At 38.4% G+C, this 72,089-nt stretch overlaps 1 long non-coding RNA gene across 1 annotated transcript; it reads right to left on the bottom strand.

Annotated features, from left to right (window-relative positions):
- Nucleotides 1-39,786: 39,786 nt before the first annotated feature.
- Nucleotides 39,787-65,143, bottom strand: LOC122456269. The gene is made up of 2 exons (XR_006275064.1): nucleotides 65,027-65,143; nucleotides 39,787-40,861 (listed from the first exon to the last, which is right to left on the bottom strand). It is a non-coding gene; the product is annotated as an uncharacterized LOC122456269 (long non-coding RNA).
- Between the last annotated feature and the right edge of the window lie 6,946 nt (nucleotides 65,144-72,089).

The raw sequence follows: 72,089 nt of genomic DNA, 5'->3' as shown, positions 1-72,089 counted from the left end.
TAGCTCACGAAAGCTTATGCTCAAATAAATTTGTTAGTCTCTAAGGTGCCACAAGTACTCCTTTTCTTTTTGCGAATACAGACTAACATGACTGCTACTCTGAAAAATGTACTATTGTCACTATGTGTAACCCTTTACTCTGATATTTCTAGTTTCTTTTTTGTAGAGAAATAAACACTACAAAAACCATATGTGGCTTTTTCAATAGTTTCCAGTATTTTGAGAATTCAGTTGTCAAATATTTTAATCACAGGTTGCTCTTTACTGTTTGAAGCAACTTCATTCCATAAGAACGGAAAATATATTAAAATAAAAACTAAACTAAATTTTACTTAAGTTATAATACATATACAATCACACCAGCATGGAAAACCAAACACATTACAAAAGGTAAATTCAGCTGCTGAAAGAATAGGCTTAAATGTTTGTACTGTATTTACTATATTTTTGAAAAAAAAGAAATTGAATAAGATTTTCAATTATCCAGCTTTTAGAAGAAATGTATTTTCATATACACAGGTGCATCAAAATAAATAGGTGTCACAAAAATCCATCTTAACATTACATACTCAAGTTTTACATCATCTATCTACTCCCTTTTATTGTAGGATATCATTAACATTTCTGCCAACTTATATTATGTACTGGAACACATAATTGTTATTGTCTCTCTTACAATCTTCTAACCTATATCTACAGAACTCTTATAAACACATTTATTTCATTTCTCTAGTGTAGTTCTTTCATCAACAACTCAGCATTAGAGGAAGAAGTTATCATCCTCGGTACTTGAGAAATGTTTGAGACACACCACAAACCATCATAAGGTTACAGATACAAATCACTCATGCCTACCAAACTGGGCTGTAAGTCTCTCTGGTATGACATTGGGCACTTTCTGTTTGCAGCTGAGTTACAAATACCATGAGAACAGCATGCATCTCTTCAGCTCTTCTGGGACTAGCGAGTGCAGAGAAGTGAAAAACAAAAATTATGTACTCTTTAAAAGTTGCGCTACACTTTCAGAGACTCAGCAAAGCTTGGGTTTGGCTGTGGGCTTGGGTTCTGGGCTTTGGTCTGTTTTTCGTCTGACTCAGTTTGCCCATCAGTGAGATTCACGTGGCCCCACCTGTTTGTGGACTACCTAATTTATAAGCAAAAATCTGTTGCACATCAGAGAGAGTGTTCACTGTGGGCAATAATGTGACTCTCCCATACACTGGCATAAAGTGGGGAGGCAGAGAAGGAACCTCCCCTTTCCATTGCACAACCCATGGGGCCCATGGGTACCCAGAATTGCACCCTTTGAGATCAAGAGGGGGCAAAGTCTACTGCCCAGTTGCTCCCACTGGGAAAAACTCACCAGAAGAGGCAGGGAGAGACAAAAGTGGAGAGTATGTAGAGAAAGTGCTCCACCCCCACTATGCTCCAATCAGCTACATCAGGGGGACTATGTTGCAACCCCTGGATGTAGCTGTCTGTGTGCCCAAACCACTGCAACCAGGAAGCTCCAGGAGGGAATGAGTGCATCTTGGACACCTTGAAGCAAAGTGGCTCTATTTCTTATTCTGTGCATCTAAGACAGAGTCCAGCCTTTCAGGAAATAATTACATGACAAACCTTTTCCTGGAGTTTTCAGTACATCAGATAAGGAGTAGAGTGCTTGCAGAAATCTATTTTTTTAATTGTCATATCCTCAGCTGGTATAAATTAGTGTCCGCACAGTGTACATTGAAATGACGTCAACAGCACTAAACGGATGTTCAACATGTGGCCATAAATCTTCTAAAATATACCTACTCTGAGTGAATATTCACAATGGATGTTGCTTAAAATGAATTTTCTTAATCCTTTAAGTACCTCGGTATTGATTTCTCATTCTCCTGTCTTCAGAGCTTATTTAGGAATGTTTGATGAAAATAACTCTTACAGATCAGCTGCAAACAAACCACAGTAACCCCAAAATGGACTCTAACACAGAAACAAACCTAACAAGAAAAGAGACAAGTTCCCCTCTAGGTCTTTTTATTTTTAATCTTTCTTCCTTTTTAAGAAGTTACACCCCTTTAATCAGCTCACCCTCACTAGTGTTTTGCTGCTGATGCAATAGTGGCCTGTTTCACAAGCAGAAATAAAATGTGCAGTGATAGTTACTTTTTAGGAGGGGTGATTTTAAATCAAGGAAAATAGTTTCTCATATTTATTTTATTGTCTGTTGAAATAAGTAAGTACAAGTGGCATTCCCAGCTACAATATCATAATCATTCAAAAGAGGATAACAGCTATGCAGATACAGTAGGCATTAATTTGTGCATTCCAGGAATACCTGAATTATTTCCAAACCACTGAGTCTCTCTCTATTCAATGTACTCTTTGTCCACTCTCTGTGTGTCAAGAGAAACCAGAAGCAAGCCTGCGCTCACTGCATCTATGAGAGACATGGGGGTGTATTTTGGGAACAAATCTGAAATGCAAAGCTAGATCTTTCTTTCCAGTGATTTTCATGTTCTGATAGTGTTTATAGTTGCACTGGCATTCTGTCTTGAACTGAATTACAGTAGGAGCACAACCTCCGAACCTGGTTCAGAAATCCCATGCGTGTGGTTTTATTTTACTTTCTGAGTGCCTAATCCAAAATCTTGATATGGTCCATGCTCAAGCAAAATTCCTACTCCAGAAAATGGAGTTTTGCCTCTGTAAGGACTTTGGATTGGGAGACATACGGCATATAGGTAAAAAACGACAGAGCACATAAGTTTAGGGAGGAATAACAATGATAAAAATACATGATGAAAGCAAAGTCAAACCCTAAAGACTATTTGTAACCTTACTAACGGTTACAGGAGGTCAACTTTAACAAAATGAGGGTTTATGCTATTTTAAGATTCTATCAGTTCTGAAAGATATTGTGTCTATCTGCAGGGTCTGATTCTCTGCTGCCACTCCCATAGCAGTAGCACAGAAAGTGTACCCCGAGAAAAGGGAGCTTTAAACTACCTTTGTACCCTTCAGATTCCAGGCTGCTGTGGAGGCTGAAATGGCCTCAAGTGTAAGTTAGATCAGCCCTTAGCTGCTCTAATTTCTAGCAGCCTCCATAACGATACCTGTAGGCTGTGTTACATAGAGCCATGAACTGAACTATATGGTACAGGCCTGCCTCACACATGCCCCATTCTGTCCAGGCCAAGGCTTCTCAATGAGGGCAGCGTAGGGTCTCTGCAGGAGCCTGAACTAGGTCATTTCTCTCCTTGCCGCTTGCAGAGCCTTTACTGCCCCTGTTCACCACCAGAATGGCATTGAGAAGCCAAAGCAGGGAAGAAACCTGCCCCAGGTTGACGGTGAATAGTGATGGAACCAATAAAAATGTCAAAAGTGTTCCACGTTTCTTGTTTAATTTCATTCTTTTTAACTATGTAGGGCTGGATTAGGCCTTGTGACCTAAGGCAGGGGGAAGAGGGCACAGAGACCCTGAACACTCCTGAGCAGCAGTAACAGACAACTGCAGTCCCTCAGCTCCACAAAGCATGGATACAGCTCCCACCATGTGCCTTACTGGGGCCACACCAAAGGGGTTGGGAAAGGAGGTGTAGGGACTACCGGCAGAAAATAAATAACATACACAAAGATGGGTATTCAGGCATGCTCTTTTCAAAGGGAAAGATTGTAGCACTCTGTGCACTTGAGGAGGGAAGTAAATGGGAAATAAGATGTCCTCTTATTGCTCTGAGCAAGCTATGGTGCATAAGTGGGCAGGAAATACGTACGTATTTCAACCTTGACTCAGCCCCTTCAATGCAGCATTGCTAACCCTAAAAAGCCCAGCTCCTGGAATCCCATGGTTCATGATAATCTCAGGGGGGAGGTTGTTTTTGTTTTTTAAGGGAAGACTCTAGACCTCATAATTGGTGAGAGATGCTTGACAACATAAACCCTAAAGACTCAAACTCCAGAAAGCAAAGAAAAAGATTGCAATCATTGAGGGTCATATTTCTTTTTATTTCTATTTTTTCAAACTCTCTTAAATTGAAAGCCAATCTCATAATTTTGGGGGGCTGGCAATACTGCAATTTCTCAGCCAGCAAAGCTGATCAGGCACAAAGAGGAAGATAATCTGTGAAAAGGTCTAGCACAGTTTACTTCCCAGCTGGGGAAAGGGAGGAATCTAAACTAGATAGCGAGTCACAATTTGGTCCTGGTGTGCTCCTGTAGCATTGCAACTAAATGCTGCCCTTAGTCCTCAAGGCTAAAAGTAACTCCACAATCAAGCCCAAAGTGTGTAAACAGCAGTGGTGATTTCCTGCATTTTAGAAGATATTAAGTGGGTTTTTGTTAAAGTAAGTGCATCTGCAGTTGATCTGGGACTCTCTACCGGGATAACTTCCCAAAGGAGCACATGATGTGTGGTTAAAAACACCAACAAACATACATCAGTAGCAAAACAACTACAAACCTCCAAATGTCCTCACCTGTTTCCCATCAAACACATGCAAACATATTCAGAAATGTTCAAAGAGGCAGCATCAACTTTGCAAAACATTGTAAAACTGAAGTAGGTTTCCCATGCCCCTTTCCTATCCACAGCTAAACTTCTCAAGCCCACCTTGCCCTACAGAATCCTGTCCCCAAGACATCCTGAGATATTCAAATAAATATTACTGCATACATTTTTGTACCTATTTGGCATGAAGCTTCTTTTGGGGCCTCCCCCAATCCAGAGTCCCAGCACCTCCCTACCATTAGGGCACAAAATCACAAGAGCCTGTGTTGATATCTGCTGCTCATGAATGTGCCTCATGTTAGCTGCCTCTATTCCCTGCTGCACAACAAAACCAGTCAAGGTGACAGAATGGTGTGAGGAAGCAGTCAGCAGAGAAGGGGCAGCTGCAACCCCAGAAGCACCGCACCCTGCTTGCAGGAAGCTGGAGGAGTATGTCACAAGTATGATAAAGCCCCATGCAGACATTCCTAGAAGTCTTCAATTAGGAAAGCTCTTCGAAACAAGCTCGAGTCCATCAGTGTTGCCAACTCTCACACAATTTTATCATGACTCTCAATAGCTTGTGGGGGGAATGTTTTAAAACCCAGCTCTTGGTGTTAGGTGAATCTCAGCTTTCATTTTTTAAAAAGGAAGGTACTAACCCTCCTTGTGGAGAAAACCTGGAAAACATGAACCATAAAGGCATGAACACTAGAAGGCAAAGAAAAAGGATCCAAAACCTCTTATTTTTAAAGATTGTGATTTTAAGCCAATCTCATAACTTTGCAGAGCTGAACCTTATGTTTGAATCCTTGGGGTTGGCAAAAGCATATCCCTGTTCAGGTCAAAATTTAAGCAAACACTTAACTTTCAGCATGTGCTTAAGTGCTTGCTCAATAGGTAATGACAAACACATGCTTATCTTAAATTTAAGCATGTGCTTAACTTCCATTTACTTCAACTGAATTTAAGCATATGCTTAAGTGTTGTGTGTAATAGGGGTGCTTTGCTCAGTAAGGGAATTGTCTGGACTGCCCAGATGAACACATTGGGGCAGGGACTCTATTTTCTTCTGTGTTTGTACAATAACCTGGCATGAACAAGTCCTGGTCCATGACTAAGGGTCTTAGGTACCTCAGTAATAGGAACAAATCAATAGTAGCAGCAGCATGAACCTATGGGTGTTGCTTTCCTGGGCGTGGGTCTGCCTTGCAATTTACATAGTTAAAGATCTGCCTTAACAAGAAAATTAACAACCAGGCTAGATATTTTATTGTTACTGTATTCCGCTGTGCCTTTGTTCCATTGATCTCACAAACCACAAGGTGTTCCTTTATGCAATGAAATAACTAGGCATAATGGGCTAAATTGCAGCCTGACTCTAAACTGACTTCCTTTTGGGGGGAATTTAAGAGAGGATCATAAAAATAAAAGCCCAACGTGGAACGTTCACCATCATTATCTCTCTCATCTCACTGAATGTACAAATAGAAAGATGATGTCCAAAGGTAATGCACAAACAAAAGGTCAGATGTACGCTTTGATCATCATGCCCCTTTTATGCATATCCTTTCAATATCATGCACCTATCAACCACCAGCAAATCAATATTACAAGAAAAAAATTACTGTAAATGTAGTTTAACAATAAAAAAAGAATCATGTCCCCAACAATTAAAATTTAAAAACAGCATCAATCCACTGTAACTAAAATGTGTTACTTAAAGGGTGAATTATGTTTTATTTTTACTGACGAGGCTGACCAAGTAACTGACTCACAGCTCTGCCTTGCTCCACCATAAATCAGTAAATTAAGGGTGAAATCCTGGCCCCATTGAAATCAGTTGAAGTTTTGCCAATCAGTGGATCTGGTATTTCACCCTAAATACATTCTCATCCTGTATCCGTATTTCTTTTGTGCATTGTTTTCAGCATGAAGTCTGAACAGAGACTTTATATAGACTTTCTAAACTTGGGCCAAATTCTGTGCAAAGGTCACTTAGGTTACCTCAGATATTGCATTACCAGGAGCCAGTTCAGCAGATAAGTAGATGTTTGTGATGGGTGAGGGTTCCAGTAAGGTGAATCATTGGTTACATGGATCTCTATAGCAACCCCTGCATGAATGTTCCATGCATCTCTCGACTGTCCCCTGTTCCACTCGGAGGTGGAGTGTCCACTCACCAGGAGTGTCATTTGCTGTGGGGTGGGTGACAGCCCTCCCCCCGCAACAACTTTTCATAGGTCTATGTTCCATTATGTTTTTTTGCCCTCACCCCCCAGATTTGCAGGACATAATATAAACATATAATGTTCTATATGCAGACACAGCTTTGCCCCCATCACCCAGTCAATTTTCAAACATCAAAATTCCCACTCTATGGTCATGTTTGGGGTCCCCAAGAGAGCACTGCAATGAACTTCTTGAATTTTCACTAAATTTCAAATCAACCTGGTCTGATCAGTGGCTTTAAGTGAGCTTTGACTAGAGATAGGCCAAACTATAACCACTGCTTAATTTGTAATGAAAGAAGTGCCAGGGCTCAAGCAATATTTTTTTTTTACTTTCATACCAGACCTGGCAAGCCTAGAGGTGCCAGGTCTCAGCTCAGGCAAGCCCTGGCACAAATTAAGCGCTGCATATAACCCAAAATATGAATTCTGGAAGTGGTTAGATTTGAAGTCCTGGTTCCAAATGCACTCCTATTGTTTTACTTCTGTGTTGAATCCATTTGCAGTTCACCAAGTTCTTATTAGAATGGTTTGTGGTAGCTCAGCTGAATTTAGCCAAAAGCCAAAGCCTGATTTAACCTCATACATAAACCCCAAACTCTTACAGAACCTAATCAGACTCCAGTTTCGGTGGAAAACTAGGCAAAATAAAATATGCAGATCCACCATCTAAGAGATGCATTTGAGTCACATAACATACATGACTCATTCAGAGCAAAGTGGTTCAGGAGAGCATGCTATGTAATATGGTTATTCAGTTATATTTCCTGTAAGTTGTTTAGCTTTTTTCATATATTCAATTACCAAAAATTCATAATCAATATTTTTTGTTATTACTCCCAAATAGAAAGAGGTTTCTTCTGTGACTTCTGAAGCATAGTTATTAAACCATGGTGTCTTTCTTTAAAGCCAATTTAAAACTCCGGGACATGTACCATTGCCACTTACGCAAGGTTGCTCATAATTGCTCCATGCAATGCTTTGATTAATTAAATCACACTAGAGATTGTTTCTTAGTAACACACCTGGTTTACTCTTTGTTGTTAGCATTCATTAAAATACTGTGTTTCATGCTGCCGTGAAGCATGAAAGGATATTAATCAGCTACATTGCCATTAAGAGTCATATCAATATTTGCTGCACACCGATTGTTTTTCTAAATCTTCAACAAAGGACATTTCATTGAAATCTGTGGCTGATAAATTAAAATATTTTATTTTCTGCCAGGAAAAAAAATACTATCTAAGTACATCAAGAAATAAAACTACAGACACGTTTTTCTGAACTGATACTTTAAGACCAGGAGTGTCATAGTGAAGAAATTAAACTTAAAGTGCAGTAATTGGGAGGAGGGGGTAAATTAGGTTTCATTAAAGTCTCCATTGTTATCCAAACAGAAAAAGCTCCACTATGTAATGCAACACTGGTAATTAGCTTCAGTTTCAAAGCCTAAGCTGAAAAAATACCCAGGGAATCAAATGTTACTTTTCATTATTAAAGTAAACAAGAAAATGTTTGTGAATATTTCCTGCTTTTAGCAACATTCTGTTTATATCTGCCCTCCAAACATACCTTATGAACTGAGTTGACGGAGGAAGCATTTGCTACAATGACACCTACATTCAGGTCCTATGTACCAGTTTCAAGTATATCAGTCGGACAACATAAGTACCTTCTCTGTGATGCACATTTTTGTCTATAGCACTGAACAGGTTAACTAATCCCTCTCATAGTCTTCTGTATGTAACAACAATGTGTTTACAGCTCTAGATCACATTGTTTCTAAGCTATAAGATATGACTGCAGCAGTGGAAAGAATAAGACTTATGATTTCTCCCTTGAACCAATACTCACCACTGAGGATCAGCAATAAATTATGGTAACAAAAATTTGTTCCAAGCTATTTCCTCCCAGCAGCTGTAAAGTTTAGAAAAAAATTCTGGTAGCCAACCTGTTTTTTGAAGGATATCAAATGTTTAGTCTCGCAGTGCTTGTCCGATCCTATGGTCATATCTTCTACAGTATCCCCCAAGAATCCACCTAAAGCACTGTGTCATAACAATGATGTAGTTCTTGTATGGAAGGTATAGAGCTGAACAAATAATGAATAGTAAATTTGTTTCACTTCTTTTTCTCTGTTCATAAATCATCAATGAGTAGATCTTGAATCTTAATAATATATTTGGTACAAAATGATTTGCTGAATAATTTCTGAGAAGAGTTCTTGGTCTGCCATCCATTCATGAGAAGTTCGATATGACAATTCTCTAGCTGGCATTCAAAACTCAAAATGTTTTGGTTAATTTTGATTGGATGCACAAGCCGCATGGTCTAGGTACAGTTCTTAGCATAACTTTTAGAAACTGCTCCAAATGCTTACACTTACAAGCTAAACTTTTGCTTTCCAAGAATATTCTCTAATATGTTCTTAACAAATTCTGTTTACATTAACATTCCTGCCTGTAAACTTCTTTGTTAGAATTATTGCTGACTGAAGGATGACAATTCCATCCATTCAAGGTTTCAAAATTTGTTTTCATTCCACATTGAAACAAAAAAGCTCTCTTGAGTGATTTCACACAAAAGCAGCAGCATTTTGAAATGTCACATGTGTGGCCGGGTGGTTAGGGACTGACTGGAGGTTTGGGAGACCCAAATTCAAGCTACTGCTCTGCTGGATTCAGAGCAGAATTTTTTTTTAATCCCCGCTCACTGCGAATCAAGCAGAGCATGGACTCCCATATCCAAGTTCAGAGTCCTAACCACCAAGCTTACAGTCTGAGATTGTTTTTCCCACTGACTCACTCAGCTCTAGTTAGAATTTTGGCAGAAAATGGACTAAAACACAGCCAAAGATACATTATTATTATTTTTTAAGAGTCAACATTTGTTTGTCTAATAACCTGTTTCTACACTCTTTGGAACACCATTTTATCCAACAGAAAAAAATCAATTTCTTTTTTACCCACCAAGAAATATTTTGTGCTCTCTGTTTGTGACCTGTTCTTTAGGCTGCAGACTTCACCACAGTTATGCATGTCTTTGAGATTAGACTCCCATAAGGTGCTCTGTCTTGGACTACTGAAGTTATTGAAGTATGCAGTTACCCACTTATTAAGTGGTGTTCACTAGTTCTCTGGAGTCAGTACCAACTTCCAATTAGTTCCCCAGTAGAGTTAAAAGTATACTTTTTTTTTTTTAACCTTTACAGCCCTAAATGGTTTGAGACCTAGCTACCTAAGAGACTGTGTTTTGTGCTACCACAGCAGATAAATTCCATGGAGGATTCAAGTTAGCATCTACCTTGTTTGAAAGACAAAGGAATCATAGTAGGGTGTTGCCCATCAGGGGTCCTTAACTCTCCACTCTGCCAGACAATGCCCAGATTTACTAATCTCCCTGGGGCACTGTAAGACATCTCTTTTCTCTGTGTTTTCTTGCATGAGGAGGTTGATGGAAATAGTCTATCTGGCTAATTTAGGGTATTATTTTGCTGGGTGATTTATATTGAGGGTGATTCAGCTGAGTAAATTACCATATTCTGGAAAATTTTATCCTTTTTTTGGTATTTTAAGTAATTGTAAAAATATGTCAAATATCTTCTAAATTACAATAGAAAGGAAAAAAGAATAGGATTGCCACAAGCTAGTGCTATATAAACCATGCAGAAAATATATATCTTTATAATGTCTTCTGTTTACTTTTCTTGTTGCACAGGTCAATTTGTTCACCTTAGTTGATTGCATCAAGAAACAATCATTAAATGATGAGGCATGCTTGAATTAGACTTTGTAACTGCTCCTGCTGAAAAAATATGCTTGTGCCATTGACTTTTACGAACCAGAGTAAGTACTGAAAATTTTCCCTAAATGCAAATTCATTCTAAGAACTTGTGGCTACTGTTCCTGGAAACTATGTCAAGGTAACCATTGTTAACACATTCCAGGAGCTGTCATGTTTCTATTACAGCCAAGGGAAAATGCTCTTATTCTTTTTTCTGGAGATGGGTAGAAATGATTTAGCAGTCATGTGAGTTCACTGGAACATGAGGTACCCACTTGTAGATAAATAAATCTATTTCTGCCCACTGAGAGCCTCAGGTTTCAGTCACCTAATCTAATCTTAATCATTTCACAAGTAACAGCAGGTATTATTTGTATTTGGTTTAAATCTAGAGATGAATAAGTGCTGCCAGTGTACACCTGTTCTATAATCCATCCATAATACAGTGATGCAGTTCTCATGAATATTCTCTCCTTGGAGGCAATAATTCTGACTAAACGTCTGATGCAAACAGCGAAGCAGTACCTGTAGCAATGTGAAACTTGACTGTAGATAGATACATGGTATTCAACTTTTAATTTCTTAGCGGTAGCATTTCTCAGAGAGACTGACAGCTTTGTTTGATACTTCATCAAACCTATTATAATCAAACATACATGCAGACATGAGGGGCAACTCTTCTGCCGGAGTGACTCCATTGACTTCAGCAGAGTTATGCCAGAAGAGATTTTGGCCCAGTTACATGTGACTGCACCCTCTATACTAGACTATAGGAGATCATGGATCTATCATGGGCAACAGATTGGCTGCCTAGTGTGTGCTTAGATTTCACACCATTAGCTACAACACTGCCTTAAAGTGATACCAGGAAGCCCATTGTTTAGCCTTTGAGAATAGGTAAAAACACAGGTACCTGAATACGCAATATATCTAAATACTCAACACTCACTGCACAAATGTGCTAATGGGTAATCCCAGGTTGGGGCTGAATACCCAGCATTTCTCTGGATAGTCACATCTCAGTTTCAAATATTGCTCCCTATTTAAAATAAAAAGAGGAAAAGTAAAGGTAAACCATTCCAAATGTATGTTGATTATGGAAGGGACTTTCAAAAGCACCCGTTGAAAGTCAAAGAGAGTTAGGTTCTTTAGATGCTTTTGAAAAATCTCTCCTTAGATTACATTTATGATAATATTTAGTAAAGTCTGCCTTTTGGAACTCCTGCATTCATTCATCTTCAGCATTTTGTTTGACCCCCAATTGCATTTGTTACTGGTTTAACTGGTTAGTGTATGTCAGTAATGATTTATCACACCAGCCTGGGGGTTTATGAAAACCATGTTTAAAAATCTGAACATTAAAAAAAAAAAACTTTCAAATGCTTTAACCCTTATTTATTTATGTATGGTTCTATACTCTCTGAGGCTGCTAATCCCCATTATAAAGTAACAATGCATTGCATTTATTGACAGGGAGATTATTGCTTCCAGTGTTTCGCATTATCCCCCATATCACAAATGAGTAAATCAGACTGTCAGCCCCACCAAGGTTAAAATCAAGATGATGCATTTTTAAAAAGATTCTGTACATTTTTTTAAAAACCCCAAACCTCCATCTATGGGAAAGAGTTGTTAATTCATCGAATTTTGTGGATTCCATGAACTGATAAGCTCCAGAGCTCAGGCATCTCTGAAATTAAATTAGGTTTCAGAAATGAATATTTCATCTTTAAGATACTGTTGCTTGGAGACCTGGGAAAGAAAATGTGATTTAACACAAAGACATGGCAGTTAGTTATAAGGGGCATCGTTTTCCACTCCAACAGGCTCTGGAACATACCATAAAATGCCCATGACAAAACACTGTGTCATGAATGTAAACTAATGTGTGTTGCACACAATTTATTTGAAATGCCTCCATTTTAGCCTATTTACTTAAAAATCAAACAGTTCATTCTAACAACACGAACAAAAACACTTAAAGAAGGAAACGCACCATTCAAGGCATAGTACAAGTCAAACTTTTATCACCCTACAGCAAAATCTCTAAAGGTATGAAATGTCAGAACCCCTCTCATTCTTTCCTAATCAGTTTACTCCAGCTTTTCAGCTTCTCTCCTTCTTGCCAAAGCTTATGTTAAAATGCCCTGGCACAACCGTATGTTTGGTTTTACATAGATTAATCTCTTTCATTCTCCTTTCTTCCCAATTCCTCCCCACCTTGCCCCACCACCATTACCACCACTGTAATGAAAGCATGTAAGTTCAAGTTATTAAACATGACCACTACAAGCTAAAAATGTCCTGGGTACCAGACAACAACAATAACAACAAATAAATATACTGAAGGAACAGACATTACTGGCATCCTCCCATGCCCTGGAAAGCAAATGTGTGTGACATATCCAGTCTTTGTTGCCAGCATTAACCTTGAGTCCTCCACTAAGTGACCCTTACAATTCAGTTGTCATTTTGTTTCTGGTATACAGGATTTGATAGCTCATTTCGTACAGAACCAGGCACATAAGAGATGCTTACTTTCCTGTGAATAATTTGTACTCAGTGTATAATGTTGAGGACAATCACTTTTTTAAAAAAAAGGAGAAACAAAATCTAGAATTACATTTCTTTGCCATGTATTTGAACATTGGTATACAACAGGTTGATAAGCTATCTGTTCACAAAGTGAGTGCCATCTTACAAACTCAGTTTGATTATAGAATCAATCTTAGCTGTCTAACTATCTCATTTAAAAAAGAAATTGAAGGGAGGAAGAAGGCAAGCACTTCTACATTTAGAGGAGGGTGCTTTGGGAATCTCATGAAGATAGAAGTGAAGTCTGAATTAATGGAGAATATGTTTTTTCCATATTGCAAATGCAGTGAACTGATCACATGAGATAAGGTACTCTCTTGGAATAAATGACAAACAGTAATTCTTCCTGGCAGAAGGGAACTTAATTTTTGCAAAATAAGATTTCAACCTGAAGAGGATTCAGGGATCAATACTGAAGGGGAAGTGTGTTGGCATGAACACTAGAAATCTCTTTTCCTCTTTGTGTTGCACTTTCTCAGGGAAATGGCCATCTCCCGGTCTGGTATATTGTCCCAGAATTAGCTTCCGATTCCTCTTCCACCAAAATTATTCTCTAGCCCTTTGCTGTTATTGATGTTTGACAAGTAGTGTGCTTTGCTTTCTTCACCTTCTTTGTCCACCTCTATTGTACATCATCCTGTTAATGTGTTTTTAAATAAAATATTTGTTAACTTTTGCCTAGATGAAAAAGCATAGATTAGTTATTACCATATTAGCAAAGCAAAAAAGAGAAAGGATATTATATGTGATCAAAAACATTTCATGAGCACCAAAAAGCTAAGCTTGAGAAAAAGAGCAGTTCCTGTTACACAAAAATGGGACATCTAGAAAACTAGCCATACTAAAAAAGGTTAAAGTGGCAAAATCTGATAGCTATACTCACATTAAGTAGCACCTTATTCCAAACGTAGTCCCACTGAAACCATAGGGACTACTCAAGGTGCCACTATTCAATATCTATATGGGTAGAAAAATCTGTCCCTTACCCAATATTATATTGTTATCATTTGTGTTATCCCTGCAGTCCCTACATTGTCCTTATGAAGTCAATAGGAATATTCCTGGTGAAGTGACTTCAAGGTCAAACTCTTAAATGACCAAGTTAAAAAAGCCACAGTTCCCCAGTTGCTCCCCTTTTTCCAGTTCATGGGTTCTATTCCCTATCCCCCGAAAGGGGTTCAAATTTGTCCTAGTTATGTCTTGCTTAGCTTGACAGTATAAAACACTTAGCTAGTATAGTTGTTTCTGTATAAATCACATCTTCATATAGCTGAACTGGCCTATTGATTATTTGGCTTGTGTGAAGTGCTGTTGATAAGACACCATGGACTCTAGCAGTTCTGAAGTGGTGTAAGCACAAACCTTAAACCACTGCAATATGTCAATACAAGCAACTGAAAACTGCAACTCCAGCAGTAGATAAAACACGGAAACTATATTAAGAACGGCTGTCTCATGCTTCCCAGATGGGAGCTGTGAGTGTTTCACACAGTTCCTTTTCTTTTTCTGAAAACTGATAAGCTACCCCAGACAAATTGACCCCACACAGTTCTACCCATCCCAAATATAATATACCTTTCAAACCAAAATAAGCCACTTACACTTTCATTGACTTCTAGTATCAAGACAAATTGTGAACTAAATACACAATTTTAAAACAAACATTTAAAAGTCAAATTGCTGTGGCAATTCCATTTAGTTCTCACTCTCTTTTTCCGCCAGATGTTGTGTTTTTCATTATTCAGGATAGGATTTTAATATAAAAAATAATCTAGGCAAGAAATTCCATTATTTGGGGTTCCTAATATTCATCTTTCTTTGCCATGAACCATTGAAGCCACTAAAAGTTACTGCAAGTAGTCAGTATTCTTCTTCCTGTGATATCACCTTGGAGAATGTTCAGTAGTGTAATGGGTTGCAACTCTCTTCTCTCTGATATGTCTTCATAATTGGAGATTCAGCAGTGTAACTATTTCAGAGCTCATTTTTACTACCATACTATTCTTACTTTTAGCAGATTCTGAATGATATACTGTACAGCCTATTATACTCAGTAATTTCAGCTGATAGAAACAAACTAACCATTGTGGTAGATGAGAACACTCATTTATACACCCAAAAGATAATTCCATAAGTTCCAATTTGTTAAGTGCATTCAGTTATGTATTCAGGCTAAATCCTACCCAAATTTCAGAACCTATAGCATAGTCTCTTAGGACCTGATTGTGCACTAACAAAAATCAATGGCAAAACTCTCACTGACTTCAGTGAAATAGAGTCAGACTCATAACCGATGTCAACGGTTACATAGAAAGCACATGGTAACCACAGGCAGTGGTGCACACTGAAAGGTAAGAGAGACAGTTCTTCTCTCTTACACACATGTAATTATCAAATAGCCTCACCCATGCAACAGAAGGTAGAATTGGGCCTGCTGCAATTAATATCTTATCAATATCAACTCACTGAAATATTGCAATGAAAACATAGGAAAACATCACAATTATACTAATGGCTATTTTTTTAGTGCTAACCATTGCAGAAGATCCTCAGGCAACAGAGATCATGCCAGCTAGATCTCATCATCAGTGAGGGTCATCATAATAATAGGGACAACGTAACTGCCATTCTGTATCAGATTAGTGGTCCACCTAGTTCAGTATTCTGTTTCCAACACTGGCTAGTGCCAGCTGCTTCAGAGAAAGATGCAAAAACAAAGTAGGGACATTTTTTTCTTAACCTCCACTAATTGGAGATTGGCTTATGCCTTGAAGCATGAAGATTAATCTTCATACACCTTCAAGAGGAAACAAAGAAAGAAAAAGCTCCTGCTCACTTAAAATATGTAAATAACTTGATTTTTGTAAAGACAAATGAACAATAATAGCATTGCTAATATCAATCCTGTTAATATCCTGCAAAAAGCAGATCACATTAAAACACAGAATGTTAACACTCACGTTTTCAATGGGGGTAGAGGTCTATAACAAACTGTTTCATTTCAGTGATGAAATGTGAAGTGTTCCAGAGCAGCTAATGTTCGCTGTGTAGATAAATAGAGTTCAGCTACTTTTGTTCATAGGGATTATAGTTTCAGAGGGCTTGGAAATTCCTCTTCCTGAATATTAGAATGATCTTTGTTACAGAGAAGTAACCTAGATTTGGAGAAAGAATAGCTTTAGACTCAATTTATTTTTTTAAGAGTCTGAATTGACAAGGGCTATTATTTATGCATTTTGTATAGTAATGTAAGTTCTGTTCAGACATTTATTATGCTATATAGAAAATATAATTATGTAAGTTCACCATATTCCTACACATGAGCTCTGATAAAGTAACAAAGGAATAGCCTCTTTAGTCTTAATATTCCCTTTTCATTCTTTTCTTTAAAACAACTTTACTACAGCAGCTTCATGATCATCTTGCACTGGTTCATGTAGTCACTAAGTGCAAGATTTTGGCCTAAAGGTGAATCAATCTTTCTTTCCCTTCCCTGGAATGGATTGTCTTATCTTTACTGGTTCTTTAAATTATATAAAATATTTATTTTCTTTTTATTGACCAAATTTCCATGTCAGGGATATTTATCCTACAGCAATCCTTCACGTTTGTGAAACATAACCAAAGAATATAGACAATAAATATTTTGACAGAAAACATTAAGCTTCAGAGCAAAGTTCAACATTTTTGTTGAGTAGGTCTCTACCAGGACAGATTATGTTTTAAATGTTTTCCTATTTTCAGATTTTCTCCTGAGGTTATGAGAATACCTTATTGCTTCTCTGCCTCAAAGCTGGAGTGCATTTAAAAAGAAAGAAATAGATTAAGGTGGGGTTTTTTTGTTTTTGTTTTTTTAATACACACACACACACACACACACACACACACACACACACACACACACACACACACACAATAATGAATCCAGAATGTGCATTTCTCTGGAGTACCTTTGTCCCTGCTTGTCTCTGCAGAATATATTTAGGGACTGGGCTAAGAACTGTGTCTTTAGGGTAGGCATTCTTTGCTGTAGTAAATTGGTTGGTAAAATGAAAAACCTGTTAAGTCCTTCCATGCATGGCAGGGTCATGTACCATGTTTTCTGAATAAAGCTCTAATACCATGTGCAAATCTGTAAAATAATTTGTTTTGAAAGCAGGTGATTATTTTATCAGTTGCTACTTCTGCTCTCACCCTCCCCCAATCCTCAAAGAAAAGAATTCTGTACATTTGGTGATAGAGATTGTCCCTAACTGTCCTTTTCTCTGTGTTCATAAAATGGTTTTCTGCCTCATATCTCAGTAAATCTCAGAGACCAAAGTGAATTCATAGCAACACCTAATGTAACATAATGCAGCATGACTGATGAAACATGGCATGCTGCAGTACTATCCAATATCTAGTTTTCTGAAAACTGGCCTGAAATGAATCACTCTGCCCAGAAAGTTAAAACAACAACCACATTTAATGAAAACAAAAATGTGGCTGTCCTTATACAATTCTCTTCTCAGCTACTTAGCAAGTTGGATTAGTAAGTACCTGTGTCTGGTAAGGATGGACTCACACTTATGATGAAGATTGATTTTCCACAGATTTCCAGAATGTCCTGTTAACAAGAATAGGAGCTGTCTCTCTATACGGCAGCTCCCTGCACCCTATGATGGAAGTTGGCCCATCTTGCAAGATTTGGGTCCAGACTAATTTTGAAATCCTCAAATGTTGGGAGAATTTGGACTGAGCATTCTGTCCTGGCCCATTTCTAATTTTGAACAAGATGAAGGACACGCAACTGAAAAAGAAATTTCTTTTCCTACTATATTGGTGCCAATAATCACTTAGATTATTAAAACTGAAAGCATTTAAAAATCCAATTTACTTTTCACACCCTTTGTATATCTTTCCCACTTCTCATAGTTAGGACAAGGAAAAATCAATTTAATTTCACTTAATGTATTGTCAGTTTCATCTTCAAACTTTAAGTAATGCAATGTGTGAGTTACACACATTACATAGGAATGTTTATTCGCAGACCACTGTTTCCATGAAAATACTTTTGAAATATCATGGAAGTATTTTGATTTGTCTCATAGTTTTATAAAAACCTTTTTAAAATAAATCAAAATTTGTGGCTACATTTGACAATGTCCCTTTGAAAGACAGAATTGTATTAATTACAAAATGACTGGTCCTACGTTAAGTGACAAAGCAAAACTAGCTGTAAAGAAAAATTAGTGGTTTAAATTTCAGTCTTCACTCTTCTAGGGCTACATTTTCCATAAGTGGGCAAATGATGGTTTAGTCCAAGTCCTATTGAAGTCAGCATGGGCTTTCTCCAAGTCCCATAGAAGACAATGAAAGTCTTGACTGCAACGGGAGTTTAATTGGGCCCATATGTATGGCAAAAACGAGGGAACGTATGGCCCAATGGATGTTCAAACACAGGCATGTAAATCTAGATATAAACACTAGCTTCAAAGCAGGTGCAGATTTGCACAGGTAGTTTTGCCCATTGGAAAAAAGTGGATGGAAACAGGAGACAATATATTTTCTCATAGTCAGCATTCTATTGATTGAGAAAACATGCAGGCAGTTACAAATATGCATTCATATTTCCAGACCAATTAAATACATGACTAAGTAATTGTTAAGGTTGATTTGCTATGCTTAATTTAGGGTTTAAAAGGCATAGGAAACTTTGTGACACTAGGAGAGAGAGGGGGAAAGTTAAAGGGATTTATCCTTCTAACAGGATTTGCTTTAGATCTTAACAGAGGAATTGGTTTTTCATCAATATAAAGTTGACAAACTAACTTTATTTAATCTCTTTGAGGAACATAAATTGGAACAGACTAGTGATGAACAAAGTCTGTTTCAGAGCCAACTAAGACTTTGTTTTATGACTGAGACTTTCTGCAGCTTTCTCTGTTGCATCCAGACCAGTTTTTCTGTTCAAACCTTGCACTTCTGTCCATTGACTTCAATGGGCTTTTGGATTGGGCTGTAAGCATAAATCCTAAAAACAAAAAGCCATAGCTCAGCATACTACTAGGCAGATACTTAACTTTAAATTCATATATACACCCAATGAAGTTAATGGGACCAGTCACTACCAGGCATAAAGGGCAAGGACGGAAACTATTTTATAACAGAACATTTTCACAGGCTCTGTATTTCCCACTTTCAAGATGCATCTCTCGACTTTGCTTTGACATTAATTTCTGATAAATGCCTCAGGTTTACCTTGGCATTTAACAAAGCAGCAGGAGACCATTATCCTGTGACAACGTTCTATTCCACTGATACTCTCTCTTAATTGGAGATAATTTCTCTTCCTCTGAAAATGTTTGGCAAGGTTCCCCATCAAAACTATAGTGTATCTAAGTTGTAAGCTTTAATAAGATAGGGAATAAAATACCCAGAACAGATGTAAATCAAATCTTTTCCATCAAGTTGTAGAAAACAAGCCCGTTGTTGCAGCCATCAGTGTGTGAACCCCAGCTTTTAATTATTTATACAAACTACTTACATGATGGGATACTCACTAGGAGGGGCAGTGTTAGTGATTATATCAACTAGGAGAGAAAAAAGCAAAGAAGGAAATAATGTAGTCATGGAAACAAAGGTGGAAATCATCTTAGTTTCTCTTACAAATAAATGGAAAAGTAGCATCACAAAGGGAAGCAGAAATACATCTTGGGGGAAAAATGAGAGGTAAAGACAGCAGATTTGGATTTGCAAGGAATTTGGACTCTGTGCCCCCAACTCTTTTGTCCTTTGCCACCCAAGACAGAAAGCTTTTTTGGCACTCCCTAGCTCCCAAGGTGACCAGCTGAGCAAAAAAGCAATGTGGTATGCTCCCCTACTTCCTCTCCATCCATAAACGCAACAGTTTTCAGCCAGGGCAACCACTCTGCTTGCCTGCTGCTAATGCGAGTGCAGTTTCTGACTCACTATCATTCATGTGTGACGCTCACATGTAGGTCCCAAATGTGCTTGACTTTAGGCTCTTTAGTAGTGTCAGTGAAGTCAACGGCCCTACTCAGATAGTTAAGTGCTATGTTGGGTCAGAGTCTGGCTGATGTTTGAACCTCAAAAAAAGACTAGAACTTGTTGAGCTTGACAAAAATGTATCTTACATAATCTGGGTTTCTTTGGAATGGAATAGGCCCAGAAAGAGAAGTTAGATTCTTCCATGAGATATACAGCACATCTTGATTTTCACTCCTTTGCTCTTACTTCAAGAGCAGCCTTGCAACCTTTCCACATAGGATTGTGATTTTTTCAGAGCTTTTAAAATGAGTTGGGCCATGAAACCCCCCTCCTGCAAGGAAAAATCAAGGTGCTGCAAGATGTAGCCGTGATGATTATTAAGTGCCACCCTTTCCTCTGAGTCACAATGGCTCAATACCACAGTACAGAATTAGTGGTGCCTTGTAATTATTGAAAATTTCACTCTCATTCTCCCAAGAGTGCAGGCCAAATTCCATGTTGCCTAAATAAAGTGGATTGAATTCAAGTGTTTCCTGTCCCAGACCACTCTGCTGTCCTCTACTGATGTGTTGCATTTCAACAATGGATGAGGATATTTTTAGAGTACATTAACACCATGTAAGATTATCTGAACCATATAGCAGATCTGTGTTATTTGTTGAAATGTCCTAACAGCAACTCCTGTGACAAATTTAGGCTCACCTGAAAAAGGGGGCATCCAACAGGCATTGTTAACGCATATAAAAAGGAATGTAAATGAGCATATTTCAGTCTCTTAGTTGGCTGTTTAGGAAATGACTCTATCTCTAAAATATCCTTGCATAAATATTTCCTGTAGAGCCTTAAAATTAGATCTCTTCTGTATACACACAAATCTTAGAAGCAGGGGAACCAATGCATGTGCAAGACACACCCACAATGTTTACAGAGAGAGTAACTGAGCACACACAGAGGGATATTTCTCTTTGCAAGACAATATGCTGCTATAATGTCACTTTGTGCAATCTGGAGCATTCCAAGAGAAAATGAAATGCTCTTCAGAATTATTTTTATTACAGCCACATAGTACTAATTTCTCTGGTTTCCCAAATCCTGGCCCCACTTATGTGATATTAGGCTGAGATCAATGAGCAAAAACCCACTTTTCCTGCCATTCAGAAGAACATTTCCCCTCTCTGTCCATTCCTCTCTGCTGTCACCCACACCTGCCAGAGATAATAATGGAGAAAAACTGGAAGATCAACAAAAGCTACACAACTGTGTGTATTGTAGCTCCGCTCCTGCTATTTTATATGGGAAAGCAACTACATATATGGCCCTACATGCAAAATGAGGTGAAGTTGATAACATAGTAGGTTTCTGCCTCCCTCACCACCTGGGTTGCACGTGGCTATCCTTTGAAAGAGGCAGGGTAGGAATGGAAAGTGAAAGAGAATGTGTTCTTGACTACAGTACTACCTGTCAGCTGTAGGGGAGCTAGGCACTGCTGTGTGAGAGCTCTGGGTGGGTTCAAAGATTGTTGGATATTTTAAAGACAAAGTGGATACCCCTGATTCTATGACACTGCTTGTTGCCAGGATGCATCTATAGCTGCCCTTCTTCCCTCAACAATTTGACTCACAGAGACTACAGATAACAATTGCTTAACTTTAGAGATGGGCAACCACCGCCCCATCCCATCTCTTCTAAATATTCCTCCTGATTACAAACAGGCTCATTAAAAAGCTTTGAATCAGCCATCAAAGCTGTATCAGGAGAAATTAGACTGAAAACAGAAAAATGATGATGAATATCATGCTTCCATTTGCTCCTAAATTCAGCTGACACTTCTCTCTCCAGACTGAATATATTTTATAACAGAACACTTAACAATATGAATGCCACCTTAAAATGTACAATAATGTTAGACTTTGAGTGTCATGGACATGGTAATTTATAATGAATGAATTGTATTCATAGGCTGGAGTCTGGGAGATCAGATCTGTCTGTTTCAGTTAGCTTTAACTTCCTGGTTTAGTTAATGCTCCTATTTCAGCAATACTAAAAATGAAAAACATACTTTGTTTACAAAAATGGCAGAGATTTTTTAAATGGTTTTATGTTAAAATACCAGAACAAAAACAAAACAAACCCCAAACCTCCTTTATCTACCAATTTTTAAAAAGTATTTAAGTTAGTGACATTACCAATGCTATAGACTTATAGAATTTATACGTAAACAGTATAAATCCATGTTGTTATTGCAGGCATATGCAGTGAAAAACATTTTATCTAGACCAAAGTTTGTTGACTGAATCAGTTCCTTAGCACATTGTACTTGATGCTGTGTGTCACCTGTCTCTTGTTTGTCTATAGATTAGGACAAAAATGTCATTGCAAACTAAGTGAATAGGGCACAGACTAAGCACCTGCCACTTGTAAAACTCTTTAGAAGACTCTCTTGTTTATTTTGTAAGCACCCAGGGGTGCAGTTAAATAACTGCATTGAGACAAACAATACTGGTGATGATTAAGCAGGCTTTTCACATGAAAATTCACTTCAGAAAAAATGTTTTGCAGATGCACTGAAGAAAACTGTATCACTAAGAACCACTCAAAATACTTTGGTGGACCAAAACACCTTTATTTTTCTCCTGGCAATCTGCCAAATTCACTGTCGGATTGAAAAGAATTCTATAGCTGGAGGCTAAAGCAGAAACAGCAATGATTTAAAAGAGAATTGGCTACAGTAAGAATGATAATGCACCATATCGTTAAAATGCAACCGGCATCTGAACCTCCCTACAGCTCTCGAAAATGTGCTTACTCTTCAACTATTCACAGAGAAAGATGCAGAAACAATTGAAATCACAAGATATTAAAAAAATGTATAAATAACTTCGATAAGAAAAGTAGTAATGTAGAATCATTTGCTTGTTGTGCTTTTACAATAATGATGCATTAAACATGGCTAGATTACAAAGAAATGGATATGGAAATATATAACTATATTTAGCACCACATTCTTTTACCTCAATTAAACATATACCAAATGAATTAATAATGAAAGTCCACTGACTTTAAAGCCTTATTTAGGCTCACAGATTAAATACACATCTAATTGTTATAGGCTTGATAATATTCACATTTTAATACTTGTAGTCTCATCAGCTATTTTCTAAATTGTTTGGGAAATTAGACTTTGCATCAAAACCTTGAATAGTGGTATCTGGGTGGCTGTTTTTCAGGAGTAAGAGTATTGTAGACTATAACTCTGTTTTTGTTATGAAAGAAGAGTTTATAATGGCCTTCAGTGACTTTACATAGAGTTTGTTATTCAGATGTAGCCTATCTTAAAGAGATAATACAAGGACCTGATTTAGAAAATTGGGCAGTTGTTTTTGCAGATCTATAAGCGCACAATTGTATGTCTAATTTACACATGCCATTTCATTGCACCTACAATATACCCAATTAGACAATTACCCATCTGTACAAGCAACAGTGGTGATTGTGACCAGTTATACAACTAAATATCCCAACAATATAGATGTTGCACTAGGCATTTACAAATTATGTCAGGTGCCATAGCGACATGATTACAAGTTTCCTTCAATTTGTAGAGCTGAGTAAATAATCAACAGTGAATAATTTACTAGACAAAATTAGCTTCTTTTTTCTGCTTATGACATATCCATGAGAAAATTTTATTTTTCTCAAATGTATTCATTATTCAAATCAAGTGGAGACGCACATCATCTCCCAGGATTGAACCATCATGCATTACAACTCCATACAAGAAGATATGCAGGATGTGGAACCCAAGCAAAGATATGGAAAACCAAGCCCTCGAACATGGTGAGACCTGAGGATTATGAAATACTCTTATTTAAACATTTCAAAATATTCTCTGGTCCAGGCCAAAACAAACCTACAACTCATATAGGATTTCTGACCGCCACAGCTGTCGGTTGTGAAAAATTGACTTTGGTTAAAAGCAACAAAACTGGGATTTTCAGATGAGGCTAAGGAAGCTACCATATTTCTTATACTCCAGTCTCAGTCACAGAACTACTATTTCCTTTAGCTGTACCCTGTGAATGCTGTTGAAAAAGCTTGGCTGGCAGTAAAATATTTATCACAGTCACAAGAATGAGAACAATTCAGTGACCTTAGAATAATCCAAAGTCATTGAGTTTTTAGTGATAGCTATAGACCTGAAATCTTCAAATCTACCTTCTTGCAGGAAGTCAAGTGTCTTTTAAACAGAGCTGAATATTATTCATTGGGATCCACACTGCAAGACTAAAGGAAACTGAATGCTTCAGGCCCGTACATTTAGTGGACAAAATTCCAGTTTTACAAACACTAGTGGTGAGAAATACAACAGTGAGGTTAGAACCAATAACTCTTCAGGCAATTATGTTAACCATAAAATGAGGGGAGTGGAAAACTTGATATGATGTATGCTTTCATATCCTTTGTACGGGAAGGTTAGTCTCTGGAGAAGCCTAAAAAATAAGAATTTGTGGCAACAAGCAGAAAAACTCTAAAGTCACAAGCTAAAACAAAACAAAACAAAAATTATGAATTCTAAACTCTCAGGTTATTATCCTAAGGTTAAATGAAAATATACTTTATGCAATATAATATGCCATCATCAGCATGCTTTAGTGCAGCTGGAAAAATACTATAATTTGGAAAATTTACACTTTTAGGCCAAAAACATATCCAGCTTCTTATGCAGTAATTGTTCCATCCTCCAGTACCTACTCTAGTCAGAGGCTGGATGCCCTATTATTACGGACCAAGTTAACAAAAACACTTCTCACAACATGGGCATGCTCCTTAGAACATCGGTATGCATTTGATGCCTCCCTTCATTTTGCTTGTCTATTCTAGTCTGATTAGTAGGCTGAAAATTGAAATTCTCTAAGCACTTTGTTGTTATGAGTTACCCTGCAAACTAGTCGGCATTTTTGGGAGCCTTCCATTTGAAATGCAGCCATCTGTCTAACAGGATGTAGTAGCACTGACTATAAGTCGATAACTCAACAAACAAAAGTTTAGGATATGTTGACTAAAGCCAACAGAGCCTTTATTGGTAAAGTACAACTTGAGGGTAAGTGCCCAGCCACACTTAAGCAAACAAAGGTTTGGTCAAAGCATCTTGAGCCTTTAATCACCTTGCTGACAATTACCATCATATCTCAAGCCTTCCCCCACACCCTTCATAAGGGAATGTTATTGGAAGAATGGTTTTGACCAATTCCACCTGTCCTTGGATTCCTCCGATTTCTTTGATCTCTATCCATCTGGGACCTGAACTGAGTCTATATTGATAAATATGGATGAGAATTTAAAGTGGACTGTGATAAAACATCCATATTGGTTTTATTAAAGCTATCTGAGGCTCCTGACACCAAAGATCACAGGGCCTTGATTCAATGTTGACATCACTGATATCGTTAATCTATTGACAGCACTTTTATACCATGGATGCCGTTGACCACAACCTTTCAATTGCATTGTCGACTTGCCTTTGAGATCTAGCAGCAGTGGAAAGACTGCCCCTTTCTGTGTATTCTCTCCTCCCACACAGCAATATCCCAAAAGAAAGCCCTGGGTTTTTTCTTTCTCCCTGGATGTGAGATCACACAGGATTCCATTTTATCGCTCCTACTCAGTGTGTGTTGGCCAATAGAGGAGACAGACATTCTACAGATGATACTCAGTTCTAGATCTCCTTTATATTAAACCTGGATTCTACCATCTGATTGCTTCCTCACTGTCTGATAGATATAGCAATCTGGATGAAAATGAACGGGCTCTGGCTTAGCCTGAATAAGACAGAAGCTTGTTGCCAGGGAAAGCATTTAAAGGAATAGGAAAAGGCAGCCTCTTCATCCCCTATTGTCAAAGTCTTATAAGACCCACAGCTGCTCCTGGACTCTTGGAAATCAGTAGTGCCTCCTGATGCCTTCTTATCTGCTTCTGGGTCAGAGACTCAAGCCAAGGCTGTCTAATGCAGTCCTCACAGTGGTCATGTACACCTTTCTCATTTGTGGGCTTTACTGTTAAGTGATCCACCTGGGGTTACCCTTTATATTTTACGCAGCAGCTACAGAATACAGTTTCCTCCGCCCCTGAGCAATGTGGGCCAATGTGAACACAAAGCATCTGCGCTTTAGTGTTCATTGGCTTCCTAAGTGTTTCCAGCAGGCACATGAGAGCACTGAAGATTATCTTTACATACCCAAATGATCTGAGAACCAGTTACCCGAGAGACAGACTTGCAAGCCAACCCAATAGTTGAGACCCACTGGAAAATTCTTATTGCTGCTCCATGAACATGAACACTATGTCCAAAGGTCAGAGGTTATTTCTGCTGAGGTTCCTTCCTTTGCCCTTTGCTCCCTTTGGCAGGGCAATAGAGTCCTAAATCCCAAGACCTCCAGGACACAAGTCATAATGTGTTTAGTCTGGTTGCTGTGTGACTGACTGATTTTGTTTTCCTTCTCAATTTTTGTTTTTACAAGTAGCATATATAGTATGTAAGTTCTGTTCAAGCCTTTGCAATTCAGTGCTTTGTCACTACAACAATTTGATATTAGAAATCTGAAATCAGTAAACAGAAAATAGTAGTGCAAAGAGTTAAAAGTACATTAATACTATATCTCTCAAATCTTAAAAGCTGAACAGTAAAGGACTGCTTCAATTTCTGATATATAGGCTCAACCCAAACTAAATTTGTCTGGGCTTCCAGGGAAATATAGCCACACCAGACATCTTAAGTAACCTTCCCAAAAGTATGACTAAGGCATTAGAATGAGATACAGGAGACTTGGGTTCTGTTCCCAGCTCTGCCACAGACTTGGGCCTTGTAAACTCAGCCAAAGCTACTTAATCCAAACCAATATCCTTTAAAGGTCAGTGGAAGGATTCCCACTGTCTTCAGTGAGCTATGGATTGGGTCCTCTATGTTTCAGTTCCTTATCTGTGTAAGGGGATAACAGAGCTTCCTGGCCTCTGAGGGATGTTGTGAGAATACTGTATGGTCTCATTGCCTCACAAACAAGTTCCTAGATACATCAATAGACAATACTTATCATTAGTATTACAGAAGAAAATGGAGACTTCAACTGAGATTGAGGCGCTGTTGTGCTAGAAGCTATACAACCACAGTCACACACAATACTGTCCCAAAGATCTTACAATTTAAATAGATAAAGGATTACTATCCCCACTGTACACTGGGAAACTAAAGCACAAAGATTACTTGACTTGCCCAAAGTCTGAGCATAACCAGGAACTGAACCTTGATTTCCTGAGTCTTGTCCAGCACCTTAATCACAAGGCTATCCTCAATGCCATTCCAAACTGTGTTTGTAAACTGGCACACCTATGTGCCTGTCTGCTACCTGTTATTAAATTGATTCACTGAATCTACTACTACAGGCGTCCGCATGCACACACACACAGAAAACAATCACAACTATTTCTGATCATTTTTATTAAAGCCACATTTACACGGAAAGATTTTTTTTAAAGCTTGTGTGGTGTTGATTTGTTTTGCTTTAATAAAGTTTCATTGTTGTTAAATGTCAGTAGAGTCAACTGGTGCCAAACTTCCCACCATGCCATCTGCAGAAATGACCAGTTGGCTCCTTTACACACAGAACTAGCAGACATTATTTGGCATAATTCCTCCCAAAATGAAACTGTCTTCCTGCACAGAAATATCCATAATTAGACAAAATAAGAGATGTGATAAATTAAGCAGGTACCTCTTTGTTCTGTATGTTATACAACAAATACTGAGAATTATTTTCAAAATAGAAAATCAGTTCTGGGATATTGTGTCTTTTTAGCTGTCTGTAGGGGATACAGCTCTGATAAATCTAACTGGATTTTACCACAGCTCCTTATAACATGCCTGAAACCACTTTCACCAGTAATAAAAAAGTGTACACTTTACAAAGACAGCTTAACTAAGAACATATTGGCTAGTATAACGTCTCAAATCTAAATGTGTCATTGTAGATTGAGTCATTTTATATCTCCACTTAGGTATTAAAAACCCCCAGAAACTGTAGGATCGAATAGAAAAAAGCAGCAATATGTTCAGGATAAAATGTAAGTATTCAGAAATAAGACTTGACCTCTTCGTCCACCTCTCTCTCTTTTTCTTACATGAGAAAGAAGGTAGATTTGGACAGGCAAGAAAACAACGTAAAACAAAAATAAACTTTTTTCTTTAGGCAACTGTGAAAATATATGCAAAAATGTCTTCAGTAATTTGGAAGCAAAAAAAGCAAAGCAAAAAAAGTAACCCGTCTTCTGTGCGATAATAGCAGATCTTTGTTCTTTTGAAAGCATATTTCTATTAGTGGTTTTAATTTCTTTAACATTGTAAAGAAATGGTCTGCTGGTTAGAGCATGGAACTAGGAATTAGGAATCGTTGGGCTGTATCACTGATTTGCTGAATGACTTTTGGCATTTCACTTCTCCTTGCCTCACTTTCCCCATCTTATAAAATGGAGATATTTACTTTTGTAGCAGAGAGAGAGAGAGAGAGAGAGAGAGACTTACTTAATTTTCATCACAATGATTCCCTCTCGGCTTGGAAACAACTAATATTTGCAAAGTATATGGAGATCTTGAATGATGGATGCTACAATTTACACTCTAGCCCTTATCCATTCCCCCTCACTCTTCTCCTACTGGGAAATGTCGCAAGAAAACAATAGTATAATGTTCCCTAAATCACTGGTTAAAAAAAAGAGGGTGTTTTCTTAGTATGATTTGGGTAATCATCTGTGCAGGAAAAATATAGCCATTTAAAAAAAAACATTGAGGAGCCTTTATTTTTCCCCTGGACTTGTTAAATATTATCAGGGTAACCCCACAAGGCATTCTCCTTATTCACTAGAAAAAATATGGTTCAATAGACAAATAGAATTTGTCATCTCTGCTGGACTTCGGTCTATATTCTTTGGAAATGCCATTTTAATAAGCTTTGGCATAGGTTATTCTCCCCCCCTTATTTATTACAGCCACAGCTACAAAATTAACTACTGGACTTCAAGGTGTGGCGGGGGAGGAGAGAGACAATCACACAATGACTATACTAGGGCCCCACTTACTTGCCTGTGGGCATTGGGTCTGCATGCAGGGGCATTACTGCAGGATCAGAGCCTGAAGTGCCATCAAATAACAATGACTACTATATTTGTCCTATAACCAATATATATCCATGTTATATCCTAAATATAGCTCTTTGCAGTTCACCTTTCTCCAGGAGCTGCACTTTTGACGTCAAAATTGTTATAGGTGTGAATTGAAACCCAAGGTTCATGTTTTCTAGAATTTTACCTTTGCACCAGATAAATTTCTCTGCACCTGGAAATGCATTCACCTGGAGGGAAGGCGGGCAGTAGCACAGACTCCTCTTCCTCAGCGTCCATGCTGTGGTCTCCACCTATTTTCTGATGCCATGAAGAAGCGCACGAGGAGGGCAAGTCCTATTCCCAAATAAAGACACCCTATCCTGAGCATAGTGTCCCTTTTCCCCCCAGTTCAGTTCATTTTCTTCTCCCGTTAAACACTTAAGTAGAGATATAGTAAGTGCTCTAGGGTTTTTTAATGACCCAGCCATGGGACCCTCATGGGTGGAAACTGAGGCAGGACTATTTGAGTGAGTGAATCCCTGGACCACCCCCTTCTACCCATTATTTTTTATTGTTCTGCTTCCCTGAAGCACAAGGGATGGGAGGGAAGCCCTGCATCCTGCTAAACCTATGCTGCTTTGGAGCATCTGACCTAGTCCCTGAGAATAACTGGGCAGCTGCTAATGATTTCTCCTCACACTTGCACTAATAATAGCCAGGAGTAGCTCCATTTAAGTCAGCTGGAGAAAATGAGGTCCCCAGTATTTACTGTGGGCTGAAACCCCACATTTGCCTAATCCCTTGTCTGGAAAAGCAAGGCCAGGACAAAAGACATCACTTACATACTGTATACACAGACGATCCCACAACAGGTCAGCAGAGAAAATGAAGAATACCTCATGCTACTGAGCCTACACAAGATCCGAATGTAAAGCATCCATGGTTAGTTTAACCAGGACATCATGGCTGTGCAAAAAATTACCCTGGGATTTTTAATGAACATAAGTGGTCAGGACCTCAAGTCAGAAATGTAGCTCATCATTAAATCCATAGGATCAACTTACAATTAGCATACAATGTATTCAAACATCACTGTGTACTCTTTACAGAACTGATGCTATCCATGTACACAAGTTGTTGTTATACATTTTTTACACTATGGAGCAATGCACACCTCAGTAGATGAGATTAGAATGCAGCCCAAAGTGTTAAAAAGAATTAAGGGAGCATCACTCCAGCAGATGAAGATGAATTCCATTTTTCCCCTCTTTCTCTATCAGCCCCCCTAACTCTAAGATGAGTATTTTGGAGATCTATGTAATGTAGAGCAGTTAATACAGACTTAGAATAGATTGACATGGCACTTATCTAAATTGATACTGAGATTCAGGATACCTATTGCACTTCAGTTGATAGGAACTTCAGAATCTCAGAGTCAAAACTGACTTCAGAAAACCACAACAGTACATCTCACCTCCAACAGAAATTCTGTAAGATACTATGCCAAGGGCATATCATCCAGACTTTTCCATTTTAGCTGAAAGAAAAACCACTATCTGATAAGCTAACATGATAAATGTTCCAGGGACTGCACAAATGAGTAGAAAAACCCTAGAGTTTTTGAACAAAAAAAAACTTTTCTGACTTGATTTAAACCTCTTAAATTCCCCTCTTGTTAGTTGTTCATTCTGCACATGCTATTACATTGTATATATTTTACAAAGGTTAAACAATCAAGATATAAACACCCAGTAATAAAGGTTTTTGCATGTCTACGTTAAGTATTATCCAGAAAGTATTGCTATCTTTTTCAACAGACGATACTAAGAAAAAGGCATATTATTCAAGATGAACTTGAACATAATTCCATATGATAGAGAGAAAATGGCAAGCTTTCCAAAACTGTCCAAAAGCTTTTACAAGTTCTAATATAGACACTAGGAACAAAATGGGAAATTAAGTCTATGGTAAAAAACAAAACAAAAATCCATAATTTGATGACTATAATGTACATACTTTACCCAATCTCTGCTTTTCTTCAGCTCATTTGTAAAATTAGAGACAAAAAGATTACTGGGATTCACAAAAAGCAACACTTGGAAATCAGGAGATAATTTCTTGAGACCATTTACATGCTAAGCTGCACAGGTTCTAAGAGCCATCAGCTATTCACTAGTCCTTCATTCTTCCTGCAAAAGGTGTTGAACTGTATCTGTGTTAAATATCATAAGAGTTCACTGTCACTTCAAAGCATGTGAGCAATTCTGGAGTTCTGTGAAGGGAGAATAAAGCCCAGTATCGCAGGTTCATCAGTGGAACAGTAAAGATTGTAGACTGATCTGATTTTGGTTTAATTCAAACTTTGGTAATAGTTATATTTGAAAATCTCCTGAGCTTTTATTTCCCCTAGAAAATTGTGTGAAGTATGTACATCACCCCAAGTATCATTATTTCCATAGCCATATTCTTTTGACAAAGGAAAATTCTCTGTGACAAAATAGACAAGTGGTTGGATAGATGACATACGAGTGATATGTTAAACAGATCAGGTAAGGAAGGCATTGAGTAGAACTGTAATCTGCTTTTCATGCATTTCAGACACTATTTTAAATTAAGTTCCATTTATTTCCATTGCAGTCTTCTTGAATCTCAGCAATTACTGTACATCTAAAAGCAGTGATGGATGAACCACAAAAGATCACTAGCTATGGTTCTGTTCAGAAACACATTAAAAACCTGCCATTTCTAGTCAGCAATTCTCGATTTCAGCTTGGCCAGAAACACAGTGATACATAGCATTACTTTCACCATTTTAAGTTTGTTCTGCTTCCAATCCAAGCTGAAAATTGAAAATTAGCAGATTTTTTTTCTAAACAAAAACAAAAATGCAACCAACCTTTTTAGTGTGTTTTGTTGAGTTTTAAGCCCATTGGGGAGATTCCCATTGAGTTCAAAGGGCACTGCACTGGGCCCTAAATGACAGTTCCATCTGTTTTATCTGAACAAAATGGCAACAAAGGGCAAAAACAAAAAGGCAAAAAAAATGATTAGGGGTATGGAACAGCTTCCATTTAAGGAGATTAATAAGACTGGGACTTTTCAGTTTGGAAAAGAGACGACTTAAGGGAGGAAATGATAAAATCATGACTGATGTAGAGAAAGTAACTAAGGAAGTATTATTTATTCCTCCTCATAACACAAGAACTAGTGGTCACAAAATGAAATTAATAGGCAGCAGGTTTAAAACAAACAAAGGAAGTATTTTTTCATACAACGCGGAGTCAACCTTTGGAACTCCTTGTCAGAGGATGTTGTGAAGGCCAAAATTATAACAAGGTTCAAAGAAGACCTAGATACATTCATGGAGGATAGGTCCACCAATGGCTATAAACCAGGATGTGCAGGGATGGTGTCCCTAGCCTCTCTTTGCCAGAAGCTGGGAAAGGGCGAAAGGGGATGGATCACTTGATGATTACCCCTGTTCTGTTCATTCCCTCTGGGGCACCTGGCATTGGCCACTGTCAGAAGACAGGATACTGGGCTAGATGGACCGTCGGTCTGACCAAGTATAGCCACTCTTATGTTCTTAACAAGTTGATCCATCCCTACCTTAAAGTTTCATAATTCACATGCAGATACACCTTGTCCCATACTTCACGATATACATTGACAAGAAAAACCAAGTTCAGATTCTTAGAACCAGCTTCTTTCTAAAGCCCTTTATGCAAGAAAGTAGCATCAGTTGATCCACAGCTGTTTGGATAATAAGGACAAAGACTAGGACAAACAGAGAAAACTAGAAAGGGAATCAATACACTTCAGCAGTAACTGGGAGGAAAGGGATCATGATAAAGGTACTATGTATAGTTTTACAAGTAATATAATACAGTTCTCAAAACTGAAGCAATGATTCATTCTGTACTGGAAATCATTATGCTTACATCTTATGATGAAGGTTAGGCTTGTAAACTGCTAGAACCAAATTACATTCCAAAAGGATGGGTGGGAGCAGATTTGAAATAGGAAACCAGCATCCATTAACTGAAGTCTTGTGAATACAAAGCTCCCCAAAGTCAGATAGAAAACCAGCTGAGTATTTTTCCTGTTCTTAGTGAAATTCAGAATAATCCAGCATAGAAAGAGAAGCATTATAGAGTCTAGTGTAACTTTATCATGAACATAATAATCTTTCGCTATCAAATGTGACATTTTTAGAAGCATGATTAAATGTCATTCATCTTAAAATGTGTTTAATGATTAGTCTCCATCCAGCTCCCAGGGAAAGAATATCTACATTCATCTAAATGTTTGTTTCCTTTTTGCTATATATTCTATTAGAAAACCATGGGCAGTCACTGAGACGGAATTTAACTTCTCTGGATGTCTATTCTGCTGGTGCTCATATTTGGAGGTTAGTTGATATCTCAAGTGACCAAGATGAGCTGTACCTGTTTGGAACAATGTTTCCTGATTTAAAACCCTGGGCTCTGGTTACTTCTGAACTCAGAGATAGGTATTAAATAAGTGAAATACTGCAAATAATTCTGCCACCACAGCATGTAAAACATAACACCTCCAAAATTTTCCAAGAGTTTTGTAATAGACTAAAATAGTGAGTTAGTTGCTTTTCAAGTGTTCTAGTGGCTTTTGAAATACATCGAGGTATTTGGATTTGACATGAAAATCTCTGTCAGTCAGGTATCACTTCCAATATTCATTTCCAAAGATATTGGAAAATATATGCAAAATAACATTTTAAAGGACCTGATCCTACTGGGGTCTGGACAACTTCATTAGACTATGAAATCAATGGCTGTTATGTGAAGACACGTAAGTCCCTTGCAAGATTAGAATAATAGCTAGGCCCTCAACCAACACTTCTAACCTGGGTTCAGCTAAGGCAAACTGACTAAGCTGCTTTTATAGTCTTCCAGATCCCACAATGCTTTGCAGCACTGGAGCAAAAAACATTAAAAATGCTGAGTTATTCTTTCATTTTCCTTTTAAATTTTTCTTCCTAACTCTCATTAACAGGAAGGAAAATAAAAAAGGCATTTTGCAATGTGCTGAGTTGGAACTCCATCCCCTTACATTCCCTTCCTCTCTCAAATTAGCTAGGATCAGATGGCTGCCCTTAGAACAGAAGGCCTGATTTGATTCACTGTTGCCCTGCCCCTTGCATAGTCATTTTTACCAGTGCACAGGGAGCGTAAAATGCTACCATGCTAAGCTGGTACAGATTTTACACTCACTTCGCACTGTTTTAAGTAACTACACAAGGTACAGGACAACAGTGAATCAGGTCCATGATATGCAGGCAGGCACTCTTCCAAAGAAACCATGGAATTGGCATCTGCAAACATAAGACTTATCTTGTCTCCAGGACCCTCCCAGCTGTACCCAATGCTTAGTTGCCTACCAGACTTGTAGTTTTTCTTCTAGACAACAGGGCATTAGTAGCCTGGAAATTGCTATTCATACCTACCTCAGATTTTTTTAAAAAAAAGGTTCATTCCTGGGCTCTTTAACAAGAGAAGGAGAGCACCATATGGAAATCTCTGAGACTAATTTCTCTGTTCTGTCTTCCTGGGAATTGCAAACAGATTTCTATGAGTGTGCGGACAAATTCTTTCACTGTCACCCCTTATCAGGTGGTGGGAGCCTGAGCAGGTCAGATTATTGCAGAGCAAGAATTCAGTTTTTGCTTTAGCTGATTTCCTAAAAAGAGGCATCAAGAAGAGAATAAAGACATGATGAGGGGGGGAACATACATTACCTTAGACTTGTTTGTTTGGTTTGGTGTATGACTTCTGAGTTTGGTTGATTTTTCCTTGTCAGCTGAATAAATTACAGCAAATATCACAGCAACTTCATACCCCAGTACTGAGAGAAGGGAAATCTTTTTTATTATTCTTAACTAGTTTCAAACATTCTATATTTCACTACAATTAAACATTAAAATGAAGGAAGAGAATTAACTTGAAAGAAAATGCTTGCCATGAGTACAGATTCAACCACATCATCAAACCAGAAGCTGAAATAAAATCAAAGAAGTCATCTAGTCTGTGTCTTCACTCTAAGAAAAGTTAAATGTTAATATATTAGCTTGAAAGTCAGGCACATTCAGTAGCATATAACTATCACATCATAGGTTATATTGGCTTCCTGCTCTCATATCTCACAAATTAGAAAGGAAATAAATGCCTTTTAAGTAGTTGTTTATTTGGAATTTGGAAGTATATAAAGCACATCTGGTTTGCCCTGATATGTGCTTCAGGATAAAGCCTGCTTAGAATTGTAGAGCAAAGCAGAGTTCACAGGACTATGAAATATATTGGCTATATCAGGCATCATTTTCTGTAGTTCACTACATTACAAATTACAGGCCCTGTTGTTCTATGTCCTATCACCTGCTATTTGTCAACCTCACTTACTATGGGCCTGGTCCAAGGTTCATTGCAGTTAATGGAAAGGCTTCTATTACGTTTAATAGGTGTTGAGTCAGGCCCTACAGTTACAGCAGTTGATCAGCAGAGCGATCATCTTCAGACTTTACAAAAGAAATTCATTTCTAGACAGAGAACAAGTATGAGAAATTTCAACCCTCAAAATAGTTTTGTTGGAGATGTTACAAAGCCAATGAAAATATGATCTTAGAAAGAAAAGCACCTTCTTAACTACAAATATAGTGAAACACCAGAAAAAAGAACAAGGAGTACTTGTGGCACCTTAGAGACTAACAAATGTATTTGAGCGTGGGCTAAGACCCACTCCATTGGATGCATGCAGTGGAAAATACAGTAGGAAGATACACAGAGAAAGAGAGAGAGAGAGAGAGAACATGAAAAAATGGGTGTTGCCATACACACTATAACAAGAGTGATCAATTAAGGTGAGCTATTATCAACAGGAGAAAAAAAACTTTGTAATGATAATCAGGATGGCCCATTTCCAACAGTTGACAAGAAGGTGAGAGTAACAGTTGGGGGGGGGGGGGAGATAAGCATGGGGAAATAGTTTTACTTTGTGTAATGATCCATCCACTCCCAGTCTTTATTCAAGCCTAATTTAATGGTGTCCAGTTTGCAAATAAATTCCAATTCAGCAGTCTCTCGTTGGACTCTGTTTTTGAAGTTTTTTTGTTGTAATATTGCAACTTTTAGGTCTGTAATTAAGTGACCAGGGAGATTGAAGTGTTCTCTGACTGGTTTTTGAATGTTATAATTCCTGACGTCTGATTTGTGTCCATTTATTCTTTTACATAGAGACTGTCCGGTTTGGCCAATGTACATGGCAGAGGGGCATTACTGACACATGATGGCATATATCACATGGGTTCTCCTGCTGATAATAGCTCACCTTAATTGATCACTCTTGTTATAGTATGTATGGCAAGACCCATTTTTTCATGTTCTCTATGTATTATATATATATCTTCCTACTGATTTTCCACTGGATGCATCCAATGAAGTGGGTTTTAGCCCACAAAAGATTATGCTCAAATAAATTTTCTAGTCTCTAAGGTGCCACAAATACTCCTCATTCTTTTTGCTGATACAGACTAACACGGCTACCACTCTGAAACCTGTCACCAGAGAAAAGGTTGGTCTTTTGCCGGTTTTATGTATTCCTCTTAAGACCCTCCATACTTATCTAATAGGTCGTCAAAGCAAAACCCACCAAATATTATACCACCAGTTCCCTTCTGATTTTCTGCCATACCTTTGAGTTACCATATATCTAAAGAACACCCCCGAAGAACAAATAATAGACACACCTGAAAAGTAACTTGAAAAAACTGGTTTTACTAATAACAGCCTCAACCACCACACTGCTAAATAAACACACCACACTGTTGTCCTAACAAGAAATGAAGAACCTGAAACTGTTACACATGTAGAAACTGTGTGGTATGGTTCAGGAGGCTATAAATCTATCCTTTCCCATCTGTCACCTGATTGCAGACACTTTTAAAATATCAGATAGTATCTCAAAGGCAAGGAAAGTAAAAGTGAGCTCTCAGTGGCCATGTCTACTGCAAATGTAATGTACCAGCTCGTGTGCATGTCTACCACTGTCCTCTACTGGATGGAATAAAAAAACCTGTTTAAATGTATGGCATAGGTCCTATACATCTGAGAATTTATGGAGATTCTCCTTTGTCAAAAGGGACCTGGGAGTTTAGAGCAGGAGGATCAGAGTTCTGTTCACACTATTGCCAGGATATTCTGATTAGACTTAAGTTAGAATGTTTTGTTTTGTTTTTTAAACAGATAGGAGGAAGAAAAAGAAAACTGACTGATGATTGAAAAGTTTCACTGGAAAAGTACCACTGCTAAAGAAAAGTCTCTTCTGAGGATCAACAAGCAAACAAACTATCAAGATGACTGAGCCACATGTCAAAGTCATCCGTGGATCAAATAGTTCAAAATTCTATCACAAGTTATTTCAGGCAGTATAACACCCCCCTGAGCAGCTGTTTGCGCCAGAAGGTAAATACCAAATATGACAACAGTTTAGAAAGTGGGTAGGTTTTATGTTTGTAATTATTATTATAATTATTTTATCTGTTTAATATTATAGCAAGATTAAGAATATAGCAAGATCCTAGGATACATTTGATGATCAGTTATTTCCTGCATAATATAACAATGGTAACATGAGCTTCAGCAGGTTACTGTGGCTGTTCTCGACCTCTGCAGTCTGAAGATTTTTATTAGTAACTTGTAGTCTATTTGAAGTAACCATGTTACACATCAGTCATAGAAATGTAAGCAAGAACATTGGCCACCCTGTGTATTCGAACCTCAGTCTGGAAAGAGAATAAAAAGTGCCCTTAAAACCAAAGGTGAGATTAGTATGTCATGCTGCCAGCAAAGCTGCAGTAGCTTCTAATCCATCCCCAAGACTCCAACATCAGCAGCATTATTTAAAAGGGAAGAGCGTGATAGGAGTATTGCTTGCATTTGTCAAGATCTGAGTTTATAGATTGTGGGTTTGTTGCACACGGCATTAAAAAGATTTCAGAAAATCTTATACTAACATTTTGTGGTTTAAAATAATTTTCTTTTCTTCACTCTTGAAAGTGTCTGGCATATTTGCCAATGCTCTGCGGGCTCCTGACAGAGCTATCTTTGGATACGTGATAAGATAACATGTTGAACATGCTTAAGACTCTAAATAAGTTAACACACAATCCCAGAGTTATTGTTTAAAACTTTTCTGACTGCAGTTAAACCTCTCAGATTTCTATTAGTTTTATTAGTTTAACAATTATTATGTCTAGAACTTCTCTTTTTGTTGTTATTAGGCTGCCCTAAAATTGAAAGCAATATTTCTCAGGCAAAATGTTGAACAGATTCACAGACTCTACTGCAAATAGATCAACAGATGAAACATTGTACAAAACCCAAGATACAAAACCTACTGTACATAGTTTTCAGAGTAGCAGCTGTGTTAGTCTGTATTCGCAAAAAAGAAAAGGAGTACTTGTGGCACCTTAGAGACTAACAAATTTATTTGAGCATAAGCTTTCGTGAGCTACAGCTTCATCCAATGAAGTGAGCTGTAGCTCACGAAAGCTCATGCTCAAATAAATTTGGTAGTCTCTAAGGTGCCACAAGTACTCCTTTTCTTTTTTTCTACTGTACATAGAGATTGGAAAAACTAGTTCTTTTATATTTAAAGGGAAACTAATGGAATAAAGAGTACTTTTTAGTAAATGGAAATATGACTAAATTAATAATTACTAACAGTTAATACTAATGATTATTTTTAATGTCACGTCATATCTATTGGCTCATAATATGGGGAAGCGCAAGTGTGGCTTACAAAAACCTTTGCCCTTCCTCCACTCCTGCAATCATTCATGGAGTGGAGTTAGGAGGAACTGATAATTCATGTGTGTGTGTTTCTGAGACACTCAGATACTACAGTAATAGGGGAAGTCATAAGATCAAGAAAACCAAAATAAATTATTGTAATATGTGTGATCCATGATCACACGGTGCACACAATACACTCCTGTGTTGGGCCCACTTGCCAACTCTCTGACTTCCATGATCTCTGTCTTCCCTACATTGCTTGCATCCATTCCACACAGATATGGAGCAAGAGAGAAAAAGCTACCTGTTGTAAACTGTGGCCAACTGAAAACTTCAAGGCGTTTTGGCCCCTTAGGTTTTAATTTTACTCTCCCTAGACAAAATCTGGTTGATCCTGATCATGCCTTGTTTCTTAGACCCTAGGACCTACAATTGACAAATAGGTGTCAGGGGTTGCAACTACCTTGCCCTTCCCATATTGCTAAACGGGGGAAAGGTACTGGCTAGGATATGGAGCATCCCAGTATGGAAAAGGCTGTAAGCCAGGGGCTTAGCAGAAACTCCGTTTCCCCCTCCCCCTTTAGACTATCCACATCTCCCCCATTCCAGTCAAATCACCAAGGCCAATCTCAGTCAAATTATTCATGTTGTGCAAATACTTGCTGAAATTGACATGAAACTGGTATAACCCGATAAACCTGTTTCACCCTGTCTCTCTTGCAACCTGGCCTTTTTGAGACTGTTACAGTTAAAGAGAGGGGAAAAAGTCTTTATTGGTCTTTGAGTGCTCTATAGACAGAAGCCTAGCAAATTATAAAAACAAAGGTGAAGCTCAAAAGGAAACAAATGCTCTCATGTTGCCCAAAACAGATAATGTTTTCTCCATGCTAATTGTCAGTAAAAAAAAAAAAAAAAAAAAAATCCACCCAACCTTTTCTACTCAGCTCATTTGTAATAAGACAGGAAAGCAAATACAGTTACAAGCGCTCATCTATATTTGTACCATAGTTAGCTCACTTTTAATAATTCAAACCAGAAAGTGGCTAGTGCTTATGTCAGGGTGCTGTATAAAAGCAGGAACAATAGCAATGCCCTGTTGATGCCACAAGGTCAGGTCTTCAACTTGTTGAAATCAGTGTCGTTCCAGTGATGTCAATGGAGGTAGACTCATTTACACCAGTTGAGCATTTGACTCTCCTAGACTCATGGTAGGATAATAGATTATTCCATGTGATATCCTAGCCTATGTATGTAACAATTTTATTCTCTCGTTCTGCTCAAAGCAGTGTTCTCACAGTAGAAATGTTGGTATTGTGGAGCTTCATGTTGGAAAACTGGATAATATTACCCATTTGGATTTCCCTTCCTTTTGGGCACTCAAACTTTATAGTGCACTCAGCATGCCGAAGTTAACTTACTAGCTATTGTGTCTTGACTCTTTCCATTCTGCCCATTAGGTTCATCAACATATTTCCAGGCATGCAGAAGTGTCCAGTTCTTTTGATGATTTCTGCCCCAATATTTTTATATATATAAATATTGGGGCAGAAATCAATATATATAAATATTGGGGCAGAAATATATATATAAATAAAATTTGTCGGCAAATCTCTATTGGAGCGACCTCTGTTCTGTTTTTATTAAATTCCACGCATATCAATGAAAATAGCTGCATAACTAGCACACCTTCTACTTCAGTATTGGCAATGTTTCTTCTTAGGCCATTATAACTTATTGCTACTTCGCTTATTCGGAATCTAGTCATCTGAGCATCTGGCGGCAGCAGGTTTTTTCCCCCTGAACTGCTTAACCTATAACAGAAGAAACAGACATTTAATAGATTATTATAATGCAACAGCATGTTGTGCTATTACACACATTGCCCTGTGTGTTGGGAAATAAAATCAGCCTTAAAAGGTGAATATTTAGAATATCATGGGATTTTACAAACAGAATGGACAACAGAGCGACAACAGAATGCAGTGTCCACAACAACAAAAAAGATGTTTACAGCAAAATATCATTAAAATGATGAATAATTAAAAGCAATTTAAAAGGTAACAGTAAACACCTAGTCTAGTCTGAAAGAAATAACAGCCTTCTATGGAATGCATACCTAAATATAATACACAAACAATGTTGTATGTACAGTAATCGGTGAATATGACAAAGAAATAAATGGTAACACAGTAAGCAGGCTCCATACCACACTATTCTGAAAAATGCTTATCAAGTCTCTCACCAAGTCCTGCAAATGCTTTATCATATGGTAGCTTTTTAAATTTCACTTTCCTCATGCCACAGTAAATTCTTTTTACATCTTCCATTATTCTCCCACGAAGTCAGGGGTCACTCACCATTTAACTAACCATAAGTTACAGACTATTAACAGTAATTAAGTTTTAAATGCCAGTATGGACCAAGCATTCTGGATATGAAAACTAACAAGAAATTAAGCATGAGTCCAACTAAAAAATATTGTGGGAATTGAGGCTTTGATGTATGCCTGTCTTTTATTGCACGTACAGTATCCTGGCTCTTTGATTTCATGGATACAGCTCACTGTGTTAAAATAGCCAGTGGCCGGTACAGTGACGTTCAGACTACAGCCCGTACCAAACCAGTGATCTTCAGAACCCTACCTGGTAATTTTCAGATTGAGACATCGGAGAACTAAATGTGACAATGGTTAGGTGGCTGATGTGCTCAGGTCACAGTCTATCGTGCTGACAAATATTGTTTCATTGTTTCCTTGTGCTCCCGCATCTGTTGTTCTTGTTTTACATTTAGACTGCAAACTCTTTGTGGCAAGGGCCATCTTTTTTCTCTGTGTTTGCATAGTGCCTAGCACAATGGGACCCTGGTCTGTGTCTGGGGCTCCTGCATGCTAGTGTAATACAAATAATAAATAAATCACCAAGTGAGTGGGTGACTGGGGATCTTAGGAGGGCAGATGTTCCAGCAGAGGATCTCTCTTTCAATAAGCCATCCACAGACTGAAAAGGTGTAACCTACCAGCCTATCAGGAAGTCAAGTAGACAAAGCACAGAAATAAAGCAAGAGTTCCCGACAACAGCCAGTGCAAATCACAGAGATTATAATAAGGCCCTAACTCAGCTCCAAGAATCAGATGAGTAACTATTTCTACCATACAAATATCAAATCACCCTGAACAATTTACTTTTATAAACATTGTATCCAATTATAAAGAACATAAGATGCCAAAACAGTTGGGCTCTATTTATGTTAGCGAGACATGCTTTTTACTGACTATAAGTCTCTAAGAATTGACACACAAGGGATGAGCAAGGAATGTAAAGATTCCATGGTAGAATCAGGAGAGATGTACAGATGGTTCGATCATACTTCCTCGTCACACTGCTACAAGTTGGAAGAAAAAAATGTGGAGGGAAGAGAATTATTTTAGAAAAAGGGAAAAGAGTTGGAGATACCTTTTTTGCCCCTGTAAGAGCCATGCCAGCCCTGAACCAGTTACTTTCATTCTAAATTGTTCTCTACCTTTTTGTTAAACATAAGGGGAAAAATACTGCTATGAATATGAAGCAAATGTGTCTGCATTTCTAAATGAAAATGTACACAGTAAAACTAAATCACATATATTGAAGTGTTATTTTGGTTTTATGGAAATGTAATCTGTGTTATGACATTTGCATTTCATAAAACTGCTATAGATAACTAATCTTCCAATGCATTACATACCATTTTATCATCCAAAAAAAAGTTATACTGAAATCATATATTTCTTCCTGCAAACTGGAATATTCCATGACAAATGCATCGGCATTAAATGTACAAATTCACTTGAGAACCAATGAAAACCATAGGTAAACTGAATAGAAAGATTTATTTTTCTTATACACTGCACATAACTATTAGAAGTTATCACAGCTTGGTAGCAAATAAATTACGAGTTCAAACAATAGAATATATGGATGTTTGTATGAGTTATAATAATTTTTGAATTTTAAGTGAAAATTAAATACATCCATATATACTGCCAAAATAAATATGGAACACACTGGAACCTCATTAAAATATATATTTAATAACCCAGGCCAAAAATACATGGTTTTTCCCCACCTCTAAGCAAAGAAACAGTTGCAACAAGGTCTCATATTCCTAACATTTCATTGTTTTAACAAACTTCAATATATTATATTGACTAGGATGCTTTAAAGTATTAGAAATCAGGAATAAAAAACCACAGGTGACAAAAATAAACAAACTATGTGCATGTGATGATTCATTATCCTTGCTTTTTCTTCTTCTTTTTTTGCCTTCCCCTCTCTTCTTTCTTCTCCTCTCCCCTTTTTCACATAAATCCTGACCCAATGCCCAGAAGCATTCCGTTCTTGAACAACTGATTTCAGAGAGCTTTTCCACTCTAAAATAGTTAACTGTGGTGATTCTACCTATCCTTAATATATATTAGGTCCTGAGCATTCAAAAGCATATGCTAGGATGCCCCTTCGCACCATTATGGAGTCCTGTTGATTTCAATGGGCCTTCACGTGAGTGCAGTGAGTCTGCTTCAAGACTTTCCACTCCTCTCCTGCAAACATATACACACATGTTTAACTGAAATCAATAGAATTGCTCATGGTTGTAAAGTTAAGCACATGCATATCTGTTTGCAGGAGCAGGGCCTTAGAGAGGGTTTACTATATTGGCAATATTCTACCACCACCACCACAAGTGATTTAGGAGCACAATTTCCATTGACTTTCAATAGGACATGCACACCCAAGTTGTTCAAGGTCAGATTTTTAAAGATATTTAGTGACCTAAAGATGCAGATAAACAATAAAACATGAGAGAGGGCCTATGTTCATTGCTAAACAAACAAACAAATAAAAGGACATTTATTTGTGCCACAGCACAATTTAAATAAGATTTGTTTAAGATCATTAAAATATATATATCTTGTCTTGGGAGAAATGTGTTTCCAAATCTGCTGTGAAGGCTAATGTGAACAAATATCAATTTACTAGAATGTAAGATATTGCAGTTATATAAAAATATTTGGGATCTGTTTTGTGCACCAGGTTGAGAAAGAACAGCAGCTTTTAAAGCTATAATTGTGTAAACTGCCACATTTACACCTTTTTGCTGCATAATAGCCAACTGCAGTATGCACAAAAATCTAAACACACACAAATAAAGGAAAAAAAAAAGAAGAAAAAAAAACCTTAATTCTCGTATTAGAAAACTGAGTACTCACCTAGTGATAGCAGCTGGAATGAAAATGGCTGAAAGCAATAAAAATCCATTTTACCATTTAGTACAGTTTGTCAGACTAGAGAAACGGGATTGAATTTCAAAGCCACAGGCGAACTGGCAGCAATCTGTGGTTATGCAGTTGGTAGTTTTTAGGGCTTCTTTTTTATTTATTTATAACTCTTTTGATAAGCCTTCAGCAAGTTACATAGGTTGTTCTAGTTGTATCTCGTTTGACTGGATTAGAATACTTGATGACAGTTTGGATAAGTTTGAGGCAGATGGTTCTTGACATTTTTCATGCCATCAGTTACAAACCATGCAAGGAAACTCTTTCATCCTTTGTTTATCCTTCACTTAGAAGCCACTATAGTAGATCATTAAACTTTCATTTTTCACAGTGCTGATTAAGGAATACTACAAGGCAGATGTTATGCTGCACCATTTTTAACAATTTACATTTAGCACCAAAGCTGGCTTTGTACTTGTTCCAGTGGATCAATTCACATTTCAAAAACTTCAAGGTCAACCTCTAAGCATTGCTTCTGTATTGAACACTAAATGTTTCATAAAGTTTTCTCTGTGACTGCAGTACTTAATGATATATGTACGGGCCATTTTGTTTACACACTTATATCTGCCAAAATGAATACAAGTATCTTTAGTTGATCTCTACCACAATTAGAAGAGATATTTTGTTTTTTAAGATCCAAAGATTTAACCAACATGAATAGACTAGACAAAAGAAAGAATTACTCTTTCCACATATAACATGCCTTTATTTTCCACATCAGCATTTCAAAATAACAAATAACCACTATTCAGACTAGAAGTTGGTCTTGTAATACAGCAGATCAGGCAATACACATTGAATGTATAAAAACATGTTTACTTTTATACTTCATATCTTTATGTATGTAATGTATTTTAGAGATTATATAAATTATACACTTCTTAGAACAAACTAACGATAGATTGATGTAAAGAAGAATGCATAAAGGCAGCTTTAGTACACAGTAAAATGGTGAAAAAACAGTAAACTAAAAGCACTGTATGACAACTTCATTTTTATTTTTAAGAGCACTAGACACTTCCTGGAAGACTTTGAAAAAGGATCTGTTTAGAGATAATAGAACACATCTTCAGCGTGTCTAAAATATTATACCTCCATTGAAGTTAATGGAGCAAAAACAATTTACATCAATGGAGGATCTGCCCCAACAATTATGTGTTGATGTCTCATACATTACTCTTTATTTCCTTCCTGCTTTTTTTCCTGTTACTTAAGGACATTTCCATCCCAAGAGGGTCTTATTTCCTAAGTATTCCTCTGCCTTCGTTATTTATACCCCATTTGCAGTGATAATCTTCTGAATGTGACATCATAATCATCTTCCCGAAAAACAATCGGGATGCCACAAACAGTAAATTCTGACTTCAAAGAGGGTGAAATGCACCCTGACACAGAGCGTCTATAGAAGGCCCTGTATACTCACTTTGTCATAATCCAAAGTCCCTGTGATGGTGTGAATTTCACCTATACAGAATAATATGCAGGAGCAGACAACTTTTAGGAAACAAAAATCCTCCCCCCTCCCATTCAAATTGTCCATTAATGTAGAAAATATGTGAAAGAGAAAATGTAACACTACACTCATGATTGCCTTCCATTAAGAGCCAGCTTTTCAGAGGTGCTGAGCATGGAGAAATCCCTTGACTTCAACTAGAATTGAGGGCACTCAGTATTTTTGCAAATCATGACCTATCATTGTTTATTATTATTACATTTTGCAGAAGATACCAGCAGATGTCTGTACCATAACTTTATCCTCTGATACCTCCTGATCACATTCCTTTTCCACTGTCCATTTACTCTATTTATTTTTCCTGAATCTGCCATAAGGACTGTTCTGCCCCACACCTAACTCCCCCAAGGCATCCCATCTGTTACTACCAAATCTCTTTAATCTAAAATAAAATATGCTATTAATTTGGGAAATAATCTGAATATTAAACTTGGGTCCCAGTCCTGTAACCCTTATTAGATGTGAATAGCCTTTTCTCACGTGTGTAGCCCCAAGTAAGTCAATGAAGAATTGTTCTTGGATAAGTAACTGTGTGTGTCATGGAAATAAACACACATACAGCTCCTCCATGAAAGTTACTTTCTGTCCTGAAGAGGTAGTTCTCTCAAATAGCTTTAGGATCTCAACTTCAGCAATACCTGAGCCTCTGACTGCCAGATGCTGAGACACGACAACAATCACTTGATTGAATCACTTGATAATTGTTGATAATGCATCCGATGAAGTGAGCTGTAGCTCACGAAAGCTTATGCTCTAATAAATTTGTTAGTCTCTAAGGTGCCACAAGTACTCCTTTTCTTTTTGATAATTGTTCTGTTCTGTTCATTCCCTGTGAAGCATCTGGCATTGATTACTGTTGGAAGACAGGATACTAGGCTGTATGGACCATTAGTCGGACCCAGCATGGCTGTTCTTATGTTCTTACCCCTTTCCCAGTGGCAGAGTTACAATCTGGTGGGACACAATCTGAATATCAGTCACGCTGGTGGAAATGAAGTTGAGGAATGCATATTCTAAGAGTGGAGGCAGGCTTTTCCCTAACTGCCTGATAGATAACACACATCAGAGGGCCTATGAACTTTTGGAAGTCTACATGTAGCTGTAGCTCAGTCACATTTTACAGAGAAGTTATAAATAACGGCAGGCAAACTTCATATGTTTCAAAGGTCCAGTTCAGTTAAGCATCCAGCATTTTGAAAATTTATCCCAAAATCATCCAAACCTCTAATGTGCAGAGATCAGACTGGCAATCTCATGAGAACAAACTACTGAATCTCAAAATAAAGGTTCAGAACACATGTAGTGAGTTATGAGTGAAGCTTTGGCTTGCTTCTTTTTCTATCCAGATCTATTCATCCATCTTTAGTTATAAACCTATGAAAAATAGGGCTATAATACTGATTGTATTATTCAGGCATTTACAATAGCCTTGCAAAAGGCAGTGTTGCAACACTCGTTTTCCTTTTCAATAGCTATATCAGCAAAATAAATACAGAAGATATATATGTAGCAAGAAAGGGTGGATTTCATCTTGTTTTTGTTATATTTTCCTGACTTACAATAACATTTATCATCCCATTAGATTTGTTATAATTTATGTTTACCTTTTATCTTCTTAGAAGAAAACGGTATCAGCCCTTTGAGGATAATAGAGAAGCAATGTTATTTAATTATTCCAAACTATCTTGTATTTTGGTACACAGAAGATAACAGTCAACATACAAGCTACAAGTTTGCTGATACACAAGCTGTGGTCAAGATAAAATATTTAACAGCAGAAGAAAACACACTTTACAGTACAGCTGCTATAACGGGGTTTTAAACAAAGGGGAAAAAATCCTGGTTACCACTGTTTTTAAAAAGATACATAAGACAAAACATAAATTGTCCTTAAAATGACTTGATTTTAAATGGAGATATATGGATGCAAATTGCTGTTTGGCTTGCAAAAATCTTCTGCTGCCATTGTCTATGGAGTGAGAGAGAGAGATTACACTGGTAATTGAGAGCTATAACACTATCAGGGCATATCAAGAGGTACTGATGATATCATGGTAGTTGTGAAAATGAAGCTTGAATGGGTTGTGATATCACAGAGCCCTAAGGTACATCTCCCCACTCAGGGACAACTCCCCCCCCTCCCGCCCCTTTCCTCAGAGGTTCTTGTCAACTGCTGGAAATGGCCTACCTTGATTATCACTACAAAAGGTCGTCCCGTCCCCCCCCACTCTCCTGCTGGTAATAGCTCACCTTAAGTGATCACTCTCCTTACAGTGTGTATGATAAACCCATTGTTTCATGTTCTCTGTGTGTGTATATAAATCTCTCCTCTGTTTTTTCCACCACATGCATCCGATGAAGTGAGCTGTAGCTCACAAAAGCTTATGCTCAAATAAATTTGTTAGTCTCTAAGGTGCCACAAGTACTCCTTTTCTTTTTATGTATTTGAAGGTTTGAAAAAAGAACAACATGGGCTCAATTCTCAGCGGATGTAATAGAATGAGCCCCTGCCACCTACACTTCATATCTTAATGTCCATGAGGTCCTAGATAAGTCTCTGGAGCACACTGACCAAATCAGATAACATGGAGATAGAGAGCTAGGTATTTTTTCACATACTGAAGGCACTGTAACCCATGTCTCCTCACTAACACTCCCTCCCCAAAGGTCCCATGGATACACTGACCAGAACCCCATGTGAAAGTCAGCAGAGCAGATGGGCAATTGCCTATACCTTGAGAGATCTCCCCAAAAGGAATAGAGTCACTCAGTAATGACTCTCTCTAATTCTGCTGGCTCTGCATATGTGTCACAGATGTGTCAACTATGGTCAATAAAAAAAAACATTTAACAGGTTTAAAAAGTCAGCATGGACAATTTATTTATATTCAGTTCCAGTAAGAGATAACGCTCTACCCAGGACTAATATGAAACTGATAGGCCCTTCCTCAAGAAACTAACAATCATTCTGTAATATCCTTCCAATAATCTCCTCAATGCTTCCACACTGTCCTTCACTAGCCAAGAGGTATATGGGTCCAGCTCACAACTCTTAGGCCACAAATCCCTTGGTACTTTCAGCACTTCAGCTGAAACTCTGGCAGAGACTGGGACATTCATCACCTCCAGGTACAGCTCTGCTACCCAATTCACCCTCCATACAAATGATCTTAGAAACTCTCTACTATAAGAAACATTCCTCTGATGCACAAAAGTAAAATATAGTACAATCCTAGAAATGTGTGCACTTCAGATCCTTTTCATCAAAAATCTGGTGACCCTATGATTCCTATGTAAGTGTAAATATTCTACCTTTGTCTCCCTAGTCTTGTGTTTTATACTGATCACAGCTTAATCCAATTTCCTCAACAGACTCACATCCTTTCATACAGAAGAGCTCTATTACATGTCACTGAGTCCTAATTATCATCAGTTACTAGTAATAGTATTCATATTATGGTTATACATATATAACCCAATTGTTATGGGGGGCCCTAGATGTTGTATAAACACATAGTAGGAGAAAGTGCCTACACCATAGAGTTTACAGTCTTAAATGGATAAAGCCGACAAAAGATGGGAGAAAGAAAGTATTAGCCTCATGTTACAGATAGGGAACTGAAGCATAGTGATTAAATGACTTGCCCAAGGTCACACTGGAAATATGTGGAGAAGCTAAAAATTGAACTCTTGAGTCCCAGTCCAGGGCCTCAACCATAAGACTCTCTTTCCTCCCGTCACTTATTTCATAATTTAAATTTCACATCATGCATACAATCTTTACAGACCATGCTATGGGATCTCCCCACGCTCTCCCTTTGATACATGTACATAACTTCCATTAGTTTCAGTGAGATTTATGCATGCATTTCAAGAGGAGAATAGACCCCTATGAGTGTTTTAACAATCAGTAGAATGAAGCAGTGCGTATCCAGACTGTTGAGACTGTTTCTAAACATTGTGTTCTATACACACTGCTTGATTTCCAAAGCTACTCTGGGCAGAAATGATTTAGAAAACAGCTCACAAGTAAACTAAAGCTCTTCTAATAAAACAAATATTTCACAGTTCATTTAATCTAAGATATTGAAAAGAACTGCCAGTCCTCAGGTACGTGACCTGAAGCACAGAAGTTTATTGCTTTCTCCACAAGGGAGTAGACATGTTTGGAGTAAAACAGATGCTGCTAGGCAGGGCTTCCTTTACCTAATAGTCATATCCCAGGACCACTAATCCTTTCCTCAAGAACTAGATAAAAACAGCAGGAAGTGGAAGTCAAATTAATTTCACATTTTTCTGGCTTTCATCTTTTACATTACCGTGTGGATCCAAAAGTGACAACTAACAATCAGCTAGATAAAAATTTCTCTAATTTCTAATGGATTTTTTTTTAAAATGCACAGAAAAAGAGTTTTTAGTTTTCTTAAAATTTGATTTCCCACCTGCCCCCCCCCCGCCCCCCAAGATAAATCTTTCACTATCACACAGGCTCTTTGCTTTACTGAAGCACTCAAAGAGAGGCCTCCTTGTCTTTTTAGTCCCTCTTCTCCTCCCATTTTTCTCTTTCTCCCTTTTTTCTTCCATTCTGTGAACTGCTTCATTTTGTCATCATATAGTTTATTTGCCATCATAAGGAGAAAGAAATAAAGGGAACAGGGGTGTGAAAGATATGCAGTACAGCAGCCTATCTGCAATCAGAACAGTCATATTAAGTGAAACTCTCCCCTGGGCAACGGACCCATACAAGACCTATGCACATCTTAAGTCCTATTAAGGGATGAATCTAAGTGGAACATTAGTGATGCTTATGCTTTGTGCTAGCCCTCTGCACAGCCATGAATTTCAACCATTGTGACATCACTCCTTACATGGTTTTGCTATTTCTTAATCATTTATTCAGATCAAATAGCAATTTATGTTAATTCTTATTAATTTGAAATATCATTTGTTAGTAAAATCTCTTAGATTAATAAATAAAAAGATTCAGTGTATTATATTCCCCATAATCAGCCTTATTCCCCCGCATGACTCTCCTTCCCACCAAGACCCTGTTAAGCTGAGTCTATGGTGCTTCCTCAGGCCACACAAAAACTTGTAGCAGCTGTTGTGAATCCAAATCTGCCTGATCAGTTGAATGGTGTCCAACTCTGTATGCCTTACCAATCAGTTCTTACTACCACACCCACATTTCCATTTGGAGCCAGCACTTGTGCCCTGTAGTAGATACCAAATCACAGTTCTACTTCCGTGTACATAAATGGGGATTTTCAATTGTCTCCTGGATCTTATTTGCATCTTTATAACCATCTCTTTCTGCCCACTTGAGGTCAGAGTTGTCTGCCTGATTCTAATAATCATGACCCGACAATGACTTAGGGTTTGTCGTTCATCTTTGTCTTTCACCTTTCCATCAATGGAAAAACAATATAGTGGAAATTCATTTCTACCTAGATAGCTTTTCACCACTTGCATTGCATTTAAGCACTCAAAAAAACACACACTTAAGTATGACTAAGAGCTTGCCCTCCACACAGGTGAATTTCACCCAAAGACAAAACTGAAACAATTCAGAGATTTAGTTTAAACAACATTATCTTAACTTTAACTGAACATCCAAACTCACTAAAGATATCCATTCTTTACATGACCTTCAAACACCTTCCAACCATTACATGCTCTGGCTTACCCTTTCTGCTAGCACTTTTTTGGGCAAGTAACCAGGGAGATAGTCTGCTTTCCTCTCAATGGCAGGAAGAGCATTCTGCTGGGTCTCCCTTCTAAGAGATTTAGACCTGAATGTTGCTCCAGAGTTTCCCATTGAAGTTGTGCATCAGAGTCTGCCTCTGAAAAGCCCACAAATGCGTACAGACTTTTTCCCAAGAAATCTAAGATGATATTTAGGTTTGGCATCGATGGACAAAAGAGCAAACTATTTTTGCTGCAACTCAGTTGTTTCACATAGCCAAACCATTGCCATTTCAGCTTCTTTGAGGTCAGTAACACGTCTTTCATGATGATTTGCTCTCTTACATATTTATTCATCTTCCTAAATATACCAAGCTTTATACCTTCTGGTGCATCGTTGTCTACTTATACGAGTTAACTTTTTTTTTTGATTGATTTGCCCAGATCTTTTGCTTTATGGGTCCTGACTAGCAATGCATACAACTATTAAAACTCTTAAAGATGAAGTTCCTTTCATGAAACAGGAAAAAGGCAGATTTAGTCAGTTGCATTTAGTGTACAAACCTTTTCACACAGCTGTAACAAGTATACTATTTTCTACTTGTTTTCTAACAAGTATGCTGTTTGCTACTTCCACCAATAATGTAGAAAGGCATGAGTCCATTCTCTAGGTAAATGAAGAAATGGGCATCAACATTACAGATCATTTCAGGTCAGACATACTGAAATGTCCACAAAGAGACCCAGGAATCATGACCTTTGTCTTGTGTGTACAGATAGATGGTAGGGGTTATAGGTGTAAGTCTAAATAGATATATGTGTTTGCTTTCAACAAATTTATTATTCAGAAAGTAGAGAAGTCAGATGTATTCATCGTGGTGTGTTGGCTAGCAATATAACTGTATTATCAAAAAGCAAGTCATAACCAAGAAAATAGATGTCATCTCTATTAATCGTAACCAGTGTACAATTAATCAATATTTCTCTTCTCTAATCTCTAGAACTGTCATTTATTCTGTCTGAATTAACTGTTAAATATCCATATAGGAGAAAGAAACTCAGCTGAAATAAGAACCTGTCTACCAAAAAATGTGAAACCAGATGTAATTACCAACACTGAATGTGATAGCTGGATTGTTATTTAAGTAATTGTGTAATTTGGGAGACCGTGACTACCAATAGGACCCCTGTGATACCTAGCCAATTGGTTATGCTGGCCAATGGTATACTGTAAGCACATTCATAGCCATTTTTATTATACTAATCCACCTGTATACAACATATCCTTGGCCAGTCTGTCTATATGCATTGGGTACCTTCTCTCCTTCCTGCAGCTAATTCATTTCATTTCAATCAGTTGGACTGACACTTGCAAAGAACTGATGATGAGGATAAGTAAGGAGAGAAGAGGGGGGGCTAATAATAATACTTTGCACTTTATACTATTTTCCAGCTAAGGATCGAAGACTTTACAAAGATGAGAAGATACAATGGGGGAAGGTGCTACCTCTGAAATGATGGCACTACTCAGGAATGAGGCAGCTCTTCAGAGGCAGCACTGGCTGAAAAGGGGAAGGGGAAAAAAGAAAGGGTCAGAAAGAGGAGAGACCTGGAAAGTTTATAATATGAGAAGGATGAGAGACAGAGTACTCATGGGAAAACACAGCGATCTGTCACATTTTCCCGGGGAAATTGTGGTAACTTTATTTTTTGCATTTGTACAGCACTTTCCATGTGAGGGTCTCAAGGTTCGCACATGGTAGAATATTAAGACTGAACACACATCTCTGTCTACACTTCACCATCACTAGGCACTTCCAACAGACTAAGTGAATTCCATCCAAAGTAGGGACCAAATTCTCCACCCCTGCCTCATCCTACAAATATGTTGTCTTCAGACCTATTGCTGCTGGAAAGTCATTTATTTATTTTACATATCTGAAGAAAATCCTGGCTCAGGAATGGTAGAAAAGAGTCATTTGTTATGTCAGTAAGTATCTACTGTTCCACCTGTTTAATGATCTATAGTACTGAAGTTTGGAGCACAGGTAACCTGCATATGAAAATGAAGGCACTCTGACCGATTGGTATGACTTAATGCAAAACTATTACTCACTTCTTGATCTTTAGCAAGATATCAAAAGTCACATCAGGTTCACCTTCAATAAATATATATGCACAAATGTCAAAGTGACCTCCATTGATTTATTCATTTGTTTTATCAGTAGAGGATCCAGATGTAAATAAACATCCAGTGGCATCCAGTCACTTTAACTCCACGTATTCACATAATACAATGCAGTTATCATAAGACAGTAATTACACATGATACCTAGAGAAAAACCAGGAAAAACAGACATTTTAATCACATTATTTTTAATTTGTGTATGTATTTTCCAGTAAAATATTTCTAGAGATGAATATAAAATTGAAAAGGGAAGATATTTTACTCATGTATTTTTATAGTAACAATGCTGTCTTTCTTTTATGTCAACTTTGCATCTAATTTTCCAGCTGCTATTGTTTGGTGTAATTGTATGTACGATAATAAGGTATGTCAGTCATTAATATAATACAAACCATGAATGAGAGAAGAGCCCTGGAGCTGCTAATTGAACACCTTTCCTGCTTCAAACCTCTGTTCCTTGAGCATATTCCTACAGAATGTTCCATTGTTAGAGTTAATGATGAGAATAAAACAAGATTGGGGTTGGGTTTTTTTAAGAAAACTATTGTTCTATAAATATTTTATATTATTATTTACACTGGACTCCAAGGGCTAAGTGTTCAAGAACAATGGTACTTAGCATCTAGCAGCTCCTGTTGTGACACTTATGGTCACATTTAAGTGGGAGCGAATCTCTTATTAAAAAAAAAAAAATCAGGCCTCTAATCTACTAAAACTTTTGAGTATTTGTTTTGTTTGAATTTCCATCAAGTGATTTTAGTTTGAGCACTACCAGATTGCAGGAGTTGCAGTGCAGGGGATTGGCAGATAACAAGCACATACTAATTTTTAAATTCTTTATATCATTACAGGAGCTAATGAATCAGGCCAGTCACTGTATGGATCATGAAAATGATACAGTCATCTCATGGTACAAAGACACCCAAAACAACAGACTTATCAAAATTAGGCAAAATGTAAAGACAAACCAGATCCCAGGAAAGGACTTTATAGAAAACTGTGCTCATATGATTCAGCACAATGGCCACGGCAAAGAGAATATCTTTCCATGTGTAAACTCTACATTGTTATGTTCAAAGTGAAGCTTTGTAATGAAATGGCCATTTCTGAGCTTCCTGCTGAAAGCAGCTATACTAAGAATCATGACCGCAGCGGCTGCCCCAATCTGCCAGCCAGGTTCCATCTTGATTTAATTAACAATAAGAAAGACATCTGAGCTGTTTATTATTTTAGCAAAATCTCCTCTCTGGCCATCCAAATCTCCACAATGCCCCCCTCCTGGCCATACAAAATTTGGCTGCTAAAATCATCTTCTTTGGCTGCCCTCCAACCATGTCATTGACTCTTTGACAGCACAAACCAGACTTAAAACAAGCTTTCTAAAGGGCTAGCTGAAGAGTCCTTCTCACAGGAAAATCCTCCAGTAGCAAAGAGTGGGTGTAGCTCTAAGCCTTGCTCCCCTCACAGCCTTTTTAACTGGGGATGAGACAGATGGGGAAAGAGGCATAGCTGGATTTGTGCTGCGTTCCATCTATCCCACTGACCAGTTGGTGTTGTTTCAGCTAGGCAAAACTTAGACCAACCATCAGGTTGTAATTTGGTGGGCTGGAGCTGAACTAGTTCCCTGCCTGCCCCAGGACTGGGGACATAAATGTGGCATAAAAGTGACCTTTTCTCCTTCCCCTTCCCACCCCATTCAGTCCTGTTCTAGACACAAATCATATAACATAAGGACAGGGCCCATGGTCAGTAAGCAGCCAGGAAGAAACCAGAATTGGAGGAGGTTGCTAGGATTTTAATATGTCATTATGGAATCTAAAAAATATCTCTGTACATTAAAGTGTATTAGAACATGTGATTTACAGATCCCTGAATGAACTGGTTATTGCATGAGTGCTTGTAACGTTCTTGTCCATCTGAACGGCTACATGTACAGTTTTTCAAAAGACCTTTGGGCAGGAGCCACAAAAGTTTTTAGGGCCTGTCCCAGTTCTAAGCACCTCTGCAATCCACAGAACTCCTGCTCAATTGGTGCCTAACCCTGTAGATGCCTAAGGTTTTTTCCTCTGGGCATTTGCCCTGCACCTCACACTAGGGTCCCAGCACCAATCTCCGGCCTGAGGGCACTACTGCCTCCAGACAGTCATCCAAACACCTATCCCCCACCTCAGCCCTAGAGCTATTCACACACAGGGAAAGATGGGAATTCAGCTCCCCTAAGTCACATGGCGGGGCCTGATTTGGTAGGTGATCTCTAAGCACACCTACCAGATCGGCCCCGGCAAACAAGTTCACATCCTGTGGGAGTACATTAGGCTAAAGGTGATAAGGGAGGTTCTCCTCTCCCAGCTATTTTGTTTGGGTCCCACATGCAACTTAAACAGAGGAGTGCCTATCTTCCCCCAGTTCATGGATCACTAGCAGAGTTAGTCTTTGCTTACAGACAGCCCCCCAATCTGAAGCAAATACTCACCAGCAACCACACACCACACAACAGAACCACTAACCCAGGAACCTATCCTTGCAACAAAGCCCGTTGCCAACTCTGTCCACATATCTATTCAGGGGATACCATCATAGGGCCTAATCACATCAGCCACACTATCAGAGGCTCGTTCACCTGCGCATCTACCAATGTGATATATGCCATCATGTGCCAGCAATGCCCCTCTGCCATGTACATTGGCCAAACTGGACAGTCTCTACGCAAAAGAATGAATGGACACAAATCAGACGTCAAGAATTATAACATTCAAAAACCAGTTGGAGAACACTTCAATCTCTCTGGTCACTCGATCACAGACCTAAGAGTGGCTATACTTCAACAAAAAAGCTTCAAAAACAGACTCCAACGAGAGACTGCTGAATTGGAATTAATTTGCAAACTGGATACAATTAACTTAGGCTTGAATAGAGACTGGGAATGGATGAGTCATTACACAAAGTAAAACTATTTCCCCATGGTATTTCTCCCTCCCACCCCACCCCCCACTGTTCCTCTGATATTCTTGTTAACTGCTGGAATTAGCCTACCTTGTTGTCACCATGAAAGGTTTTCCTCCTTCCCCCCCCCCTGCTGCTGGTGATGGCTTATCTTAAGTGATCACTCTCCTTACAGTGTGTATGATAAACCCATTGTTTCATGTTCTCTGTGTGTGTGTATATAAATCTTTCCTCTGTTTTTTCCACCACATGCATCCGATGAAGTGAGCTGTAGCTCACGAAAGCTTATGCTCTAATAAATTTGTTAGTCTCTAAGGTGCCACAAGTACTCCTTTTCTTTTAGCAGAGTTAGGTTAGCCTGAATTAGATGCCTACGCTTCCTATACAATGAATGGGGAGAGATAGGTGCCTTAGACTGTGATCCACAAAGCCAGCATGATAAGAGGGAAGCTGTGTAAGTTAGTCAATGGGAAAGGCACCTAACTGTGCTACTGCAGCCTTTTGGTACTAGCACATTTCTCCACTGGAAATGACGTATTGGAACAAAGTGTGAAAAACATTGAATACAGTCTTCCAAAACTGTCATGGGAATTTATCAGTCCAAGTGCAAAATGCACTTGACCCTAATAGTATAAAACCTTAGGATATTTTATTTATTCTAGCTCAATAAGTGAATGGAATTTTGTTAGTTTGATTTAATATACTATACAGTGTATTTCCTTATTTACACCACAGTATTTGCCTAAAATGGAAGTGGACTAACTTTAAAAATTAAAATCAATTTGGCAATGTGTAATATGAAGGAATAAGGTAGTATTCCTTTAAATTGTTTGTGAGCCCTCTAGAAGAACTCACTTTTTTCTTCGTTTTAGAAGTCACCAGAACCAGTCAGAGCAGCAGTAGGTATGTAGTTAGTGTACATTTGTGTACATTAGTTTGTTTGTGTACATTTAGCGAACACAGTTATTTGGGTCCCAACTGTTCATGGGTGCTTTTGTCATATTATTTTTGCTGCGTAAAGAGCAAAGGTCACAAAATATTGGCAAATTTTTTTAAGTGAACCTATTTCATAGATTTATAGATATTAAAGGTCAGAAGGGATCACCATGATCATCTAGTCTGACCTCCTGCACAACGCAGGCCACAGAATCTCACCCACCCTCTCCTGTGAAAAACTTCTCACCTACGTCTATGAGCTATTGAAGTCCTCAAATCATGGTTTAAAGACTTCAAGTGCAAAGAATCCTCCAGCAAGTGACCCAGGCCCCAAGCTACAGAGGACAGCGAAAAACCCCAGGGCCTCTTCCAATCCGCCCTGGAGGAAAATTCCTTCCCGATCCCAAATATGGCGATCAGCTTCAAATAGCAACCCTAGAGCCTCATCATAAACAATAGACTCAGGAGTGTTCTTTTTCCATTAACAACAAGACTGACTACATTATGGACATTTTCATTAGTTTCAAGCTATTTTTTTAGAGCAATATTTTTAGCATAAACTGTTGTAGAACTAAGTGCTTGTCTCCACAAAGTCCAACTGAGCTTCCACTATGCAGGAGCTCCGCTAAGGAAGAAGAGCCCTAATATATTTGTATCAGATGGGGCCTGAAAAAAAGTAACTACTTTAGTGTACAGTAATTTTATTTATTTATTGTTTTTAATAAAGCAGCTTGCTTACAATATGAAATAGCACTGAATTTACCATGGATGGACTATATAACTAACTATATCATGCCTGCAGTACAATGGAGCTGATTCTTCTCTCACATGGATATGAATAAGCAGTAAGTTGTTCTAATGTAAAATTGGTTTAAGTAAGAGCACTCACAATCCTAATGCAGCTAAAGTTCTACAAGCAGAGACAATTTTATTTTTACTCATAGAGGGAGCAACATAAGAAGACCCATTCAGGGCACTTCTCACCTCCTCTCTCTCATGACCACAGCATAGGAGTGCAACAGTCTCTCTGTCTCTTTCTTTTCTACCACTTTCTTTTTGATACATAAGCACGTAAGAAATTGGCGCTGAGATTAATATATCCAAGGATTAGGTCTACACTGCAGTCAGGGGTTTGACTGCAGCATGTGTAGCCGCTCTAATACATACCCAAGTCCTGGGTGGGCTTGTACAGCCTGTACTGCCATGGCTTCACTGCTATTGGTAGTCAAGCTAGCTAGACCAAAGATAGCGCAGGTATGTCTCTATGTACTGCAGTGATACCTCTGACTGCAGCGTAGACCTACCCTTAGGTATCTCAGGCAGATTCTCATGTGCAAGCATATCAAAAAGAAAGCAAACAATTCATACTGAAAGTGGTTAAAAAGAGAGGAAGATGCAGGGAGACAGTTGCATTGCTACTCCGTGGTCATGAGAAGGAGGTGGTGGAAAGTTTCCTGAATGGGTTTTCTTCTATTCATCACTCAGTAAAAATAAATGTTGATTCTGTCTTTGGAAAGGGAGGAAAGGTCAAAGCTTTTCCATTGTCCAGTCTTCACCAGAAAGTCTGAAAAACAGTTATCTTAATACTGACAAATGAATCAAGTACTCCTTTTCCTCCCTCTCCTGGAGGACACAGCCATTAGTGGGGATCACTGTATACTTGAGGGATGGACCACTTTTGTACTGACAACATAACCATTCAGACTCTTTTCCCTGCATTTATCCAGTAGAAAGAACGCACCAGAGAATCTCTTCTAATCCTCCTCCTGTTGCTGCTTCTTGTTTGAGATAGAGAGGGAAAGTAAAAGCAACACCTTGCTACCCTTCCTGCCCTAACCCCAGACTAGGTTAAGGTTATTTTATATTTTTAGCTAAAGGCCTTATATAGTTATCTGCCTTTTCATCCTACCGTTTCCTTTTCTGTAACACACAGAATTAGAATCGGGAGCATGATTTTGCTGAACATGCTGAGTCTTCTTTTACTATGTGGTTAGGAATAAAACCTAACAACTGTGATGAAAATCTGTTTCCCTTCAGCTACCCATCCCCATTGTACATATTTCTAGTGTACTTTGCTTGCTTGCGGCTGTGTGAGGTTCTCAGTGCTCAGTTTTGAGCTAGTAAGTGTTGGAGCAAGCATACTGATGATTTTTTTTCTCGTAACAATATGAGTCTTCTATTCACAACTTCTATTCCTTAGCTATTATCTTTGATCATCAATATTATACAATCTTTGCCTGCATGCACGGCACACATGCAAATCTGTCTTTCATTTCCAGACTCAAGATGCTCCCATCTGTTCCCTTGAGATGCCTCATAGGAAAATAGACCACCATCAAGGATTCATACTATGCTCTGAAATTATGAGAATTCACTCAGCAGTGGTGGCAGCTGATTTATATTTGTGGAGTCATCCCACATATTGAGAATTGCCACAATCTTGAGCCAGACATCTATTACCTCTATCTCCATTTTACAGCATTGCTTAAAATCATCATTTTAACTGGTAAGATATTTAAAATATATCCATGGCTCATCAGCAAGAACCTGTGTTATAATGTACAAATTATTGACCTTTTCAATTATTATCAACCTGTTCAATTAATCTGTTCTACAGTAATTGTTATAGCATTTTGAAGTCACATTCAGCCTACCACTCCCTCTTAACCTAGGAATATAGGGATTGCCATACTGTATCAAACCCAAGGTTCATCTAGTCTAGTATTCTGCCCCCCATCAGAGGCCAGTACTAGATGCATCTGAGAACAGTGTAAGAACCCCACAGTAGGCAGATGTGTCTCTTCAAGAGGAGAACCTAGTTATACAGCTATCTAGCAGGCAAAAGAAAGGGAGCTGCTCTCCTACACACCATCTAAGGTCTGCAGCTCTGGTCCTGAGGACCTATAGTGATTTGCAGGAACAGGCCTCCCTGTGGGCATGCCTTAGCACATATGTAGCATAATGGACCAGATCCTCAATTTATGTACATAGTCATTGCTTAGTTGGAGTCAGTGGAATTATGACAATGTACATCAGCTGGGGACCTGGGCCATTGGCTCCTGCCCACGGGATGGAGAAAGGGACTGTGATTAGGACACACTGTGTTCTGCAGAGCAAAGGGACATTTCCTCCCACCCCTTAATGTGATCAGTGAGTCAAGATCTTCAGCTGGGGTAACTTGGCACAGCTCTACTAACTTCAATGAAACTGGTGTACACCATCTGTGGATCTGACTCATCACATCTTCTTTTAGTATTATTGCATTAAATGCTAAGATGAACAGGAAAACAGCCAGCTTCCATGGGTATCTTGCTTTACCTTGATGGACTATTAACGCAAGATACTCAACTCATTGGTAGCAGAAATAGTAGTTGGCACCTAATAGTTGGCAATTTGTAAATTACTTGCCCTACTCCCAGGCAGAGGTTCTGAAACACTAAAGGTTCAGATACACTGCACTGGATAGTCTATAGGCCAGTTAAGCATTTTCATGGGGGGAAGGAGGGGAGGGAAATGGCTAATGTTATCATCTTACTTTTATACAAAATGATACAAATTGTCTGCCACTTGGTGCAAAATTAAAGGTGTTTGGTAAATAACAAGCAAACTGCCTATTATTCATTTACTATGTACAAAATAAAGTTTCATTATGAAGGAGACAAAAATTTATAGTTAAGTGTCTAGTCACTTCAAGCCTGGACTTAAACATTCACTTTGTTATTTTTATTACCAAAAAGAACTGTCCATCTCATATAAACATTATAATATGTTAGCTTTTGTCAGTAATTGTCCCAGCTTCTGTAAACGGTGGCATTGAGAATATGTCAAATTAAAGTACCTACTTTTCTAGTAAGATTAGTCAATCACAACCCAAAGATGGATTTGCTGGTTACTGCTTCTTATATTGCACCAAGGAATATGACTAAGACTATACATTTTAATTTATTTTTAATGGGTATTTAAATATAATGTTTTCCTCTTACTAAGAAGATTTGCCTTAAAAGTTCCAACATTTTTCTAACTTGCAATTGCTCTACTTTTCCAGAAAAATTTGATGTATTTTTTTACTTTAAAAAAATGAAACTAAAAGTTGCTGAACTTTTAGTAATAATATTGGGCCAAATTCATCCATGATGTAACTCTATCAACTAAAATAGACTACACTAGGGTTTAATTTAGACCCATATAAACTGTCTCCTGGTTATATTAAACCCTTTTGTATACTATTCCTAATAAAAGGTATCACTTTTTAAATTCTAAGTTTCAAAAGCTATCATGGGAGGAAAATGCAGTATAAGATTTGGAACCACTTCCATTGCTACTAATAACAACTATATTTATTTTCTTTGGCAACCAATGCCCTAAGGCTTCTGAGAGCTTTCGAAAAAACAAACAAACAAAATAACACAATTATACAACAAGGCAATATGTCATAATATAAGACCAGGACAATAGAGGAGACTACCCCTCACAAATAAAATACCTCCCATAAAAATGGCCCAAAACAGCATTTTAATACACAACTAACATTCAAATGAGAATAATAAAAATTTTAAAAAGCCTGGAGTCTTGCTCTGGAGGGTGCTTTAGCACAGACATTTTCTAGTTTTCCTCTAAAAGAGCTCTTGCCTTTTGTTCTCCCTCAACTATATTTTGGAATGGCGTTAATGCCAGTCTTCACAATAACCATCGTCACCACACTCCATAGGCATCAAATAGATCTTGAGGTGATTATCCATCCATTAACTGGCATGTCTGAATTTTGCATGTTTCTTACTCCCGAGCTGATTACAAGAGTTTGAGTTGATCATCTGTTTGCTTGCAGTAGGAATTGGCCACTAAGTGCTTGTGGGGATAAGATCCACCAGCAATTCACCTATATTTATGAAAAGAGAGAGGGTGTTTTTAAATACATCTTTCTCTTCTCTGCTCAGCTAATCAAACCCCTCAGGTCTGCAACACTCAGAAGGAGGGGTTCTTTTGTGCAATTTCTTGTCTTCCTGCTTCAAACGGAGCCTTAGGAAGACACAAAAGGGAACAGAGAAAGGGAAAGTACTTGAAATTTTCCCTGCATATAATAGCCTCCCCTGCTCTTCCTCTCATTCCCTCAACCCATATGTATTAGTTAACGTTTATTACAGAGATGCCTAAGAGCCAGCCAAGAGTGGGGGCCTCTTTGTACTAGGTGCTGTTCAAACACAGAATAGTAGATGGAGACTGCCCACAGACCTTACAATGGAACCAGACAAGACAGATAAGGGAGGGGGACTGGGTGCGGAGTGGAACACACAGAGAATGAACAATGGGATGGCAGCAAGTGCCATCTTAGTTCCCTAATTTTTGTGGAGGCGTGTTCAGCTAAAAGGATCAGCTAAGGAAAAAGCGAGGGAAAGGACAGGGACAACAGGGGCAGGTGTAGAGTGAAGCTGAGGTGAAGAGACTAAGGGAGGGAGAGGGAGGTTTGGAGCAAATAGCACAGGGCAGGGAAAGTCCAATCAAAACTACAAAGACTTTTCAAAATTTCCAAGGGATCAGAGGTCCCTGCTTTGGCTGCTTCTACCCTACTGGCTGAAGTCTCTGGCAGTCCCCTCTCTGCAGTTTTCTCCCAAGCCCACATCGTGGGGGGACGGTAAGGCACCTTAGCCTACTCAGGTATAATTCTATCTTCACATATACCTATGGATTTCCTAACATCTGCCACAGCAGGGCTCACCTCCTGCAGGCCTTGTACGCCAGCTCAATTTAAGATGCTGCTTGAATCACACTATTGAGAGCATTGATTGCTTTGTAGTTGAGGCACTGCACTGAGATTTAGGAGATCTGGCACAGGCTACCTGGTGACCTTGGTACCTTAACCTCCCCATGCCTCAGTTCCTGATCTGCATGGTGAGGATAATACAACATTTCCCCCAGTCTTCGTCTGTCGTGTCTATTTTGATTGTAAGCTCTTCAGGGCAGAGACTCTTACTCTATACATATGTAAGCAGAGTCAGAATGAGCTCCACCCTGACTTCTGGTGGTGAGTTGTGGCAAGTTGTGGAAAAGAACTTCAGGGGCTGATCTCATTTGCATAGGCAAACCCACCCTGGCTAGCATGAGTCCATAGCTGCCCAAATGGTCACTTTGGCTGCTGTGGGATCCCCAGTTTCTCTGTTATTGGGGCAGGAAGAATAAATCATTATTATATTGATTGTGAGAATCAAGGACAATGGAACTGTACTTGGCCTTTTGTTATGAAGGAGGGACTCGCCATCAACTAAGTAGCACTTGCTAAGCAAGGGACATGGGTTCCAATACTCAGTGAATGGAGAGAGGCTGAGGACAAGTATTAATACCTGGTGGTATAGGCACCCTGGTGAGGGCCTTACATACTAATTGCACTTCCTCCTCTCTCCACTGTGGAATATCAGAGCTAATTTTTATTCCATGAGCTGGAGTGGCTCATGGGATGGCTGGCAGAGCAAAGTGGCTCTTGGAGCAGAGTGGTTCGTGGGGTGGCTGGAGCAGCTCATGGGGGTAGCTGGCAGAGCAATTTGTGGGATGGCTGATGGAGTGTAGTGGCACCCCATGGAGAGGTTGGGGCAATTGGCTTTGGCCCACATAAGGTGCCCCTTAACCCCCCCCCCTCCATCCAGGTTGGGAGGTAAAACTCTGCAGATAAACTTTTGAACTCTGGTGCTACACTGACCAGGGATAGAGACTTCTAGGTTGTGGGACTTTGGGTTGCTGGGCTCAAGAACCCAAGGGAAAGGTCATGTCCCAGTTTGCTTGGGGTGGGTTTTTTTTGCTCATGGGTTGTGTTATGAATCCTGTTGGTGGTGTTTCCCCACCATAATGCCACATTGTTTCTCTCTATTATTAAAAGGCTTTTGCTACAATCAGACTCTGTGCTTGCAAAAGGGGAAGTATTGCCTCTTGGAGGCGCCCAGCGGGGGTGGTATATATTTGTCCCAGGTCACTGGGTGGGGGCTCAAGATGGTTTTGCATTGTGTTATTTGAATGAAACCACTAGATACCGAAAACCAGCCCTTGTTACTGCCAACTCTGATGGGCAGAAGGGTTACACATACAGTGGGGCCTCTAGGAGCTATGGCAATGCAAAATATAATAAAATAAAAAGAACAACATTCCTGAACAAAAAACTAAGAGTCAAGTCAAAGTGATTTTCAGTGGAGTCCCAAACCACATTACTGTTGCTTTACAAAGATTCTGCACTTAAAATAAACAAAACACCCTAACCTCAGAATGTCTGAAAACGAACAGCGGAGTGATCCAGCCTGTGCCCCACTGTCTCATGGTCCTTCATCACTGAATACCCACTTCGCACCCCTATTCAAAACTGCATACGGAATTTCACAAAAACGTATGCAAAGGTCAAAACAACAAGTCACAACTTTCACCTTTAACTGTTCTTGTAAAGGGTACCCTTCCAAAGTGCTGTTTCATCTGCACATAAGTGAGACCAAGCTACTCTTTTTGTATGGCACATTGCAACTGTTCAGAAGCTGCTGGAAAATATGAAGTGAGCTGTAGCTCACGAAAGCTTATGCTCTAATAAATTTGTTAGTCTCTAAGGTGCCACAAGTACTCCTTTTCTTTCTGGAAAAAAGTATAATTATGGTTAATATTGCATCCACATAAGGAAGGTCCAGTCTTTGGAAATAGGGAGCTAGAATGGCAAGTCTATAAATCATGATATTTAGCCACACACATGCCCCCAACCGCTGTCCCCTCTGACGTACACATATTTGTCATCTATACTGGTGCTTTGACTTGAGCTATGCACCCAAATAGACTATTTGTGGAGTATTTGTGATTCACAGATCTATTATGCAGAGCTACCAGAGGTCAAACACAGAGCAATTCTATGCCTCTGATGTCAGCCTGAACAGAAGCATTGTTCTTGGCAGTGACAGGAAAAAGACACCATATCCAAATTACTGAAAGCCTTCTCATGACAGAAGACAAAAGCTGTCAGTTTAACAGCTGAACACAGAAGGTTCACCCAGTATATATATCCTTCTCATTCATGTAACATGAAACCCTGGAAAAAAGAAAAAAAAAAAAAAGCTGGAACTGTGTCAGATTTTTTTAAATGGTAAAAGCTCTTGTCATCACTGAACAAAGAAAACTGGCCATTTGTGTTGCCAAGACAGTGCCGCTGAATTACTAAATTGAAGAAGAGAGAAGAAGTCTCAATATATATTTACAATATGTATATATAAAATACACTATATACAGTATGTGTATACACACTGTTTTTTGTATTTTTATATACATGCACACACACCTTAATATTTATATTTATACTGTGTATTTTACAAGTATATACACACACATGAATATGTACAGTATATATCAAATACTTAAAGTTTCATTTCTATATTGGGTGAAACGGTTTTGAATTCCCTTTGTTATTGTCTTTCCTACCCACCCAAACAATATCTAAGAGGCAAACTCTGCCACACTCAGTCAAGTTGTGTCATTTCTTACTCCCTGAGGAGTTCCCTTGGCTTCAGTAAAATTACATGTGGAGCAAAGTACTACTCAGCATTAGTGAGAGTGGCAGAATCTGCCCCTCAGTGTCTTTTTAGAACTATAATTACTATTACCTTAGCAATTATTTTTGTTGCTGTAGAATAATTGTTAAATGTACACAAAATGAGCAACCTTCATTTGCAAATGCTGAATATGTTTCCCTGCTCACAGATTACATCCCTTTCACCCTAAGGCAAAATTAAAAATACCAACAAGCATAGTGCACAACAACTAACCTACCTAGATACATCATGCAACTCACTCATTGGATGGTGAACATGCACCAGTCAGTCTCATCCACCACACTGTCCTTTAAGATATATCAATCCTGACATTAGATTGTATTGGATTTGTTTTCCACTGCTGCCTCAGGTTTAGCTGTTTAAAAAGTGAGGGGGATTATTTAGTGGGAGGACCAAAGAGAGGATGCAAACAGCCTCAGAGAAAAGTGAAGCTTCTTATGAAAATCCACCCCACTCCCTTAAAATGCATGTGCAGTTCGCCACTAATATCAAAGGAGATGGGTGGCTATGGAGGGAGAAAGCGGGAACAAGTCCGCCATTGCTAATTGGCCTGAATGGTGATCTAAACAACACTATCACAGATTCCTCACTCATTTCCTGAACTCCTGAGTAGACAGTAATTGGAGAGCAGCAGCTGAATCACTCAGGGTTTGAAGAAAGCTTCTGTTTAAATCAGATACTTGTCCTCAATGCTAAAAGATGGTTATATTACCTGACCTGCTGCCTGAAAGTGTAGATTCACACCATGGAACTAGATCCTCAGATGATTTAAATCAGCATAGTTCCATTGACCTAAATAGAGCTGGACTAATTTATGCCAGCTGAGCATCTGGCTCCATTTTAGTATAGCTATTGAAATTGTTATCCACAGAAGGGACTGCAAACTCTATATTACACACCTTCTGAGCTAAAAGAAGATAGGTGAGATAGATGTAGACACATGCAACATTAGCATACAGTATTCATATACTAAACATTGAAAATATTACAAGCAGAGATAGTTCTTTTGTTCCCTGTTGCTTTTTACTACTGCAGATTAAGGAAAAGAAGAGCATCTTTGCTGCTTATAAGTTTGTGTGCTCCTGCTGTTTCTCTCTCACTTGAAGTCATAACCCTCTGTTTATGGCAGCATAATTGTCTCCATGGAAACTAATTATGTTATCATGAAACAGAGCACTCAGGTAATATTTGGACCCTGCAATTTAAAGCCTAGTAAGCATACAAACTAGAGTGGTACAAGTAACTTTTTGGGGGTTCACTAATGGCTCTGAAAAATACAAGAAAATAAAAAAAAGTTTGGGTCAAACCAAAACCAACATTTTTCAGAATTTTCAGGGAATGAAGAAAATTGTAAAAATTTTGTTTTCATCCAAACAAAATGTTTTGTTCACATCTTTAGCGTTTTTTAATCGAAGCAAAGGAAATGAAAGACTAGTTTCACAAACCTGAGGAGCAGCAGCTGATGGAGCCTTGTGGTGAGGGTACTCACTTGGGATGTGGGAGACAGGTTTGAATCCATGCTCTGGAGAGATTCTGGGGCAGGACTTGAACACACAACCCTGCTCCTAGCTGAGTGTCCTAATCATCAGCCTACAGCATATTCCAGGCTCTCTCCATTATCTCAGCCGATTGTTTTGATATTTCTAAATTTTCTCTCTTTTTTACTTTCAACCCAAACAATCTGCCAAAGTTAATGCAAATTCAAGAAAATGTGTATCAACCCAAATCTGTACTAGTCAGCAAAAAAAATTTGGGGCCAAAATCATTTGCCCTGTGTTAACAGATTTCACATATCTATGCCTATTATCCTTATTGATACAAATTTGAGAAAACAAGACAGCATTCTTCTATTCATCCAAAATAAATGACTCAGCAGCTTAGATATAGGCTCACTTCTCAGCTGTTCAGCATTATAATGGATGACTTCATTTGGATGCAGAAGTATCTGTGCTCCATATAAAGTAGATGTTAGATCTTATTACTCTAAATTGTTGGCAACAGAAACATTGACTCAGAAAGAGGAGGATACAGTGAATCATGTTTATGCTAAAGAAATGAGTCCCATCATTGTTAAAGCTCCCATCATTATTATTTTTCTTGTGTTCCCAATTTAATACATTTATTCCACATTGAACTTCATCAAGATGAGCTGCATATAGTTAAGGGGCTGTGGACCACTTTAGGTAATGTGCATATTGGCCCAAACTCAAACCCTTTCTGAAGTTAAACTTAAAATCAAAACAAGACTTTTTTTCATAGCTCTGTACCTCCTGGCTTTGGGGAATATTGAAGTGCACTCTTTTCCCCAGACCTGCCAATGTGTTGTACATAGTAAAGACTTCTGGAAGCGTCTTCATTAAAGGTTCTCATTGGGAGACATCTGTTAATACAAAAGTGAAGATATTTGGTTTCTATGTGCAGAAAGAGACTTTGTAATAGTTAGATATACATACCCTAAGCAAAAACCTATCAATGAGTATAAATGCTTGCTAGCATTTAATTAAAAAGGGGTGAGGGAGCAACACATTTTTATTTTCAGTATCCCTGGGAAGAATGGTTAGAATGAGTGTGAACCAATGAAAAGCTTTCATAAACCATACATATCATCCTGGAGCACTCCCAGGGCTTAGTCTTGTGCCTGGAGTCAATGGCAAAATTGTAACTGACTTCAGAAGTGCAGTGGACTCCAAATCAGCTGATTTATGAAGATGCTTGGTAAAATGTCCAGATATTGATTTTTTAGCAAATATTTTCACTGACATTTTGAATTGGTGGGGTGGAAGAATGGGGAGATGGGGGGGAGGGCAGAGTCACAGAATGAACTGTTTGTGAAATTATTTTTTTTAAAGTCATCCTGTTTCTCAACCAGCTCTAACTGGTAACCATTTATAATAGTTCCCAGTTGAAACTGTAGGTAATAGTTTGCGTGTACATGAGTGTGTGTTTGTTTGTTGGTGAATGAGTGATGGGGAGAGACAGAGACCTCATTCTTGCAATCTGAATGATCAGAACTACCTGGATACCTTAGCACAAAGACATTTTTTCCCCCGTGATGCCACCAGGTGATGCCATCATAGATACTTGCCAGGAAATAAACAGATGGAGCCATCCCCCGTGATGCCACCAGGTGATGCCATCATAGATACTTGCCAGGAAATAAACAGATGGAGCCAATAAAAGGCTAAAATGAAGTTCATCTATCCATAATGTAACAATAAAACAGCATAATATAATTATTTCTTATTTGCTTGGTAAACTGAGTCTTAACGCATTCAGTGTAAAAAGTCTAATTTTTCATTCCACAGCCTAACATCCATAGCCATTGTGGGTTTTTTCCAAGTAGTTTGCAAGCTCTAACATATAAAATAACTCCTTGTAACTTATTTTTTTAGTCATGATGTCTTTAGATTGCAGTGCAACCCTGACATCTTGAACAAATTTATAAGCAGAGCAAATTATGATTCCCATTGCTGGCAGGTGCATGTAGGTTGGAGAAATAAATACATCCTCACACAGAGATGAAATTGTAGGTATCTCTTTTCTCATTTATTGACAGAATACATTATACAAGGCATTGATCTAGCTTCTCTCTCTCCCCCCACTCTTCTCCCACTTTCATTCACAGGATCCCGTGAGCACACAGACATTTTTCTCTATCCTATTTTCCCATTCTGTCTTGCAGGTTTATCCCGCACACCTGCAAGAGCAGGAGATCTCAGTCACAAAGGGCTGCCAAGCCTCTCCTGTCAAGGAGGAGATGTAACGTGGAGCATCTTTTTCAGCTTCATTAATAACAAAACACCTGTGAGCGAGGGAGTTGAAGAGTTTCTGTCTTCATCATTTATGAATCTCCCTCCCTGCTGTGGCACTTATCTCTCTGCCAGCTCAACCTGGCACAATTCCTCGAGATCTGAAATAAAAGACTTTTGTCTACAGCAAAAACGGTTTGGATAGAGAGGGTAGGAGGTGAGGAGAAAATAGTGCCAAAGGCTGAAAGCCCAACCCTGGCTAGCCAAAACAGTGGCAAGCCTTGACATTTCTCCATTTTTAAGTCTTGCTTTTCACTGTACTTTGGCTTTAAAAGAAAATAATACCGGGTGGGGTGGGGAGAATAAACACACACTCTAATGACTCAAGAACTGCAATTGAGATCACTCACTACCTTGCATGTTATTCCCTGCAAACTTTCTCTGCCAGTAAGAATACAGTGTAAGTAAAAGTGGGTGAGATTCATCTGCAGATTAACAAATTAGTTTAACTTTTGATGGCAAAGTGTATTAGAGAAATTAACAGAATGAATCTTATTGGGCTTGATTCTCTCCCTTCTCTTGCATCACTGTTGTCCCATGAGAGATTAAACCCTAAAGGAGGGCAGGTAATTTTTGTACTGCTATCTACCCTGAGAGGCTCCACCAAAGAAAATGAGTTTTACTGTGCAGCCAGAGCTCAATAGCTGCCCTGCCAGCAGAGGCTGCCTTACGTACAGGAGTATCCCTTGGATGACCTGACCAATCAAGACATCAGGTACTTTTATGACTAGTCAAACTAGCTCCAGCCAGCCCATCAGAGCAGGGCAGATTTTTAGCAGCTAGAAGTCCTCTTCTGGCAGCCTGCACAGACTATAGAGTGAATCAAGAGCCTCTCCTACTCCACAGTACTGTACCAGAGTATAAAAGATCCCAGAGGAAAGGTGGATAGCCACTCTCTCTATGCATCAATAGCAAAGACAATGGTGACTCTCAGAGGAATTTAAACAGATATAAAAGTAGAAGAACAAGTTGTAGGAAGAGAGGGTATAATGTATCTTTAAACATAAATGAGTCATCAAGTCAGAGATCCGAGTGAATCAGCCTTTTTAGCCTTTGTAAAGGTCACAGTACATTTGTAAACCTCCTACGATGTTCTATGCTGTTAGTCGTGAGGAAGGTGTCTCACCACTCTTGCCATGCCACCTCACAGCTCCTTGTTTTTTTCCTTTATGGTCTTTTTTAGGCGTAAAATCTCAGATGCTTAAAATCTGCTAAGCCATTCGGAGGATTTTTCTTCTTTTTGTCTTCAGTGTTTGTGTGGATGTGCTGGGTGGGGGGTTTAAGCCATATGTGGTGGGAGGAAGTAATGTGTTAAAAGCTTCCACACAGCTCTTCTAAATCCCAACCTAAACCCCAGCCTGCAGCACCTCTGCCATACCAGAGACTGCAAACTTAGCATGAGAATAACAATTTTATTTGAACTGGGCCAGATACTGTGAAATAGACACATGTTCAGTGGATACTAGAATGAGCAGAAACAACTTATTTCTCTCTTTCATGATATAAACTATTAATTGAAGCCAACTGTCCAGAGCTGAGATGCTAGTATATTAACAAACTGAGCAATGCCTCCAGCAACCACAATGTAAAGCCTTTAGTAAAGAAATGCAAACTTTCTGGAAAATATATAGAATGTATAGGATGAATGTATTCAGAACTAAGAATTGTCACTATGTACATGACCATCACATTTTTCAACCTGCTGTTTAGGTGCAAATCTGTGGAAGGCTGACCATGTAGTTGGTTGTAATATTGGAGACATTCAGATTACAGGATAAGTATGTAAAATGTATTTTGCTCCAAATAATAAATTTTGAAAAGAAACAAACCAGAAGGCACTGATCTTGGAGGATGAAAAAAGACACTTTGAGCGGTCATATGAAAGTCACAGGAATCAAAATGATCTTTTATGGTAAGTGGTGAAGAACAGTTGCTTGGAAAAGTTTTCTGCACTTGATTCTGCCAAGTTTTTCTAGCCTTGACAAAATACCAATAATAATAATAATGATAATAATAATAATAAAAAGTTGGACCTTACATTCATGTTATTTTGAACAGCATCCTGCTAGCAGTTCTGTCATGATTTTAGCAGC

The sequence above is a fragment of the Dermochelys coriacea genome, chromosome 12 (genome assembly GCF_009764565.3).
Source record: "Dermochelys coriacea isolate rDerCor1 chromosome 12, rDerCor1.pri.v4, whole genome shotgun sequence".
Taxonomy (NCBI): Eukaryota; Metazoa; Chordata; order Testudines; family Dermochelyidae; genus Dermochelys; species Dermochelys coriacea.
Note: the sequence above shows the minus strand (reverse complement) of the source record. Positions and strands in the feature narration are given on the sequence as shown.